General features: G+C 45.5%; 1 protein-coding gene and 4 pseudogenes across 3 annotated transcripts; 1 reads left to right on the top strand and 4 right to left on the bottom strand.

The window, feature by feature from the left end:
• Positions 1–17,362: 17,362 nt before the first annotated feature.
• LOC126957900 (ATP-binding cassette sub-family B member 10, mitochondrial-like) lies at positions 17,363–19,286 on the bottom strand (annotated as a pseudogene).
• Positions 19,287–26,818: 7,532 nt separating this feature from the next.
• LOC126959262 (putative golgin subfamily A member 8D) lies at positions 26,819–32,009 on the bottom strand (annotated as a pseudogene).
• LOC126957901 (golgin subfamily A member 8C-like) lies at positions 28,347–54,301 on the bottom strand. Of its 3 annotated transcripts, none has more exons than XM_050795838.1 (17): positions 54,174–54,301; positions 52,042–52,161; positions 51,393–51,452; positions 51,130–51,210; positions 50,239–50,277; positions 49,930–49,977; positions 49,757–49,841; positions 49,552–49,661; positions 48,436–48,522; positions 48,223–48,330; positions 47,951–48,038; positions 47,357–47,571; positions 47,021–47,089; positions 45,588–45,663; positions 44,581–44,595; positions 44,335–44,490; positions 43,131–44,211 (listed from the first exon to the last, which is right to left on the bottom strand). In XM_050795838.1, exons 1-17 carry the CDS (start codon positions 54,255–54,257, stop codon positions 44,030–44,032), a joined length of 1,623 nt encoding a protein of 540 aa, XP_050651795.1. In that variant the 5' UTR covers positions 54,258–54,301; the 3' UTR covers positions 43,131–44,029. The 3 variants fall into 3 exon arrangements, 1 of the variants encoding a protein (XP_050651795.1); XR_007727007.1 differs by lacking the exons at positions 43,131–44,211; positions 44,335–44,490 and adding exons at positions 44,758–44,858; positions 44,942–45,156 and having other exon boundaries at positions 44,593–44,675; positions 45,366–45,663; positions 47,453–47,571; XR_007727008.1 differs by lacking the exons at positions 43,131–44,211; positions 44,335–44,490; positions 44,581–44,595 and adding an exon at positions 28,347–28,542 and having other exon boundaries at positions 45,366–45,663; positions 47,453–47,571.
• A 6,294-nt stretch (positions 54,302–60,595) lies between these two features.
• On the top strand, positions 60,596–61,776 carry LOC126959263 (WAS/WASL-interacting protein family member 3-like; annotated as a pseudogene).
• A 2,258-nt stretch (positions 61,777–64,034) lies between these two features.
• Positions 64,035–71,221, bottom strand: part of LOC126959265 (U3 small nucleolar ribonucleoprotein protein MPP10-like) — an 18,843-nt pseudogene continuing 11,656 nt past the window's right edge.

Consider the following 71,221-nt stretch of genomic DNA (forward strand, 5'->3'; position numbering starts at 1 on the left):
GGGGCAGAAGGAAGACAAGGAAAGTATTTGATTACTCAAGGCTGAGGAGGAAACCTGGATTTTAATGACTCCATGTACTGACTTTGAACAGTTTCTATTGCTTGTGGGTTTCCAAGGCAACTGGTCCCAGTTCAGAGACTTCCTGGGGCCTTCTAGTTGAGCATACAGGTTACTTCTATTAAAGTTCTGCTTGTTGCGGCCGGGTGTCGTGGCTCACGTCTGTAATCCCAGCACTTTGGGAGGCCAAAGTGGGCAGATCACAAGGTCAGCAGATCGAGACCATCCTGGCTAACGCAGTGAAACCCCGTCTCTACTAAAAAATACAAAAAACTAGCCAGGCGAGGTGGCGGGCGCCTGTAGTCCCAGCTACTCGGGAGGCTGAGGCAGGAGAATGGCGTAAACCTGGGAGGCGGAGCTTGCAGTGAGCTGAGATCCGGCCACTGCACTCCAGCCTGGGCGACAGAGCAAGGCTCCGTCTCAAAAAAACAAAACAAAACAACAAAACAAAACAAACAAACAAAAAAACTAGCCGGGTGAGGTGGCGGGCACCTGTAGTCCCAGCTACTCAGGAGGCTGAGGCAGGAGAATGGTGTGAACCCGGGAGGCGGAGCTTGCAGTGAGCTGAGATCGCGCCACTGCACTCCAGGCTGGGTGACAGAGTGAGACTCCGTCTCAAAAAATAAATGTTGCAGCCAGGAGCAGTGGCTCACGCCTGTAATCTCAGCACTTTGGGAGACTGAGGTGGGTATATCACCTGAGGTCAAGAGTTCGAGATCAGCCTGGCTAGCATAGTGAAACCCCATCTCTACTAAAAATACAAAACAATCAGCTGGGCGTGGTGGCCGGTGCCTCTCATCCCAGCTACTGGAGAGGCTTGGGCACGAGATTCACTTGAACTCGGGAGGCAGAGGTGGCAGTGAACCGAGATCATGCCACCGCACTCCAGCCTGGCCAACAAGAGTGAAATTCCTCCTCCTCAAAAAAAAAAAAAAGTTCTGCTTGTTGCTGGGTCGCTACTCTGAGTCTCTCATCTGCTCTGTTCCCATTGTCTTTTGCAGTTTATTTCTTGGTCGACTATGTGCCATTTTTGTGTGTGATTTTTTTTCATTTATTTATTTATTTATTTTTTGACGGAGTCTCGCTCTGCCCCCAGGCTCGAGTGCAGTGGCGCGATCTTGGCTGGGACTACAGGCGCCCGCCACCACGCCGGCTAATTTTTGTTTGTTTGTTTGTTTTTTGGTAGTTTTAGTAGAGACGGGGTTTCACCGTGTTAGCTAGGATGGTCTCGATCTTCTGACCTCGTGATATGCCACCTCCGCCTCTCGAAGTGCTGGGATTACACTCGTGAGCCACCGCGCCCGACCAGAAACTAGAAGCCCAAAGTGCTGGGATTACAGGCGTGAGTCCCTGCGCCCCGCCTTTTGTGTGGTTTTCAGGAGTTAAAAGAAGAGAAACCATGTCTGACTAGTCTGCCGTAATTACTCAAAAGTTGTAATAAATTGTAGATGTATAACCAATTGAGCAAAGAACCATATAGAGAAGAATCTGAAAATTTTAACGTGGAGAAAGGATGTATATCCAGACACACAATTGTTCTTCTCTTATATACTCCCTCGAAAATTGTGTCAAAGTTTAAATAAGAATGAATTGGGATGTATTAGTGTGTTTTCACACTGCTATAAACTACCTGAGACTTGGTAATTGATAAAGAAAAGAGGTTTAATTGACTCAGTTCTGCATGGCTGGGGAGGCCTCCGGAAACTTCTAATCATGGTGGAAGGCAAAGGGGAAGCAAGGCACGTCTTACACTGTGGCAGGGGAGAGAGTGAGGAAGGGGGGAAGTGCCACATTCTTAAGCCATCAGATCTTGTGAGAATTCACTCATTTTCCCACCAACAGCAAGGTGGAAATCCACCCCCATGTTCTGTTTTGCTCATTTATTTGATTTATTTGAGCAAATGAGAATTCCAAGAACATAACTTTTTTTTTTTTTTTGCTCATTTCTGTTTTGCTCATTTATTTCTTCTTACGTTCTTGGAATGAGAATTCACGCACAAGTTTCATGCAAAACGCTTCTTAGAGGTAAGGCCAGGCTGAAAATGAAATACCCTTTACAAAACATTTTGTTGACTTAAGAAGGTTTTACTGTTGTTGTTGTTGTTTTTTGTTCCTTAAAATTTTGATCTTGTATGAACTGCAAGTATGCTATTATCGAAGCCGGCTTTTGTTAAATATAAAAAAAGCTAGTTTCTGGTCAGGTGTGGTAGTTCATGACTGTAATCCCAGCACTTTGGGTGGCCGAGGTGGGCATATCACGAGGTCAGGAGATGAAGACCGTCCTGGCTAACAGGGTGAAACCCCCTCTCTACAAAAAATACAAAAAAAAAAAAAAAAAAAATTAGCCGGGCGCAGTGGCGGGCGCCTGCAGTCCCAGCTACTCGGAAGGCTGAGGCAGGAGAATGGCGTGAACCCGGGAGGCGGAGCTTGCAGTGAGCTGAGATCCGGCCACTGCACTCCAGCCCGGGCGACAGAGCGAGACTCCGTCTCAAAAAAAAAAAAAAAAAAAAATCTAGTTTCTTAGAAACTTATCTTTTATCCCAATTTGTACCACTACCCAGAGTCATAATGATACTAAGTGAAGCATCCAAAGTTTATGAAAAAAAAAATCAGTAAGGTTTCTTTTTCTTTTCTTTTTTTTTTTTTTTTTTTTTTGAGAGGGAGTCTTGTTTGTATTTTTAGTAGAGACAGGGTTTCACCGTGTTAGCCAGGATGGTCTCCATCTCCTGATCTCGTGATCCGCCCGCCTTGGCCTCCCAAAGTGTTGGGATTAGAGGCGTGAGCCACTGTGCCACGCAGGTTTCATCTTTTTATATCATATGCTGATCACTTGAAACATCTTTCTATGATAAGAAATCTAACCCAACTGTACAACTAGTCTTGTTGCAAACAAATGGTGAGTGAATCAAACTATAACAAATAGTATACAAAAGCAAAATTATTTCCCTAAATAGCTAGTTATAAATCGTGCTGTTGATAGAAGACCCCTGAAGCTGTTTTAAGGATGAAGTTCTACTGTCCCTAATAAAAAAGCACAACTATGAAAGAATAGTTAAACCCCGATGTTAACTCAAATTTATTTTATCTCCAGAATAGGGTGGGAATATTTTTGGCTAAAATTACTAGGGTGTAGCTAAATGATTACTGTTTCCATGTGTTAAACACCAAAGGAAGAAGCTTTTCAAGCTTAGTAAGTCCGACTTTCATAAAACAGAATTGCTTTGAGGTCGGGTATAAACTCATTTGTGCTATTAATCTTCATCATAAAATAAAACTGTCATTTTTTTTTAGCTTCAGCAACAGGTTCTAATTGTCACATTTCCTGTAAAATAAATATCTCGTATGAACAAAGAAAAATATGAATGAAATAAAATTATATTCAGGATTATAGTCCTCATAAAAAGTCTATAAGTACCCCATAAAATATTTTTCAATAAGTGTAAAATAACTTCATTTTGTGTAAAGTATGAAAATATGTTCTGCAGCCCATTATCTGGTACATACTGATATTTGCAAAATTATTATGATTTATTTGTTGAATGAATACATGCTAATTTTGCCATAAAAAGGCTAAATATGTTATATTTGAGAAATGGTTTTAAACTATTAATTGGCAATGCTATTAATATTTGAAATTCTTGAAGTCCTATGATAATAATTGGGAAACACTTAAAATATTCTTAAATCAGGGAGTATTCTCCAACTGGAATCAAATCATGAAAGAAACCAAGGGAGGATTGAGGAAAAAAACACAAACACCCACCCCACAGAAAAACAAAGGTGGACACAAGAAGACATTCCTGATAAACTTTAAGGATGGAAAAATAAATAAACAAACAAATAAATAAAACAGTGAAAGAAATAGAAGAAATTGGCCGGGCACGGTGGCTCACGCCTGTAATCTCAGCACTTTCGGAGGCCGAAGCGGGTGGATCATGAGGTCAGGAGATCCAGACCATCCTGGTTAACACGGTGAAACTCCGTCTCTACTAAAAATACAAAAAAAAAAAAATTAGTCGGGCATGTTGGTGGGCACCTGTAGTCCCAGCTTCTCGGCAGGCTGAGTCAGGAGAATGGTGTGAACTCAGGAGATGGAGCTTGCAGTGAGCCCAGATTGCGCCACTGCACTCTAGCCTGGGGGACAGAGTGAGACTCCATCTCAAAAAAAAAAAAAAAAAAAGAAAATAGAAGGAATTGTATTGTCTGTGTGAACTGGCTTCATTTCTTAGTTTTCCTCTAACGTTCTTGATACTTTTGAATTATCATTTTCATCTTTGACCATCCGTTGTCTCTGCTTCAGTGTTTTTTCTTAATTTACTGTAATTAAACTTCTCTAATTTCTATTGTCTCAGTTTATGGGCATCTCTGTATTTAATCAATGATTTCAAATGCATCAAATAAGTAGTCCAATCACTCAACTGTAAAAAAATTTTAAGATTTTTATAACCAGTTATTTAGTGTTATTTTTGCCTCCCATCTTCCCATTCTAACCTGGTGGATTCAGTGATGACAACAGTCCTGTCCTGTGCTCTGAGGGCTTTTGTCACCTTATGACACAGCGGCACATGATGCCTAGAGATTATGGAATTGATCAGAGATGCCACAGGAAGATAATTACTTGGCGGCAAAGGAAGTGCTGCTACACTGCACAGGTTAGTCTGGGGAAAACAGAAAGAGATAAGAAAGTTCCCACCAGCAAAAGGTCAAGAATCCAACTCATTCGCACTCAACACTCAAATATCATGCAATGCATAAACACGTCTCGGCTTAGCCGCTGCTACAGTTAGATTATAACTGGATAATACTGACAGTGAAAGTCTATTCTATTGTCCAAGATTATAATTTAAATGCATACTGTCATTGTTTCTCTAGGAAGTTTAAGGAGCTAAGTCTTATTGTCAAGAATATAATTGTCCTTGAGTGGTGCCAAGAAATGCAGAGGGAGCCTGAGAGCTGGATTCTAGTGATTCTTTTTTTATTTTTTTTTTTGAGACGGAGTCTCGCTCTGTCACACAGGCTGGAGTGCAGTGGTGTGATCTCGGCTCACTGTAAGCTCCACCTCCTGGGTTCATGCCATTCTCCTGCCTCAGCCTCCCCAGTAGCTGGGACTGCAGGCACTCACCACCACACCCAGCTAATTTTTTGTATTTTTAGTAGAGACGGGGTTTCATTGTGTTAGCCAGGATGGTCTCAATCTCCTGACCTCGTGATCCACCCACCTCGGCCTCCCAAAGTGCTGGGATTACAGGAATGAGCCACTGTGCCCGGCCTTTACTATAAGTTTTCTAGAAACAAACTTTCTCATTCTTTTCTGATTGTCTAGAAACACCTTTATTTTCCTTTCACATTGGAGAGATGTTTTAATATCACATGAGCTTTAAGATTAGGTGTTATTTTCTTTCACACTTTGAAGATGTTAAACCATTGCATTCTGATTTCAATTTTGTTTTACTATTGAGAAGTTGATTAGTTTTATTACTGCTTTTTTTTTCTTTGTGAAAGGAGAGGCTTATTTCTGGCTGCTTCTATTATTTTCTCTTTGATTTTGATTTCACCAGCTTTACCGAGATTCACCATTGATGTGGTTGTCTTTGTATTTATTCCGCCTGAGAGTCATCAAGATTTTCCTTCTGTCGTTTGATGTTTTTTTTTCTAATAAGTTTTAGGAAGTTCTAGTCAAATGACTGGATGGTAAAGGAGTGGCATAATCAATTGCTGGAGATTATTTTGGTTTTAAAGTAAATGAAAAGTGTGAAAATATTAGTAAATTATTAAAGTAAAAATTAAAAGATCTGGGTTCCACATCCAGTTTGTCATCAAGTAGTTATATGGGGGTGAATATTTAAGCTTTTTGTATTACCTTGCTTGATTTCTAAAATCAAACATTGAGTGCATGATTGTTAGTCTTCCTGCCAGTTCTAATGTTTTATAATTTTTTTCTTGTAAATTAATAATGAAGGGGTATAAGTGCTCTTGAAAAGTTGGCATCATACTAACTTTAAAAAATATGCTTCAGGAAATGCTATCATAAGAGATAATGGAATTCATTTGTCTATTTTTGTCTCAGCATTTTTTCAGTAGAAAGAATTTGTGATAATTTAGTTTATATCATTATTAAAGATGGGGAAAGGATTATACTAACTCAAGTGACCTTCAGGTTCTCAGACCCTAAGAACCCAATACAATAAAATGTTTGTGCTTGACTTTTTAAAATACTGCACCACATTTTCAATAAATAAGCACACTGCCTGTGGCCCCAGAGAAAGATTACCATCTCTTATTAGAAAATCTTACGTTCTTAATGACCATATTCTTGAGTGTGCTAGTGTGCAACCATTTGTCTGTTCTAGTTACATTTGGTCTAAAAGCACTGCATCAAAACAATAACGCTTCACATACTTTTGAATTATAACCCTAGTCTGTAGTAATTGGCTATTTGTTTCCCACTCACTTGATTAGCTGTTCTTTAGCATTTTTCTCCTATTTACTGCCTCACTAATCTGTCTGAATCTATAAACCCTAATCAAAATACCAAGCACTTTGAATGTTAAAAAAATACACAACATGGCCTGTTTTGCATGCTAAATCTATCTCAACTGGAAACATTAGGTATGTGATCTAGAGAAATTATTCCAGAACTGAAAGTGAAGATATTATACTGGCCTCTGGAAATGACCAACCACCAAGCTAAAGTTACAGTATTTCCAAACCATCATTCTTAAAATGAAGAAATCATAAATCACTTTTACATTCTTTAGTTCATCTAGAATCATGTGACTTCATGTTTGAAACTGACTTCTGACATAATCTAGTCCAAAATCTTTATCGTATAAATGAAGACCTAAGTCTGTAACTGACTTTCCCTAGACAGCACAATTAGGTGGTGATAGCACCAAGGATTAAAATTTAAGTAGTCTGATTACTAGTGTAATAATCTTGCTACTTCACAATGTTGCCAAAGTAACTTCCATGAAGTAAATATCAGTTTCTCCTATTACTGTATTTTATTGACATCAAAGACTCCATCAGTTGTCAGATGTATTATTACTTCATATACACTAAAGAACATTCCTGGCGAGGTTTGACGTGATATCTTCATAATACTTCTACATAATTTAGTCATTTAAGATTCATGTGTTCTTGAATTTCTTTTGTCTCTTTCAAGACATCTAGCAATCTCTCCCCCCATTAGTTGCATTGTACCTGAATCAGTAACCTAGCATAGCTTCATCTACTTGTGGGAATCCTGCTATCTTAGGTCTTCTAAAACACTTGGTTTTTGTTCCAAAAGAAAAAAAAACAGAATGGAGTTCATTCTTTAGATGCTAAATATTTGTTTCAAAAATATCAAATGCATGCATCACCTCTGTGTTCTAGTAACTTTCTGCAAAGACAACATTTTTTTTTGTTTTCATGCTGAACCATAGTGTAACCTATTTTGAAGATATCTTCTACGACAGTTGAGCCCAGCACTTGTAGTATTAACCATGCACACCATCAACTGAAGTGACAATGTGCCATGGCTGCTACTTGGTCAACAGCAATGTATCAAATATTAGATTTAACCAGGTGTCCGAGTTGTGACTTAGAACTGATGAAATACCATTTCAGCCATCTCATCCATCATTTTATGTAGTTAAAGTTTACATCGTTGTCCATAACATGAATATCTTCTTCTCTTCAAGAGTAAAAGGCATAAATAATGGCATCTCAAACTTTTGCAGAATAAAGATCGTGAATAACCCAAAGAAGGTCAGTTTTTTTTTTTTTTTTTTTTTTTTTTTTTTTTTTGAGACGGAGTCTCACTCTGTCGCCCAGGCTGGAGTGCAGTGACGCGATCTCCGCAAGCTCTGCCTCCCGGGTTCACGCCATTCTCCTGCCTCAGCCTCCTGAATAGCTGCGACTACAGGTGCCCGCCACCACTCCCGGCTAATTTTTTTGTATTTTTAGTAGACACAGGGTTTCACTGTGTTAGCCAGGATGGTCTCGATCTCCTGACCTCATGATCTGCCGGCCTCGACCTCCCAAAGTGCTGGGATTGCAAGCCTGAGCCACCGTGTCCAGCCCAAGGTCAGTTCTTTACCCTTGGCATTCACTAAAGTCCAGAGATGATGACGTTCAGTATACACTTAATGATAGGCAAGATGAAAGACTAGAAAGAGAGAGAAGGCGTAACCTCCCGTGTGTGTGTCTGTGTGTCTGTGTGTTGCTCTCCCTAAACTCTTCCCATTCCAGGAAAAGTGTCCTGAATTCTTCAATTTACATACACTTCTCATACTCCAACCCTGAGGTCAGAACAGGAGCGAGCATCTTTTCCCGTGAAGCCAACTCCACAGTTACACAGTTAATTGATTTAATGATGCCACCTGACCAGGGCTTGTCCAATCATTGTACCTAATTCTTTAGCTACAATGACTGGTCTAGCTTTGAGCATATGACCTAATCCAATCCAATTTGAAACTCCCCCAGGGTTTTACAAAATGAAGCTAAAAGCTGGAATTTTTTTCCTTTCTCCTTAGATAGGTATGAGGATATAAGCACTGATAATGTCTGAAATCATGCTTTTAACCTTGTCAAAAAACAGTCTGAGATAATTTGTTCAGAACATAACAGAAAATGAGAAGTAGAATCTCAACTGTTCTAATTTTCTCTTCCCTCTGATTGAGGCATTCTGTAGTTTATGTGAGCCAAATAATTCCCTGTGTTGCTTAAGTACATTCAAGTTGAATGTCTTGCATTTACCACCAAAAGCGCTCTGGCTAATACAGTTATTGAAAAAAAAAATGTGCTTATCAAATGTTTATGATTAAGGATAATATAGCGATAATTATTTTGTGTGACAGCAAATGACAATCACATCAAGTAAGAGCACAATGGGATTCATAGATGTGAATAAAACACTCATTGAGGTTGATTCCTTTTCCTCTTAATTTTATTGTTTTCTTTCTCATCTGCAAATAATGGATCCTAATATCTAGTCCACAGTGAAGGTATTGACCAAGCTGTTTTAGGAGGAAGCGCCCTCATGGCACGCATCACGTACCTTCTGAACATTGTCACGTCCCGAGCATCGCTCTGGAGTCAGAGATGCTCATTATTTGCATCCCAAATACACAGGATGGACTCTGCAAATTCAGGCAAGGTGCTTCAACTCTCTGATCATCAGCTTTTGTTTTGTTTTATTTGTAAAGTGAGGATAATAATCAGTACTTCAAAGGTTGTTATGACAGTAAATTGCCATAAAGAAGTCATGGCACTTAAATGGACTCCATAAACTGTAATAATTTCCGTTATTCTTCCTCCCTTCTTTCCTTTCATTCATATAACAAAGATGTATTAAGTTACTGTTGAGTTTCTGCTATTGGCCAGTCACAGAGTTCTCCATGGTACTAAACACCGGAGATTCAAAAAGAATGTTATTTCTCTTCCTCTTAAAATGTATATAGTTGGATAAGAGGTAATAAATAAGTAAAAATATAATAGTACATAACTACGTGTGCAATAAAAAGCTGTATAGATTATAATGGGAACAGAGAATGGAGTGGTTAATCTTCCTGGCCAATGGGAGGCCGAGACGGGCGGATCACGAGTTCAGGAGATCGAGACCATCCTGGCTAACACGGTGAAACCCCGTCTCTACTAAAAATACAAAAAATTAGCCGGGCGAGGTGGCGGGCGCCTGTAGTCCCAGCTACTCGGGAGGCTGAGGCAGGAGAATGGCGTGAACCCGGGAGGTGGGGCTTGCAGTGAGCTGAGATCTGGCCATTGCACTCCAGCCTGGGCAACACAGCTAGACTCCGTCTCAAAAAAAAAAAAAAAAAAAAAGAATGTAGGGTATATGTAATTTAATTACGGAAGTATCAGAAAGGATGCAGGACTTCTGGGGCAGAGCTGAATGAGCGTAGCCACTTAGATCCTGCCGAAAGAGTGGCAACAGTTCCTTAGAACACCAATAGCAGTGGATATAACTTTCGGATTACTTTGTTTACAATGATAGTAAAATGGTATAAAGTTTACATTTCAGAATTTAAATATAATCATTCTTAAGAGGTATTTTATCATTTTAATCAAATCTGGAGTTCGTTAATTCTCTCTTATCTATTACCCAATACAGATTTCTCTGTTATCTATTATCCAATATAGGAAGCTGCTCTGGGGATTCTTCTTTACTGTTAGTTACATGTACACAATAAAGTGAACACTGTTATTGTTTCGCAGTACTGGAGATATTGAGTTCAGAATTTGTACTGTTTTGTGATATAAATGCAGATATGCTAGTTGATTCCATTTTGAGTTATGAACCAGTAAACTGTTCTTGTTTTTATTAGAAAAGGAAAATATTTTATTTCAGTGTAGAATTTTGTAGGCAGAAACTTAGTTAATAATATTCTTGAAACTTCTACCTCTACATAATACGCAATATGTTTTTCTTTTTTATTTTCATTTATTTGAGACAGAGTATCACTCTGTTGTCCAGGCTGGAGTGCAGTGGCGCCATCTCAGCTCACTGCAACCTCCACCTCCCAGGTTCAAGTGATTCTCCGGCCTCAGTCTCCAGAGTAGCTGGGATTACAGGCACCCGCCAACATGCCTACCTAATTTTTGTATTTTTAGTAGAGATGGCATTTCACCATGTTGGCCAGGTTGGTCTCGAACTCCTGACCTTGTGATCCTCCCGTCTCAGTCTCTCAAAGTGCTGGGATTACAGGCATGAGCCACTGCACCCGGCTGACTATTGGTGAAATTTTAATGGGGGCTTGAGAATTAGATGCAAGAATATGTTAATAATAATTTTCTGGTTTTGTTTGTTGTATTGTGCATGTATTGCATGTGTGTGGGGGGGGGCACACATATTACTGTAATAGATTTGTAATATATAGAATTATATATCTGTATATACACATATAGACACACAATTGTGTTTGTAGAAAATATATATGAAAGCAGAGTTTTTCAACTTTGGCACTATCGCTTTTGACATTGGGCCATTTAATTCTTTGTTGTGGGCATTTCCTGTGAATTGTAGGATGTTTAGCGACTTGCTTTGCCTTTAATAACTAAATGACGGTAGCACCCTCCTCACACCATTCCCCAGACTAACAACTAAAAATATCTTGAGATATTATCAGATGTTTCGTGGAGGGCAAAACTCCCCCTGGTTGAGAATCACTCTACTAAAGTATTTGGAGATGACAGAGCATCGTGTTCATTTCTATATGTTGTTAAAATATCTTTCAAAGTTGAATGTAAAATTAAGACATTTTCAGAAAAATTAAATGGGCTAATTTGTCACCAGCAAATCCATACTACAAAACATGCTAACGGTAGTTTTTTGGCCTGAAGGGAAATAACATCAAATCTAAACTCCAAATTAGAAGAAATTAAAAGCGGCCGGGCGCGGTGGCTCAAGCCTGTAATCCCAGCACTTTGGGAGGCCGAGACGGGCGGATCACTAGGTCAGGAGATCGAGACCATCCTGGCTAACAGGGTGAAACCCCGTCTCTACTAAAAAATACAAAAAGCTAGCGGGGCGAGGTGGCGGGCGCCTGTAGTCCCAGCTACTCGGGAGGCTGAGGCAGGAGAATGGCGTAAACCCGGGAGGCGGAGCTTGCAGTGAGCCGAGATCCGGCCACTGCACTCCAGCCTGGGCGACAGAGCGAGACTCCGTCTCAAAAAAAAAAAAAAAAAAAAAAAAATTAAAAGCATAGAAATGATAAGTATGTGAGTAACAGGAAATACTTTGTCAATTTCATTGAAGGGAAACTGAGTATTTAAGTTGAAAAAGATATCGTTTTATTGTGGGGTTTATGATGTGCACAGAAAAATTTATACTAAAAAAATCACAAAAGACAGAGGGGGAATAAAGGAAATGTTATGGTCATCAGTTTTTGTTGTTGTTGTTTTTAATAGACTTTCTTTTTAGGGCAGTTGTAAGTTCACAGCAAAATTGAAAGAAACCTACAAAGATTTCTCAGACATCATTGTGTCCACACATGCACAGCCTGACCCTTTGTGGTCATTCTCCTCTGGAGTGTCACATTAGTTACCTCCGATGAACCTGCATTGGTATATCCTTATCACCTAGGTCCATAGTTTACACTGCGGTTCACTCTTGCTGTCATATATTCTATGAGTTTGGGCAAATGCATATACCAGTATAGTATCATGCAGAATACTTTTCTGCCCTAAAAGTCCTTGGTGCAAATGAATAGGATAGGTGGAGCACAGATCACGTTTTAGTAAAATGTTGCCGTGTTTTTTTTTTTTTTTTTTTTTGAGACGGAGTCTCGCTGTGTCTCCCAGGCTGGAGTGCAGTGGCGTGATCTCGGCTCACTGCAAGCTCCGCCTCCCAGGTTCACGCCATTCTCCCGCCTCAGCCTCCCAAGTAGCTGAGACTACAGGCGCCCGCCACCACGCCCGGCTAGTTTTTTGTATTTTTAGTAGAGACGGGGTTTCACCATGTTAGCCAGGATACTCTCGATCTCCTGACCTCGTGATCCACCCGCCTCGGCCTCCCAAAGTGCTGGGATTACAGGCTTGAGCCACCGCGCCCGGCCGTTGCCATGTTTTGATTTGACAAAGTAGCCATCACTATCCATCACTGGAGAGAATGTAAACATAGAAAAAGGATTTTTCACGTTGTATATGAAGTAGTTTTTTACATTATATATGAAGTTGTAAAAAATGACCTGTAAGTAAAATTTAGATTAGTTAAGCATAAGTTGATGATTATCGTAATACAATTAACTCAATACAAAAGCAATGCAACTAACTCATCTATGCAATTTAAAATGAATACTTAAAATGCAATTAAGCAAAAATTAGAGAAGAGAAACAAGAAACAGATTGTACAGTTTTTAAAACTGGCACAACACCTTTCATTTAACATATTTATGAACTAAATTATCCAAGTAAAGGTAGAGATTGTCATATTAGACATCTAATGTTGTCTACCAGAAACATACATTAAACATAAAGACACAGATAGGTGAAAAGTAAACCTATAGGAAAAGATAAACCATATACACAGCAAGTATTAGGAAGCTTGTGTGGCTGTATTAGCAAAATGCAATGTAGACTGGAAAAGAGGGTGCATTATAAGAGAAAATGGGGGCATTTCATAATTATGAAATAACCAATTCATCAGAGGACAATAATATTCCAAAAGGGACACCCACTTAATAATAAAGCCTCATAATTCATGAAGGAAAGTAAGCAGAACTGAAGGGAGAAATGGATAAATGACAATAATAATTAAAGATTTTAATATCCCTCTGTTCATCACTGATAGAACAGTAAGACAAACCAATCATATGGCTATAGAATATTTCAACTTCATTATAAATCACCTTGATCTTATTGACATTTATAAAAACTACACTTAAAATGCTGAATATACATTGTTTTCTTGTGTATTGAAAGCATCGCCAACATAGGCCAAGTGCTGAATCAAAGAGTAAGTTTAAATGAATTTATGTTTTATATTTTATAGAATATATTCTCTGATCACAATAAAATTTAATTTAAAATCAATGACATGAGATACACAGGAAATCCCCAAATAGTTGTAAATAACATGAAAAACTATTTAACTCATAGTTCACAAAAGAAATCAAAAGATAATTTAGAAAAAATATAATCGGCCGGGCGTGGTGGCTCACGCCTGTAATCCCAGCACTTTGGGAGGCCGAGACGGGCGGATCACGAGGTCAGGAAATCGAGACCGTCCTGGCAGAGACGGTGAAACCCCGTCTCTACTAAAAATACAAAAAACTAGCCGGGCGTGGTGGCGGGCGCCTGTAGTCCCAGCTACTCGGGAGGCTGAGGCAGGAGAATGGCGTAAACCCGGGAGGCGGAGCTTGCAGTGAGCTGAGATCCGGCCACTGCACTCCAGCCTGGGTGACAGAGCGAGACTCCGTCTCAAAAAAAAAAAAAAAAAAAAAAAAAAAAATATAATCAAGGAAAACAGTATATTGAATAAACATCTGCACCTAGATGTTTATTTCAGCTCTATTCACAATAGCCAAGATATGGAATCAACCTAAGGGTCCAACAACAGATGAATGGTTAAAGAAAATGTGGTACATCGGGCGGGCACAGTGGCTCACGCCTGCAATGCCAGCACTCTGGAAGGCCAAGGTGGGCAGATCACTGGAGGTCAGGAGTTCAAGACTAGCCTGGCCAACATGGCGAAACTCCATTTCTACTAAAAATATAAACATTAGCTGGGCATGGTGGCACATCCCCAGCTACTTGGGAGTCTGAGGTGGAAGAATCACTTGAATCCGGGAGGCAGAGGTTACAGTGAACCAAGATCATGCCATTGCACTCCAGACCAAGACTCCATCTCAAAGAAAGAAAGAAAGAAAGGAAGAAAAGAAAAGAAAAGAAAAGAAAAGTTATACATACATACATACACAATGAAGTACTATTCGGCCATAAAAGAGAAGGAAATCTTGTCCTTCACAGCAACGTGCATGGAAATGGAGGATATAATGTAAGTGAAATGAGTCAAGAAAAGAAAGGTAAACATTACAGCTTTTCACTCATATTATAGAAGCTAAAATATTTTGATCTTATAGAAGTTAAAAGTAAAACAGAGGATGCTAGAGGCTGGGAAGTGTAAGAGGAAGGAAGGGATAGGAAGAGATTTGTTAAAAGATTCAAAATTAAAGCCAGATAGGAATAATAAGTTCTAATGCTCTATACCACTATGGTATGACAATAGTAACAATAATATATAGTTTCGAATAGTTAGCAAAGGATATTGAATGTTCCCAAAACAAAGAAATGATGTTTGCAATGATGGATATGCTAATCACTGTCATCTCATCAGGGTAATTAAATATATACACTGTGTGTATTGAAACATCACTATGTACACATAAATATGCACAATTATGATGTGTCAATTAAAAATAAAATTATAACACACCTACATATTTGTGGTGCAGAGTTAAATTGAGAAAGTAATTTATTACTTTAACTTCTTGTATTGGAAAAATACGTAAGTTTAAAAGTCAATTAAAAAAAACAAATTGGCCGGGCGCAGTGGCTCAAGCCTGTAATCCCAGCACTTTGGGAGGCCGAGACGGGCGGATCACGAAGTCAGGAGATCGAGACCATCCTGGCTAACACGGTGAAACCCCGTCTCTACTAAAAAATACAAAAAACTAGCCGGGCGCGGTGGCGGGCGCCTGTAGTCCCAACTACTTGGGAGGCTGAGGCAGGAGAATGGCGTGAACCCGGGAGGCGGAGCTTGCAGTGAGCTGAGATCCGGCCACTGCACTCCAGCCTGGGCGGCAGAGCGAGACTCCGTCTCAAAAAAAAAAAAAAAAAAAAAAAAAAAAAAAATTGAAGCATAATTTGAAAAAAATAAAATAATAGAGGTAATGAAAGAAATAAATGAAATTGGAAGTAAATAGTAAATTCACAAAGTGAAACAAACGTTACTTTGAAAAGATCAATAAAGTTGTTACATACTAGTAAGACTAAGAAAAAAGGGCTGATGAAAGAAGAAATATCATTACAGAGCCTCTGTATTTAAATCATCATTATTACGAACAATTCCATACTCACGAATTTGGCAGTTTAAAGTTCTTAAAAGAGATAAATTAGCAAAGCCTATTTAAGAATAAATTGATAATGTGATTTTTTCTGTGTCTATGTGTATCCTTATATTCTAGGTTTTCTAATTTATTGGCCTATGGTTGCTCATAGTAGCCTTTAATGATCGTTAGAATTTCAACAAAGAAATTAAGAAGAAATTGAAAAATGTATTGAAGCCAATGAAAATGGCAACGCAGCATACCAAAACCTATGGGATACAGCAAAAAGCAGTAGTAAGAGAGAAATTTATACTTACAATTTCCAAGATCAAAAAAAGTGAAAAACCTCAAATAAACAACCTGATGATACATCTTTTTTTAAGTTCACTATAAATTTTAATCTATGATATAAATATTACCTAAAGATATAATTGAACATCATGTATCAGAAAATAAAACATAACAATGCAATGCAATTTTGTAAATACCTCCATGGCACAAGGATTCTTTTCCTCAGATTCAACCTTGTAATTGTGTTTTATTTGCTTTCTGAAAATCACACTTTATAAAGAACACAAGTAGAGCTTGTTAAAATGATTGTCACAGATGTACTGTTTACTATTTCAGAAAACACCACATTCATTCATTCCTATAAATCTTATTCACTAATTATGAAGAATAAAATATAATATTCCATGCTTGTCATGAAACAGCGGTTTCTTCTTCCAGTCTAATCAGGGAACTAATAAATGCTTAGTTCATGGCAAAACTTCCATTTGATTTCCATTGACTTAATTACTTCTTAGGGTATAGCCTCATCAATGGAGAAAAAGCACTTTTTTCTTCAGGCAACAGCACATTAACAGCACTGAATAAAAAATATGGCAAATTCAATGGTTGTCAGCATTGCTTTAGTAATTTCGAGACTATAAATAAAACGCTAACCATAAATAAAAAAGAGTTTACTAATATCTTCTTTTCAGGAGAGTGATACATTCTGAAGGTTTCTTGTTATTCTATTGAATAGCAAGGACTTCCAAACTTAAATGTCTTAAGGCTGAAAATTAGTTATGTTCCTCAGATTTTAACCTTATTAATGATATTCCAAAAGTATTATAGATTCAATTTGTCTTGAAATTATAAATTTCTAACAGATATTTTTCAAAATACATGCCTTTAAACAACTTAAATGAGAAAATCATTCATTCTTAATAATACCTGACAGTTCGTCCCTTGCTTCCCAGAAGTTTTTAAAAGAAAACTTGTTAGGATTTCATATGCCAAAATGTTGAAAACTGCACATATTCAAACATAGTTCCCATAGGAACACATACTCCTCACCTCTCACACCTTTGAAGACACAGGCGACAGGCAATATAAATGTTCCCTTCTTTCCAGCTGATGTTAAATGGTTCAGTTTGCTTCATGGGATTATCGGAATACAGGGTTAAATTTTCATTTTCCATTACTCTATCTAGTAAAATTGAACTTAAACTAGGTAGAATACTACCAGAAGAATTACACGGTGATTGGTAAACTGGCCTAAAATAATCAGGCTTTTTTATTTATAATTCCCTTTTTAAAGTTGTCATTTGACAATTGCTTCAATCTTCAGGCAAAAGAAAATGAGGTGCCATGCTATATTAATTAAAATATTCCACAATAAAATGCAAACCCTGAAAATAACTTCGGTGCTACAGACATTTAAAAAGTTACAATTGTTAAAACTCTGAATAAAAAGATCTTGAGAACAGGTACATTTCAAAACAATATTTTACACACTGGAAAAAAGTATTTTTCAAATAACATGATATATGGTTTACATATTTCAGTCTCTTAGTTGTTGTTGTTGTTGTTTTTTTCTGCAACACTGTTTTGCATTAAAGTCTCTCATGTGGTTTACTAGATGGGTTCCTGACTCACTGTCCCAATCTTGGATCTCAGCCACACTGGGTTTAGCTGACAGATGTCATGACCATCAAGACTGATAGTTCCAGAAGCAGGGTCCTACAACCTCAGCAGGAGCGAAATCACTGTTGATTGGCCAGAACCACTTGCGCCAACCAGTGCCCTGACAGATCCTGACGGAATGGAAAGACTGAAATCCTGAAATACGGGCACCTCTGGGCGAGCCGGATAGGCAAATGCACGTTCTTAAACTCCAAAGCACCCTGGAAGCTTTTCTCATTGAAGGTGACCCCTCGTTAAAAGGCAGCTTGGGCTCTCTCTCCAGGAGCTCCCAGAGGCGCCCCCCGGCACCCAGTCCTTTCAATCAGCTCTGAGTAGAAAGAGCTCAGACTTCAATGCTTATTCCACCCCAGAAAGCATATATTAACCCAGAAAGCATACATTAACCCAGAAAGCATACATTAGAAAGCAAGAGGGTTCACCCACGGTCACGTGGGCACTGCCCATCAGCAGCCCTCCTTTGTACAGGCCAGAAAGCACAATCAGGTTTCCGCAGAGCCTAGTTGCTCCAAAGAAGCCAGCCAGAGTAATGCCTCCTTCCTTGCTAACTGCATCACATGGTCCACTTTGCTGGCATATATCTCTATTTCAGTCATTTCTTTCCCAAAACCTCAAACAGTTCTTACACTGCCAATACATTCCTCAGCTAGCTGAGTGGCTTGTGCCAGGGAATCCTGGGTGACTTTGGTCAGTTTCCGTAGATATCGTCCATAAATTACAGCAATGATTGACACTGGAGGCACCGCTCCAAACAATGGTGGGCACATTAGGTGAGACAAAAACCATCATACTGATGCCTACAGAAGCCTGGGCCCCGGCCCTGAGCCCATCTGAAAGGTTTTCAGTCACTGAGCGCCCCAGGAGCGCAGTGTCTGATGAGAGGCGGTTAACCAATTCTCCTGTGCGAGTCTTGTCAAAGAAAGCAACCCTACCTGGGAAGGGAGGAGAAGAATGAAGTTCTCAGCCTGGAGTTTGCAAGAGGTAGACATGAATGGCATTGGCGGCAGCACCACACAGAAACACGCCACTGAGCCCAAGGCAGAGGCGGGTCAGGTTGTCGCTGCAGTCCACAGTGGGGCTGGTAGAGATGACATCGACGACCTGACCCGGGAAGAAGGGGGAAGACATGGAGCTAACACGACATCGTGAGAAATCCAACCGCAGCTGCCATCCTCGGGCGCTCAGGTTACACCAGCCCCAGGAGCTTCGTGGCCTCAGAGTCAGACCGCCGCGGATCGCAGCCGCGTCTCGTCCCCGGGAGGCGCCTCCGGCCGGTGCCGCAAGGCCTCTTTTCCCGCCCAGGCAGTGGCGGTGGGACCTGGGCACCCCGCGCGGGGGCGCCAAGGAGCGCCCGGCCCGGCTCAAGAGCCCCGCTCCTGCAGCTGCCCGCCCGAGCCCAAAGCCCCAGGAGCCTCGCCAGCCCCGCGCCGCCCCGCGCGCCGCCCGCGCGCCGCCCTACCCCGCCCCAACAGCAGCTCCTCCAGCGGCGCGCGGCTCCAACCCCCGGAGCAGCGCCGTCCCCGCGCCGTATAGCGGCGCCGGCCTCAGGCCAGTGAACTGCCGTAGGGACCCGGGGCGCGGCTGGCCCGGCCCACGCGCAGGATACCGGCAGGAGCCGCCTCGGCTCGGCGGGACCATGGGGCCGGTACATCTTAAAGAACTAGAAAAGCAAGAATAAACCAGACCCAAAATAAGTATACAAGAAAGGAAAGAGTAAAGGTAAGAGCAGAAATTAATGAAATTGAAATGAAAAAAAAAAATCAACAAAATGTAAACTTCGTTTTTTAAAAAAGATAAACCAAACCACTAACCTTTAGCCACCCACACACACCCACACCCACACCCCCCCACACACACACAGAAAAAGAAAAAAAACGAAATAAAATCAGAAATGAAAAAGGGGATTCTGCAGAAATTGTAAGGGTCATTAGAGGCTAGTAGGAGCAACTACAGGCCAATACATTAGAAAATCTAGAATAAATGGATACTTTCCTAGACACATCCAATCTAGCAAGAATGAACCATGAAGAGCTCCAAAACCTGAAAAGACCAATAAGTAATGAGATGGAAACAAAACATCTCCTAGCTAAGGCCGGGCGCGGTGGCTCCCGCCTGTAATCCCAGCACTTTGGGAGGCGGAGGCCCGTGGATCACGAGTCAGGAGATCGCGAACATCCTGGCTAACATGGTGAATCACTGTCTCTACTAAAAATACAAAAAAAAATTAGCTCGGCTTGGTGGCGGGTGCCTGTAGTCCCAGCTACACGGGAGGCTGAGGCAAGAGAATGGCGTGAACCCGGGAGGCGGAGCTTGCAGTGAGCCGAGATCGCGCCGCTACACTCCAGCCTGGGTGACAGAGCGAGACCCCGTCTCAAAAAAAAAAAAAAAAAAAAAAAAAAAAAAAAAATATATATATATATATATATATATATATTAGCTATACAAAATCTGTGTGATTCTAAATTAAAAAGAACAAAGAAATAAGAAAGGTGTTCTTCAAAATCCTATCAAGTGGTAAAGTGTTAAATATTAGGTTAAGAGATCCCTTCATTGGTATTATTTTCCCTTAATGTTTTACTATAACATCTGTTGACATATTTAAAAGTTTATATTGTACAACTAATGATTTAAATCTGTCTACCATGTACATTGACAGAGCATAATTTGTTTAATCATCCATCTACTACTGTTGGACCTTGAAGTGATCCTCCCTTTTTTATTATCCTGAGAGATACATCATAGTTATTTCAAAAGATTTTTACTCTATTTTAATTTATTATGTTCCTGTGTTAAGCCAAGGTTTTCGAGAGATTAAATTATACCAGCTTTACTCTAGTAACGAAATGGATTAATTCATTCAGTGAAGACAGTTCTCTTATACAGACTATATAATTGAAGAATTTATAGAAAGAACACTATCTTTGCATTCAGATTGGACTTTAAGCTCAACCTTTCCCTGGCACTATAACATTAGGAATTATGACTTAATATTCAAATATTGTGCCCTAATCTGCAAAATAAGAGATAAAATAATCTCTCTTTGACTTGTAGGAAGCATTAAATAACACAACTTACATAATGATCTAATAAGAATTCTAGAACGTAACAAACAAGCCGTCATAGTCTTTTTCTATCCTACCAAAGGTAAGAAAAATGACATCGTAGGGCCTGGTCATCATACACAACACACTTGAAACTCCAGGTTTACTATTCTGGTATTACAGCAGTTAATTCTCTGAAACTAAATTGCTTTCCTGTTTTCTGAATTCTCTCCAAACTTCTCTTAGTTTCAATGTTAGAAAAATATGATTTCCTCCCCTTGGAATAGAATCACTTAAGACAATTTTATACCATACCCATTAAATGTTGTTTTTTAATTGCACGTAACTCCCTGACAAAATCTGAATCCCTGAATCATAGATTTCACACCATAACCTTCCCTAAAGGCTCATGAGCATATGCATCAAAAAACGAATGAACTATTTCCTAATGTCCACTTCTAAACTGATTAATATTTCAAAAAGTCAATTTTCATTTTACCTTTTATGTCACATATTCATGAGAATTTTTCACATACATATTTAAAATTTTGTAGAGTATATTCAGTATATGTTTCAAAATGTCTTTGGGCCATATGTATTTTGTGCTAAAGTTTATCTTTATAAAAAATAAAACAAAGCAGGAGATGAGAGTTTTTATGTGTGGGAAATGAATTCAATTATTATTTTCTAAGGGAGATTAGAGAGGAAAATACATTTTCCAGTTAATTCTGTGACCAACAAAAGTAAGCAACATAGCTGAGAAATTCATCTGAGCTGACAGTTGATTATATAATTTTTCTCTAACAGACCCACAACCAATGAGATAGTTATAGTTTCACCAAGTCAAATGTCAGCCAGAGGACTTACAGTTTTGACACTTGGCAAGGCAAAGCAAATGTGAAGGATCCTCATTTACTTGCTAGCCTGAAAACTTAGTGTCAGAAAAGCACTATTCATCATTGGCTGTCAAACACAGGATAGTTCTCTGTCACTGGAAACTTCTGCAGACAGGATAATTACTACGATTAAATGGCAGTGGATTTAAAATATCTCAGTAGTGGTTAAAATAACTGTTGAATACTGATGGTATAATATCAAATCAAAAGTGCAAAACTGTCCACTAATTATCCGGAGTATAAAATATCTGATCACAGCCACAGAAATTGATGAGGGCTTAATCATGCTTTTTGGAAATACAGTAAAGAAGATAATCATTTTTCTACCTTAAAAAAATAAATTTTAGACCATGTCCTTCAAGGAATACAGTTTGTATTGTTGAAAATTAGCTCTGGTTATATAATTTCCTCTAGCTGTTGCTTTCAATTTATTTATCTCTATTTTCTGATTATTCCTCTAACACAAAGATACTGAGGGCTTTCTCTATGTTAGGCAGCAGCTGCAAAGCTAAGCCCTGGAATACAGAGATGTGAAACAATGCTAAAACTGGCTCAGAAACAGTTCATTGCCTCATGAAGTTTTAGCTTAGTCCTATTCCCATAAACGTTTCTATGTGAGTGGCGGGGATTAGGGGGTACCTCACTCTCCTCTAGGGACAGGCCATGTCCTAAGCAGTAGTTTGAAGGTATCACTTTGGAGAATTTAGGTCTGAGACTGTAGAAATCAGCGAGGTTTCAAAGAATCATGATTACATTGCAAAGTCACACGGGCAGGAGTAGGTAAGAAGTAATATGTTGTATTTCCTCTTTTGTAGTGTGAGTTAGTTGATCTCAATGTCCACTGTGTTTTCTCTTTGAATTATGCATAACAGTGTAGATAGTAAAGAGCTGTCAAGAGACCATGAGATTTCTTTTTTTTTTTTTTTCTTTTTTTTTTTTTTGAGACGGAGTCTCGCTCTGTCACCCAGGCTGGAGTGCGGTGGCCGGATCTCAGCTCACTGCAAGCTCCGCCTCCCGGGTTCACGCCATTCTCCTGCCTCAGCCTCCCGAGTAGCTGGGACTATAGGCGCCCGCCACCTCGCCCGGCTAGTTTTTTGTATTTTTTAGTAGAGACGGGGTTTCACCGTGTTAGCCAGGATGGTCTCGATCTCCTGACCTCGTGATCCGCCCGTCTCGGCCTCCCAAAGTGCTGGGATTACAGGCGTGAGCCACCGCGCCCGGCCAAGAGACCATGAGATTTCAAATAAACAGGTAAGAGCATACTCCAGGAAATTGTAAAAGAACTAATTAGAGTCCACCATGTGTTCAGTGTCAGTTCAAAGACACAGAGAGATAGGTGCTCAACAGATGGAATATGTTAGAACCCATACAAATGACCAAGATGGGAGGGCACAAAATCAGCAGAGCTTTAATCAATAACCAACGAATTGGTACTCTCTTCTGTCTTTCCCACTGTATTTGGGCCTTTGTAGGTTACTCAGTCATGTTTGAAGTGATTAAAAAACCGTTATTCATTCTCAAGGCAAAAGAATTATATATGCTTTTGGGAAAAAGGAGGATAAAGGAAGGTTTTTAAACTTTTATAATGGGCCATACTACGTGTAGTACACAAATCTAAAATTCATGTTTTTTCCTAGAAACAGATCTTAAACTGGCTAGAAGTAATAGATAATGTGGTTCATCAGAGCTGTATACTCTTAAATTCAGATTTTCTGAATCCATCTCACATTATCCTAGTCCCACAAGATAACTGCAAAAATGTCTTGTTGCCAAATACATTCAACAGTGAACTATACAGTTGCCTCCAAGAAATTCACTGCACACTGGTCTGTTCATTGTTTAAGAAATCTTGCAGCTAAAAACAAATAAAAATGTACCTAGTATGTTTTAAGATATAGCATCTCCAAGATTATTTGAAATGTACTTTCCTTGTTGTTTCTCTGAATATCTCTCAAAAGAACTGTTGGAAAATATTGCTTCACATGATTGATCTTCCATTTGACTGACCTGCATTTACACCTATTCCTATTTTGTGTAGGTGATCAATTCATTTGTCAAGAGTGCTTTCATAATCATGCATTAAAATGCACAAGATTGTCATTCCTCAAAAATGCTACTATTATCACCTGTAATTAAGTCTACCAAATTTACACTAGAAAACAAACACAGGGAGAACAATGGGTAGTTGTTAGATCATTTAGCAATCAGAGGTAAAAATTAGTAGCAGAAATGAAATTATTGTCATTTCTCAAATTATTTTTCAAAGGACAATGTTGCCTTATTAACTAATATTTGATTGGGGACATTTACAACCATTAATCTAGAAAAGAAATTCTTCTACTGCAGTGCACTTCCTCTACATACGTGTGTGAATGAGTGTCCATTTTCTTTAAAGTTCCAAGTTACTTATTCATTCATTAGGTAATCTTTTCACATGGAACAAAATTTTTGTGGTAATTTATGATAGTTGGAAAAAAAAGATTTGGGGTGATTATAACTCTATTTAGATATTTCTGCCTACATCTATATCATATAAAAAAAAGTAAAATCTGTTGACTCTCACAACTTACTAGCCAAATCTTAGATGCTGGTTGAAAATGAAGATACCTGGATTAGTTCCCAAAAACTATGATTAATTTGGTTGGGAGTAAGAGCTAGAAATCTATTCTTAATAAACTCTAGTGAATCTGATATTAGTTGGTGTGGGAAGCAGGCTTAGAGAATATCAATCTATTGCAAAAAGCGCACTTCTCTTTGGACACCTGAAAAAAAGAGCATGCATTAAATGCCTTCAAACCCTATCAAGAATACTTCCATAAAATGGTTCCAAAAATATATTGATATAGCATATACAATTTTGATAACTTCCAGGGTAATGCAGATAATGTTTTTAAATGAGTTCATTTGTTTTGGCTTTTCCTTCTCCCCATTTTTCACTATATATTGTGGATCTGCCACCTTTTAAAAAATAGATGACACTTCCACTTCCCACTCCCACTAATATACTCACAGCTCCTCTTTAGTGAAAATTCTATTGAATGTTCTTGTGCTCCAACAGAAAGGAAAAACACAGTAGCACTATTAATCGTACCACTATTAATTAGCTGCATTATGTGGTCTAACATTTTTCTTTATCATTCTGAAACTGGGTTTATCTGATACGTTGACACATTCATACAATTTGAAAGAGTCAGTTGAAGTCACAAGGACCCAATATTAACACTTTTTCAGTGAATGCAGGCAAATCAGTTATTCCATCGTAAAATCGTATTTTGCTCTTCTGTTAATATCATATTTATAAAAGTGTCATGAGGATGCCAAATGCTGAAAATGGAGATGGTCTAGTAACTAGAAATCCCCACCCCAGGGAGCACACGTACGTATCTCCCTACATCCTAATACTGTGATGTGTTTTGGACACAGACATTAGAACCTCATGAAGTTTTAACTGTTGATTCTTTCCCAAGCATCATCAAGCTATGATTTAGGCAATATATGACTGAAATTCATTCATTCATCATACATAGGCACAATCACATAAATATTGCACAAAATATATCCCTAATTGAAATGAAGAGGTACAAAAACATATTTCACTCTTCGTAAAGAAGTTTGTGAGGAAATATACCTGTGATTGTATAGACACGTTTCCTGATAATACATTGACATTCACAAACAGTAGATTGCACTGCAGTTTGTAAACATTTTAAGTTGCATAAACTTCCCCTTGATTTTCTTTTTCTTTTTTTTTTTTTTTTTTTTTGAGACGGAGTCTGGCTCTGTCGCCCAGGCTGGAGTGCAGTGGCTGGATCTCAGCTCACTGCAAGCTCCGCCTCCCGGGTTTGCGCCATTCTCCTGCCTCAGCCTCCCGAGTAGCTGGGACTACAGGTGCCCGCCACCTCGCCCGGCTAGTTTTTTGTATTTTTTAGTAGAGACGGGGTTTCACCGTGTTAGCCAGGATGGTCTCGATCTCCTGACCTCGTGATCCGCCCGTCTCGGCCTCCCAAAGTGCTGGGATTAAAGGCTTGAGCCACCGCGCCCGGCCGATTTTCAAAGATAGTATGATACTGTCTCCTAAAACTCCTTTTGTTTCAACTAAGTACTCTCACATATATTCGTTTATAATAATGTTATTTTTTTAAAAGTGTTTTCCATTCAAGGAAAAGAAGTAAATTCCTATGTCAGAGTAACCAAGGTGTTTGAAGAATAGGTATTAGCCAGAGAGGTCTAGATGGTAAAATCAATCTTCAAGCCTCAAAGAAGCTCCATGAACAGAGAGGAATGCCAGGTGTCACACAGCTTTCCTTCACTCTAACTTATTCTTGACTACAGCCTGTATACATGTTCCTGGGACATTTAAACTCGTAAAGGATTTATTATCTTTACTAAATACATTAAGAAGAATGCCAGCCAGTGCCCTTTTGTGAACTGGGACATGTAGTCATGTAATTAAAACAGGTAACATGAACTCTGACTTTAAAATATATTATACATACAAATGCTCTAAGCTAGGAAAGGTTTTCCACATCCAGTCAATGATGCAAACCTTTCTTTCCTCAGAAATAATCCCTTTTTAGGTCATTGAAAAAGAATACAACTGCTGCAGCTCCTGATGCAATATCTTCATGAGCCCAGAGCACACACGAATCCTAAGGGAACTGCCATAGTACAGCGCTCATTCTTGGCACCGGAACAAATGAAACACATTGTATCCCGCACATTCCAGCAGGCCACTGTCCTCTTCGGTAAGATTTAAAAAGCTCCCCCAAAACGTTATTACTCCCATCACCAGTACACAGAAAATGGGGGAAAGGCTGTTTCTAGTTCTCGGACTTTAAACAACTCTAATGTCAGTACGCACGGTGGCATATTACAAAGTAATCAACAGTGCACACTTGGGGGTAAACCACATATTGAGCGAATGAAGACCTTGCTGTGATTAAGATTAGATCAAACAATAGCGCAATATAAAGAAATTTTATCTGAATTCTGTAATGAACATACATGCTGTAATAACATTTAAAAAGCATGGCAGCCTGTGCCAAACCAGTGAGAATAGTTCTATGCAAACAGTGGGTCTTCATGTGTTTGAACTCCCACCATGTAAGGCCAAACTCGATATGCATGCTAATGACCTATAATTATGAAATTAAAAAAGAAAAATGCTAACTAGAATGAACATCAGTGAAAGCCACAGAGACCCGCTCTCTCTTAACTTCTTACAAATAAAATATAAATTAGAAACACAAATCATCATGAGTAGCTCTAACATGCAAATGAAGTAAATGAATTGTGTAGGAGATTAACCCCACAAGTTTGTTTCTTTTTAAAAAATTTCTTGACCAGCTCTTTGATGACGGTGATGTTTATCTCCTTCTCTGCAGCCAAGCCCAGCAAAAGAACGGCACAGAGCGGTTGCCGGCCAAGCCTGGGTGCTCCTGGTGCTCCTGCACGTGGGCTGTGCAGAATGGTTGTCGTGCGGAGAACCCTCCGTGGCCTCTCCGTGCGCTGGCTCCACGCTGTCGGTGAGGCTCATGTCACAAAGATCTTTGGAGAGTTGGAGGTGGGGATCTGAGTGCAGCGCCAGCACCCCCTGCTCCTGCCTGCCCGCCCCGCCTGAGGGCTCTACTCACCACCATGCTTGTCGGCAGCCCCAAGCTCCTGGGGGGCTGGGGCTCCTGGACCGGGCTCATCAGCAGGGTTCTGGGCAGTGGCCAGGAATTTGTGGTGCCCCTTGTTGTAGTCGCCACAAGCTGCAACAGCATCTCCTGCAGCGCCAGCAGCTTCACCTGGAGGGAGGAGTGCTCAGCTGTCACGCCGCTGCCGGCGCCCACCCTCACGCCTACGCCCACCCCACCCCCACAGAGATGTTGCACACGCTACCTTCATCTCCTCCCTGTCCTGGGCCAGGGTGATGATGTCCTCCTCCCATTGCCGCATCTTTGGCACTAGCCCCTGGCTCTGTTACAAGGTGATGAACGTTCCTGCAGGAGGACAGGGCTCAGACGCTGGGGCCCCTCCGAGGGCCCTGTAGCTCCCCCTGCCGTGCCCTGGCCTCCCACTCACTGATGGCATCTCTCTCTCCAGTACTGGATGAATCAAAGTTCTTGTTTCTCCACCTGCTCCCTCAGGTCCGCCTTCTCCTCCAGGTGGTCCATACGGCCGCTCTGGAGCCAAAATAATGGGGTCACGTCTCGACAGCGACCTGCCCTCAGGTGGCACTTTCAAGTCACGGGGAAGCTGAAAGTGAGTCCTGGTATAGGACAGCTTCTCCATGACTTCCTGCAGGGTCCAGGGGGTCTCCCCACTCACAGACTCACCCCCAGTCCCTGGGGCTGGGACCGCTGCCTCTGGCTCCTGGGCCGAGGCCACCGGGTGAGCCAGGCGCTGGCAGCACATCCTCTGCTCTTTCACCTGCTCTGATAACCGTGCCTGCTCCTCCTGGGCACTGGCTCCAGCGGATTTGAAAAATGGCACCTGAGGGCAAGACCTGAGCATTCTTTTAGGGGCATACACAGAACAAATGGGGCAGAGAGGTGGAGCGCCGCCCCTTCCCTTGGGGCCTCAGAGTGTGCACCTGTTGGTCACAGGTGAAATGGGGTCTAACCACTGGCTCCTGGAAGGGATGAGGGTCCAGAGAAATCAGAAGGCAGGGAAAGTAAGAGCATAAAGGGGTCTTGCAGGGACCACAGAGGAAGGTGGCAAAATCGGTGCTGGGGGAGTCAGGCTCACCATGGCCTCCCAGCTCTCCTGGTCCTCTGGGACGCTCGGCATGGGCCGAGGTCCCTCCTCCTCCTCACTGTCCAGATGTTCTCCTCCATCTCCTGTAGGGGGTGGCCAGAGGTGTCCTAAGACAACCCAACAAGGCAGGTACTGTGGGCCCACCTCTGCCTCCACCCTCACTGGGTAACCCTGAGCCAGCCCCTCCCAGAGAGGAATGAGCTGCTGTTCTTTATTTTTACTTTTAAGAACCAAGATCTTGCTATACTGCCCAGGCACAGTCCCACTACCGGTCAGTGCAGGAGTTCTGACCTGCTCCGTTTCTGACCTGGGCCAGTTCAGCCATCCTTAGGCAACTTGGTGGCCCCCCGCTCCCAGGAGGTCACCATATTGATGCCGAACTTAGTGCAGGCACCCGGTCGGCATAATGACCAGCTGTTCTAAAGGTCTCTTCCAACTCCTCAATCCTGTGCTGCTAACAGTCCCCCCTTCCTCCTGGGGCTCTGTCCTCTTCCTCTGAGTGGCCTCCGGTACCTTCCCCAGGGAGAGCCGTGAGGCTCAGTTGGTCCTGCAGCTGCTGCTTCTGCTGGCTGGCAGCCTCCAGGTGCTCCTAAGGGGCCAGGAAAGAGTAAGAAGGCATGGAGTTTGCCAGGTCGTCCCCCTCATGGGCCCATCCTCAGCAGCTCCCTCCCCTGGGTCTCCTATAACTTTTGGCAGGCCATCTCGGCCACCGCTTTGCCCCAAGCTTCCTGCTGCTGCAGCTGGTTCATTAGCTGGGTCTGCTGCAGTAACTGCCTGTGCAGCGCCTCCTTCTCAGAGGTCAGCTGCTGATAGGCGGCCACCTGCTGCTGATAGGTGGCCACGGACTGCCGCAGGTGACCCAGGTAATGGTCTGGCTGCTGCTGCAGACTCTGAGCCTCTTGGCTCTTCAGCTCCACCTGCAGGAAGACCCTGGGTGTGAGGGCACGTGGCGGCTGGCTTCCAGATTCTGGGCCCATTAATAGGGTAGTGAGGGCACTGTGGGGCTCTGTCGTCTTCCCAGGACCTGGGCCCCTTGCTCCAGGTCTCAGTGACTGCCTCCCTTTCCTAGAACCCCATGCCTTTTTCCCCATCCTCAAATGGCATACCCTTGTCTTACCATTTAAACTGTAGGCCACCGACTGATGGAAAAACAGTGGGAGCCAACCACTATGTGCTAAGTGTGCTATAGGCCTAACGCTTTCCATGTATTATCTCATTTAATCCTCAGCACCTCTGTAAGGAAAATGCTAACTTCCTTTTGAAGTTAAAGAAACAGAGACTTAGAGATGCAAAGTACTTGAATGGTGACCAGTGGAACCAAGGCTGGAATCCAGTTTTAATCTAAGGAGCCTTTTTGTTTTGTTTTGAGACAGAGTGTCACTCTGTGGCCCAGGCTGGAGTGCAGTGGTGCAGTCTCAGCTCACTGCAACCTCCACCTCCTGGGCTCAAGTGATTCTCATGCCTCAGCCTCCTGAATAGGTGGGATTACAGCCATGCACCACCATGCCTGGCTATTTTTTTTTTTTTTTTTGGTCATTTTAGTAGAGATGAAGTTTTACCATGTGGGCCAGGCTGATCTCAAACTCCCGACCTCAAGTGATTCTCCTGCCTGAGCCTCCCAAAGTGCTGGGATTATAGGCGTGAGCCACCGTGCCTGGCATAAGGAGCCTCTTATCCCACTGCCTCTTCCCCTATGACTGGGGGGCTCCATGTCTCTAGCTGGGATGATGATGTCCAGACCTGGGAGGAGCCCAGGGCTACCCACCTCTAAAAGTCAGGGGACAGGAAGCAAGAAACAGTCACGGGACTGTCCTGGAGGGTGCTGGTGTCACCTGCCCCCAGGCTGGAGCTGCCTCTGGCCTGGCACCTCCCCTCCCCAGAGGCTGCTGCCCGCCTCCCAGCCCTTCTTGGATGGGGCAGAGGTTACCGTCTCCTTCACCTCATCCAGCTTCTCCTGTAGCTCCTCCACTTGCTGCTCCAACTGCAGTGCGCTCTTGTTCTCGTTGTTCTGGACAGAGAGAAGCAATCAGCAGCCACCCACTGAAACTGGAGACCCCAGAACTCGGTGTCTGCCTCCCACGGCATGGGGAAGGGTGGAGGCAGGTTAAAAAAATCATCCCCTCTCTCCCACAGCCACCAGAGCAGGGCCCTGGCTCACAGGTGCCTTTAGAAGTAACATTTCACGTGAGGGCTACATTGCCCCATTTTACAGGTGGGGAAACAAAGGCCTGGAGGGCTAGGGAGGAGGACAGGCTGCCCAGGTAGGGCAACGCACCAGCTCCTCGACGCCGCTCTGTGGCTCGGGCAGCTGCTGAAGCCTCTCCTCCTGCCTCCCAAGCCTCTCCTTTTGTGGCTGGTTCAGGAGACTTACGTGTTGATGGTTTTCCACCTGGGCCTGGAGCTCTGCTGACACCCTCTCTAGTTCCTTCCTCAGGTGCTGCAGCTCCTCCTCAGGGGGCACTGCTGGGGGCTCCGGGGGCTGGGGTTTAGCTGAGAAAGGAAGTAGATAATAAGGGCCTCTGGATTGTCCAAAACAAAAACCCCTCCTCTTGGTGCACAGCTCCTCTCAGGCTCCCCAAACTTGGCCTCACTGCTAATGATTACTTGCACCCGGATGGTAGCCAATCTTCCAACCACTTTCAGATGGAGAGCACTGTGGGTGGCTGACAATGGGCCCTCTTTGCTGATGGGGACACTGGGGCTAATGGAGATGACAAGAGTTGCCGTCTCCTGGCACAGACCTCTTTCCTTCTGCCTCAAAGCCCTTCCATCCACCCACCTCCCTGGGGCATTCTAAGCCCCACCACAGCCCTCTGATGCCAGGCCTGCTCCCAGGTCACGCCAGCCCCATCTTACCCATCCGGTTCTTGAGTTTGGACAAGCTGCTCTCCAGCTTCTCTACCCGATGCGTATCATGCTGCTTCTCCTTCTTCAATGTGCAAACCTGCCCAAAGCACAGGGGGAAAGGGCCCTGGAGAGAGGGGCTGGTGGCTGGTGGCTGCCATCTCCCTCTCTGCCCCCACCTCCACAAAGCCCAGGCCCATGACCACCTCTGGCTGTACTGTTCCCATTTTACAGTTGCCCAGAAAGATCCAGTGACCTATCTAAGATGGGGGGGCTGAAGGGTCAGACCTCCTGCGACATTTTCCTCATCCTCTGCTGCCACCAGACTCTCTCTTTTATATGTTGAGCATATTCATCTCTCTCTAGCTGGACTTGTTTAAGCGACTCCTTCAACTGCAAGAATGGGCACAGAAGTTAGGAAGGGCTGTCACTGGTCCTCACCTGCTCCTGGCCACTTGGGATCATCTTCCTTCCCTCCCTCCCTCTGCAAAACCTCACCTGTGTCAGGCTTGCTTTCAGCCGTGCCTTCTCCTGTATGGACCGCTCTAACTGCCACTCAGTAAGTGCTTGACTGCGGCTTGAGAACTGGATGGTGAAGAGTGAGAAGTTTCCATCTGGGGAGCCCGGGCCATTCCACACAGTGCCCCTTAAAAGGGCTAGGGCTAGACTCAGTATACAACTCAGTCAATAAAGATCAACGCACTTCCGAGCCCATGGTCTGGTTTTTAAAAGAACTCAATAAACTTGGAAGGGACAGGGAATGAGATGGAATTTACAGCTGCCTAACAGAGGCCCAGAGAGATCAGATAATACTGCTATTGTTATTACTGTTATTACTACCACTGTCTGAACCTTTATGTAGTGCTTCACCAGGCACCACGCTAGCAATCCCATTTACTCCTCACAACCACCATAGGAGACAGTTACTATGATTCCCTCTATTGTGTAGATGAAAAAACATGGAGTATTTGAGGTTAAATGCTTGCCTAACACCACGTAGGCAGAGCTGGGATTTGAACACCCAGGTTTATCTGATTCTCTAAGCCCAATTTTTTGCTGGGGTTGGGGGTACAGATAGGAAGGGGAAAATTAATCTTTCGTTCAGTTTTTGAAACGATGATACCTTTGCATAGTCCAAAACTCAGAAGGTACAGAAGGGAAGTATCTCCCAGCCACCCTGTTGCTCTCTCCCGAGTTTTTTTATGAATGGTTGCAGACATGTTTTATGTATACTATCATAATATGTGCACACACACACACACACACACACGTTTCCTCTCTCTACAGAAATGGTATCATATTAAAGGTACTCTTCTGTACCTTCACAGAACAAGTACCCAATACCCCACCTAGGACTTGGCCAAGACCCCAGCCAGGTAAGGGCAGGGCAGGCACTTGGCCTCCAAGCTCTGCATCCAGTGCTCACCCCCCACCGCGCCCCTCAACTCACCCACAGCAGCTGACTCAGCCCCAGGCTGCCTCTAACAACCAGACACAAAAGCAACAAGACAAGGCCATCCTGCCTCCTGGGCAGGCCACTCCATCCTGCAGAAGGGACCCTTAGGCTCACTCCTCCATCTGCAAAGCCGGGCTCCCAGGGCACAGGGCGGGTGGTTGGACTCACTCTGTCCACCTTCTTCTGTGTGGTGGTGACAGCAGAGAGAGCCCGCTGTAACTCTCCTCTATGCTGCAATGAATGTTGCAGGCGGTCGGCCAGATCCTTGGACTCCTCTGTAATGAGAGAGTTCAGATGGGGCCCAAAGGACCCTCCCGAAAGACCTGTCAAAGTGTCAGGTTGAAGGATGACAGGGTGCCCAGATTTCCACCTTTAAAGTATCTGAGAGAACGTTTCATGTGAAACAGGTCCGTACTCAGTTTCCCTTTCTGTATGGTGGCCCTGGGGTAGTTGGACTTTTTACATGGTGACTCATGGTCACTCAGAGCATGAGTGTTCTGGTGAACAATGTGGAAACTGCGTTATCATAAGACTTATGGCCTAGTCTCAGAAGTCACACAGCGTCACTTCTGCAATGCTCTATTGGTTGAAGCAGTCGCAAGCCCATCTAGATTCAAGGAGAGGGAAATTAAACTCCACTTCCTGATGGGATAGTGGCAATGTCACAAAGAGAAGAGCACATGGTATGAGGAATATTGTTGTGCCATCTTTGGGAAATACAATTTTTCAGAGATTATAGAAGGAATCCGGGGAGTTGAGTGACGGGAAGAATGGGAAAAAGTAGATCAATTGTGGAAAGTTTATTCAATTCAATACTACACAGCAGTGAAAATGGGTTAACTACCGCTCCATACATGAGTGTGGATGAAGTTTACAAGAAATACTGTGTGTTGTTAAATATTTCAAAAAATTTCATGCTACCAGTTTTATAAATGTCAAAATAGTTAAGCAACTCAATTGGTTTTATAAACTTCAAAATATTTAAAATAAGCAACACAATGTTATCATTTAGGAACACCTATACATGAGGCTTTGCAAAAAGTTTTTGGGGCTAGTTTACTTTTTCCAACTACACTTTAAGATAATCCCAGGGAGGATGCTCTTAGCCCAGGAGTTCCAGACTGGCCTGGGCACCATGTGAAACTTGGTCTCTCTCTATTTTTTTTCCCCCGAGGTGAGTTTAGCTCTTGTTGCCCAGGCTGCAGTGCAGTGGTGGGGTCTCGGCTGCCCATGGCCTCAGCCTCCCACGTTTGGGTGGTTCTCCTGCCTCAGCCTCCTGAGTGGCTGGGATTGCAGGCGTGAGCCACCATGCTTGGCTCAGTTTGTATTTTAATTAATTAATTTATTTATTTTTTGGTGGAGAGGGGTTTCTCCATGTACATCAAGCTGGTATCAAACTCCCGACCTCAGGTTATCCGCTGGCCTTGGCCTCCCCAGGTGTTGGGATTACAGGCGTGGACCACCGTGCACCACCCAATTTATTAATCAGAAAGGAATAATAGATTGGCCTGGTGTGGTGGTTCACGCTTGTGATTCCAGGACTTTCAATGACCGAGCGCAGCAGATCCCTTGAGCCTAGGAGTTCCAGACCGGCCTGGGCAGGCCGGGCACGATGGTGAAACCCGGTCACTTTTTTTTTTTTTTTTTTTTTGGAGGCAGAGATTCGGTCTTGTTGCCCAGGCTGGAGGGCAATGGCGAGGTCTGGGCTCATCCTGCCTCCGTCTCCCGGGTTTGAGTGGTTCTCCTGCCTCAGCCTCCTGAGTGGCTGGCATTGCACGTGAGCCACCATGCCGGGCTCGTTTTGTATTTTGTATTTTTATTTTTTTTTGGTGGAGATAGGGTTTCCCCATGTTCATCAGGCTGGTCTCAAACTACCGAACTCAAGTTAGCTGCCCTCCCCAGCCTCCGAGGCTGCTGGGATTGCAGGCGTGAGCCAGTGCCTAAGGCCCAATTTACTAATCAGAAAGGAATAGATTGGCCTGGCGTGGTGGCTCACGCTTGTGATCCCAGGACTTTGGATGGCCAAGCGCTATGGACGCTTGAGCCTGGGCAACATGGTGAAACCGGGTCTCCCTTTTTTTGTTTGTTTTGTTTTTGTTTTTGAGGCGGAGTTTCGCTCTTGTTGCCCAGGCTGGAGTGCAGTGGCTCGGTCTCAGCTCCCCGTGGCCTCTGCTTTTTGGGTTTGGGTGGTTCTCCTGCCTCGGCCTACCAAGTGGCTGAGATCGCAGGCGGGAGCCAGCATAGCCTGCTAAATTTTCTTTCTTTCTTTCTTTCTTTTTTTTTGATACATAAGGGGTTTCTCCCTGTTGGTCAGGCTGGTCTCAAACTCCCAACCTCAGGTTACCCGCCCGCCTTGGCCTCCGGGGGTGCTGCGGATGCAAGCGTGAGCCAGCGCCCACAGTCCAATTAATTTTATTTTATTTTATTTTAGAGACGGAGTCTCACTCTGTCACCCAGGCTGGGTGCAGTGGCGCTATCCCGGCTCACTGCAACCTCCGCCTCCCAGATTCAAGCAATTCTCCTGCCTCATCCTCCTGAGTAGCTGGGATTACAGGCGCCCGCCACACACTCGGCTAATTTTTAAATATTTTTGGTAGAGACGGGGTTTCATCACGTTGGCCAGGCTGGTCTCCAAACTCCTGACCTCAGGTGATCCACCCACTGAGGCCTCCCAAAGTGCTGGGATTACTTAATAGGCGTGATCGGCCTGGCGTGGTGGCTCACGCTTTTGATCCCAGATGTAGGATGGCTGAGCGCAGCAGATCGCTTGAGCCTAGGAGTTCCAGACTGGCCTGGGCAACATGGTGAAATTAGGTCTGTTTTGTTTGTTTTGAGGCGAAGTTTCGCTCTTGTTGCTCAGGCTGGAGTGCGATGTCATGGTCTGGGCTCCCCGCAGCCTCCGCCTCCCGGGTTTGGGTGGTTCTCCTGCCTCAGCCTCCCCAGTGGCTGGGATTGCAGGCGTGAACCACCACACCTGGCTAATTTCGTTCTTTTTTTTTTTTTTTGGCACAGACGAAGTTTCTCCATGTTGGTCAGGCTGGTCTCAAACTCCCGACCTCAGGTTATCCACCTGCCTCGGCCTCCCGGGATGCTGGGATTGCAGGCATGAGCCAGCGCACAAGACCCAATTTATTAATCAGAAAGGAACAGATCGTCCTGGCACGGCGGCTCACGCTTGTGATCCCAGGACTTTGGACTGCCAAGCGGGGCGGATCGCTTGAGCCTAGGAGTTAAGGCCGGCCTGGGCACCATGGTGAAATTGAGTCTCTGTTTTTTTTGTTTTTGTTTTTGTTTTTGTTTTGACAGGGAGCTTCGCTCTTGTTGCCCAGGATGGAGTGCAGTGGCAGGGTCTCAGCTCCCCGCAGCCTCCGCCTCCAGGGTTTGGGTGGTTCTCCTGCCACAGCCTCCCGAGTGGCTGGGATTGCAGGCGTGAGCCACCACGCCCGGCTAATTATGTATCTATATATTTTTGTTGTTGTTAGAGATGGGGTTTCTCCATGTTGCTCAGGCTGGTCTCAATGTTCTGACCTCAGGTTATCTGCCCGCCTCGGCCTCCCCGGGTGCTGGGATTGCAGGCCTGAGCCAGTCCCTAAGGCCCAGTTTATTAATCAGACAGGAATAGATCGGCCTGGCGTGGTGGCTCACGCTTGGGATCCCAGGTCTTTGGAGGGCTGAGCGTGGCGGATCGCTTGAGTCTAAGAGTTCCAGACCGGCCCGGGCAACAAGGGGAAACCTGGTCTTTTATTCATTCTTGAGGCGGAGTTTCGCTATTGTTGCCCAGGCTGGAGTGCAGTGGCGGGGCCTCCGCTCCCCGCGGCCTCTGCCTCCTGGGTTTGGGTGGTTCTCTTGCCTCAGCCTCTTGACTGACTGAGATTGCAGGCGTGAGCCACCATGCCCGGTTAGTTTTTTATTTTTTATTGGTAGAGACTGGGATCCTCCATGTTGCTCGGGCTGTTGGTCTCCACCTCCTCCCCTCGGGTGATCCACCGGCCTTGGCCTTCGGGGGTGCTGGTATTGCAGGCATGAGTCACTGAGTCTGGCCCCAAACCCGGTTTCAACAGAAAAACAAAAACCACAATGATGAGCAGAGCGTGGTGGGCCCGGGGGGTAGTCCCAGCTACTGTGAAGGCTGATGGAGGAGGATTGCTTGAGACCGGGGTGGAGGTGGCAGTGAGCCACGATGGCGCTGCTGCAGTCCAGACTGGGAAACAGAGAGGGACTGTATCTCAGGAAAAGGGAAAGGAAAAAAAAAGAAAAAGTAAATAAAACTGCTAAATCAAGGAACAGCTTGACAGTATGTTATTGAGAGAAACAGAGGCAAAGGTTAGCAGACACCAATGTTCACTTAGTGGGAACTGCAGGTGTTCCCTGGACTGGAGGCTGCTACTTTTCCAAAAGAAATCTGTTATTGACCAAAAAAAAAAGTAAGTTTGTTACAATATACAAACAACTGAACTTTATATAGCCAGGACCCTCTTCTAGCACTGCTCTAAGCCTTTTCCTGCTCTGAAATAGCTACTATTGTTACCGCCATTGTAGAGAAAACAGATGCCAGAGGCGGTTGTGGAAGGACCACGGAAAGGAACTATGAAATTGACTTGTTGTAAGTTTCCGAGGGAAAGGTTCTTCCTGCTCTGCTCCTTACATTGCCACATTTTAGTTAACATCTCTCTTAAAATACTGGTCCTTTCTACATTTGGAGGGACTCCTCTTGCAGTTTCAAGTTTTTTCCTTGCATGAGGCATTTGGTCATAAGATCACCTGCATTTTCTGTCAGTTTAAGACATTGTTCAGTTAGGAATGTAAATATGAGCAAACAGGCATCTGATTGAAATAGATAACCTAGAAAAAATCACTTATGAGTAAGTCAAGAACATGTGAACTCTAGATTTATGGCTATTTCCCGAATGTATTACTTTTTTGGTATTTAATGGCATTGCGAATATATTTCTTTTTAAAAATTATTTGTCTTCTACAGATACATACACGGTAATTAAAAAATGATATGATGGGCCGGGCGCGGTGGCTCATGCCTGTAATCCCAGCACTTTGGGAGGCTGAGACAGGCAGATCACGAGATCAGGATATTGAGACCATCCTGGCTAACACGGTGAAACCCCGTCTCTACTAAAAATACAAAAAACTAGCCGGGCGAGGTGGCGGCACCTGTAGTCCCAGCTACTCGGGAGGCTGAGGCAGGAGAATGGTGTGGGCCTGGGAGGCAGAGCTTGCAGTGAGCCGACGTCGCGCCACTGCACTCCAGCCTGGGGGACAGAGCAAGACTCTGTCTCAAAAGAAAATATTTTCCAGATTCTGTTCCTGTCCTGTTTTAGATTTTTTAAGTTCCAAGAACTGTCACCTTCTACCGGACACTCTGATGTTGGAAGACAAAGCATATTTTGTAAGTGGCATGATTTCTGGGCTCAAATTTAGAACAGAGCCACAGCTTTCAACAACCCCAAAATAACTTATTGTGACTCACCAAATTAAGAAAGATGGAGATTATTAAAAAAAGAAAACCTTAATTTACTATGTGACCTCTAAGTGTCTGGGCTGAAAATTGTAAAGATAGAAAGGTAAATCAAAAGATATAGAGACTGTAATCATGCACTTAATGAAGCGCTAAGTCAAAATATTTTTGGCATATGTTAAAGTTTAATTTTATCACTTTTTTTTTTACAGGAACTATAGCTATTTGCAAGTACATATAAAACTACAATGTTACATATAAACTACGAATTAAGAACTTTTTAAGAAATGAGACTAATCTAGCAAGTTTATTTAAACGTTTAACTTAAGAGAATAATTAAGGATGTCCATACGAAAGGATTTAGCCGTGACATGAGAATGTTCACCCTGGCAAATCAATGGAAATTATTAAATGTGCAAAAGTTAACTGTTGGAATAAATTGTAATACCTTCATATGATCGTATATCATAACCTTTTAAAATGGTATTAAAGAGTTGCATAAATTGACTTAAACACATATTCGTAACACATCACTGAATAGGAGAAATACAGGCCAGCAAAGAACATAGAGTTGGTCCACTTTCTACAAAACAAAGACTAATAGCACGACAGCAGGGAAGGGGGAATGTGTCAACGTATACTTGTGTACATGTGTATACATATGCGTAGCAAGTAGGAACTTGAAAGGATAGATATCAAATTGTTTACACAGATTACCTCAGAGAGGTACATAACTTTGGCCTGTGGTGTTGTGTATTCCACATATTCTGAATTTTCTTCTTTTATTTAAACAGATACGGGTTCTTAGCCAGGAGCAGTGGCTCACACATGTAATCCCAGCACTTTGGGAGGCTGAGGAGGGCGCATTGCTTGAGGCCAGGAGTTGGAGACCAATCTGGCCAACATGGCAAAACTCTGTCTCTACTAAATATTCAAAAATTAGCCAGGTGCAGTGGCTCATACCTGTAACCCGGGAGGCTACAGGCATGAGAATTGCTTGAACCAGGAGGCGGAGGTTGCAGTGAGCTGAGATTGCACCACTGCACTCCAGTCTGGGAAACAGACCAAGACTCTCTCAACAACAACAACAACAACAACAAAACAACAAAACAGAAATAAAGAGAAAACCTTATGGACCAGAGCAATGTCTCATGCCTGTAATCCCAGTGCTTTGGGAGGTCAAGATGGGAGAATCGCTTCAGGCCAGGAGTTCAAGACCAGCATGAGCAACATAGCAAGACCTTTTCTCTACAAAAAAATTTTAAAAAGTAGCCAGGCATAGTAGTGCATGCTTATACTCCCAGCTACCTGGGAGGCTGAGGTGGGAGGATCACTTGAGCATGAGAGGTGGAAGTTGCAGTGAGCTGCGATCACACCACCAGGGAGTCACAACCCCATCCACGCCTCCTTCCTCTGTCCTATGCTAGCAATAAATAAGTTTCCCAGCCACAAATAATTATTAGAACCTCCTCCCCATGTGCCAGCTCCAACCTCCGCTACGTCCGATACAGGGGCGGCCCTACCCTCTGGGATCTACAAAATGTTACACAGACACAGTATGTACACCAGGGAAGGGGGCCACGCCCGCAGCCCATGCCCTCGCCTGGTCCACAGTTAGCCCCACTCTCCTGCCTCAGCTACCTCTCTTAATAAGAAGCTGGGAGCCCTGCTGAGGGAAAAGTTGCTATGGTGAGAGAAAGGAGGCCATCAGGCCTCCTCCAAACAAACCAACCCCACCAGCCTCTGGCTCTTAAATAACAATCATCGTCATCCGAAAATTTAAGGACTCAGCCCTGATCAAGGTGGCAAAGGGTCTGTTTGTCTTTCCCCATTGACAGAGGTCTTGTCTTGCTACCCTAATTGTAAAGGGGTGATTGGGAAGGGATGGTAGAGACACGGTGGCTGTGGAGACTCCAGCCCCGCTTCTCCAGGCTTTGCTGACAGGAACCTGCTTTTCATTTTTATTTTTATCCCATGACTTTTATAAAAAATCCTGTTACTTCTTTTTCATAACTTGTTTTGGTAATTTTTCATAAAACTTTTTTCTACTTTTTTGCCAGAAGTTTTTTTGTCACAACTTTTTTACATTTTTTAATCCCATAACTTTCACCCCATAATTTCTTTTAATCCTGTAACTTTCTTATTTTGTTCTTTTAATAAACACTTGCATAGTTATATTGCAGTTTTGTAAAAATGAAACCGATTATCTCATGTCAAGCATGCCCAGCATTTGCACACTATCAATACCTTTAATACTACAGTTTTCAAGACACACAAAATTTTAAGGCAAAAACAGCACTTTGCAACAATTTAAGAATTTATTACATTACAGTAGCATCACACTAGCAGTCCATAATGCCACTTTAGGCAAAAGTCTTTCAGTATTTCCATTATACATTCTGTTTACAAGAATTCATAAATTGGTAAAATTCATTCTAAGAAAACTTGGTAAATAAAGCTTTGGACTGGAATTGGCATTTCTTTTTCTACTTTTCCTTGCCACTGTTTCTTTTAAACTACAGTATTCATATTTTAAAATGTTTTAACTTATTTCAGAACATTAAGATAGCAGTTGTATTTTTTAATAGTTATATTATTTTTAAATGACTAAGATAAAGTTTTAGAGAAATTATATTATAGGTAGGGCTGGTTTATGTTTTCAAATTTTCTAAAAATCAGCTTTGGTTTTAGAGCTGATTTTTTTTTTTTTTCATTTCTGGAAAACCTATCAGGTTTAATCAAATACTTTAAAATGATTATTATATATTGCAATCTTTAAATAGGTGTTTTGATTCTTCCTACAGAAATTCAGGTTTATTCAGTTGAACTCACATTTTAAAATTCTATGTTTCTGATGAACTCTAACCTTCCAATGTTGCCCTCTAAGCAAATTGAAAGCTGCCCTAGGCCGGGCGCGGTGGCTCAAGCCTGTAATCCCAGCACTTTGGGAGGCCGAGACGGGCGGATCACGAGGTCAGGAGATTGAGACCATCCTGGCTAACATGGTGAAACCCCGCCTCTACTAAAAAATACAAAAAACTAGCCGGGCAAGGTGGCGGGCGCCTGTAGTCCCAGCTACTTGGGAGGCTGAGGCAGGAGAATGGCGTGAACCCGGGAGGCGGAGCTTGCAGTGAGCTGAGATCCGGCCACTGCACTCCAGCCTGGGCCACAGAGCGAGACTCCGTCTCAAAAAAAAAAAAAAAAAAAAGCTGCCCTATACTGAATGAGGAAGAGCACAAATACTTGGCTGAATGAGGTATCACAAAAGACTGCGTGCACTTTGAAGACTTAAGTTACTGTCATACAATTTCCATTCTTTTTAGCTTTTTCTTAAATATATGACAAATACCTACACAAAGAGTGGAATTTCAGTTAATCTAGTAAATTTATTTTCCAGACTGACATTCAGCTTAAATATGCCAGTGTGTGATTAATCCATAGGCAGCTGAGGAACACAGTATTGTCAGATTGGTCACAGATGCTAGCAACTGTCTTTAAACTGAACTCAGAGAATGCAAAAGCGGCAAGTTCAGAGAATGAAAGGCAGGAACAGGACTATGAGTCCATTTTAACCCCACGGGCCAGAAACCGGACCCTGTTAATTAGCCACATTATTGGGTCTAACATTTTTTCTTTATCATTCTGCACCTGGGTTTATCTAATGTATTGATACATTCATACAATTCGGAAGAGTCAGTTGAAGTCACAAGGACCCAATATTTGCGCTCTTTCAGTGAATGCAGGCAAATCTGTTATTCCATCGGTAAAATCCTATTGTTGCTCTCCTGTTAGAATATCATATTTATAAAAGTGTCATGAGGATGCCAAATGCTAAAAATGGAGATGGTCTAGTAACTAGAAATCCCCACCCCAGGGAGCACACGTACATATCTCCCCACATCCTAACACTGTGATGTGTTTTGAACACAGACATTAGAACCTCATGAAGTTTTAACTGTTGATTCTTTCCCAAGCATCATCAAGCTATGATTTAGGGAATGTGTGACTGAAATTCATTCATTCCTCATGCATAGGCACAATCACATAAATATTGCACAAAATATGTCCCTAACTGAAACCGAGAGGTACAAAAACATATTTCACTCTTCGTAAAGAAGTTTGTGAGGAAATATACCTGTGATTGTACAGACACGTTTCCTGATAATACACTGACATTCACAAACAGTAGATTGCACAGCAGTTTGTAAACATTTTAAGTTGCATAAACTTCTCCTTGATTTTCAAAGCTAGTATAATACTCTCTACTAAAACTCCTTTTTGTTTCAACTAAGTACTCTCACATATATTAGTTTATAATAATGTTTGTTATTAATTTTTAAAGTGTTTTCCATTCAAGGAAAAGAAGTAAATTCCTATGTCAGAGTAACCAAGGTGTTTGAAGAATAGGTATTAGCCAGAGGTCTAGATGGTAAAATCAATCTTCAAGCCTCAAAGAAGCTCTGTGAACAGAGGAATGCCAGGTGTCACACAGCTTTCCTTTAATTCATTCTTGACTAGAGCCTGTATGCCTGTTCCAGGGACATTTAAACTCATAAAGGATTTCTTATGATCTTTACAACATACATTAAGAAGAATGCCAGCCAGCACCCTTTTGTGTACTGGGACATGTAGTCATGTGATTAAAACAGGTAACATGAACTCTGATTTTCAAATGTATTACAGATACAAATTCTCTAAGCCAGGAAAGGTTTTCCACATCCACAGTCAATCATGGGAGCCTTTCATTCCTCAGAAATAATCCCTTTTTAGGTCATCAGAAGAGTACAACTGCTGCAGCTCCTGATGCAGTATCTTCATGAGCCCAGAGCACACACGAATCCTAAGGGAACTACCATAGTACAGCGCTCATTCTTGGCGCCGGAACAAATGAAACACATTGTATCCCACACATTCCTGCCGGAGCAGGCCACTGTCCTCTTCTGTGAGATTTAAAAAGCTCCCCCAAAACGTTATTACTCCCATCACCAGTACACAGAAAATGGGGGAAAGGCTGTTTCCAGTTCTCAGACTTTAAACAACTCTAATGTCAGTACTCACTGATTTGTTTTGTGCGACCACCACAGCAGGCGCCAGAGAAAAGGCAAGTAGGCAAAGTAAAAAGAAACTTTATTAGCTAGCCAACGTGAAAGAAGAAAGGGCGAAGTTCACCGGTCTCCAGCAGTGGAGGCCAAGGAAGTCGCTCCGGCTTTCTGGGGAGAAGTTCCTGAGTCCGCATAAGAGGAGGCGCGGAGGAAGTTCGCGCTGCCTGTCTGCCCGGAGCGGCTTTATGTCTTGGGCCTGGGAGTGGGCGGGCAGTAGGCCGCTCATGGGCGGGTCCCGCCGTGTGGTAGGCGCGGCCAGGTAGGTTTCGGTTTCCTTGGTCGGACATCAGGTTGCACCTGCGCAGTTGACCTGTGTCTTTCCCAGGCGCAGGAAAGTTGGTGATGAAGAACCAGGAAATACGCCATCTTAGTCACTTTTGTTCTTTGTTTCCCTCCTCCCTCCATCCAGACACTCACGGTGGCATATTACAAAGTAATCAACAGTGACACTTGCAGGTAAACCACATATTGAGCTAATGAAGAGCTCACTGTGATTAAGATTAGATCAAACAATAGCAGAACATAAGCAAATTTTATCTGAATTCTGTAATGAACATAGATGCTGCAATAACATTGAAAAAGCAAGGCAGCCTATTCCAAACCAGCGAGAATAGTTTTGTGCAAACAGTGGGTCTTTATGTGTTTGAACTCCCACCACGTAACGGCAAACTCAATATACATGCTAATGACCTACAATTATGAAATTAAAACAGAAAAATGCTAAAGGATGCCAGAGTGAACCTCAGTGAAAGGCACAGAGACCCACTTTTTTAACTTTTTACAAATAAACTATAAATTAGAAACACAAATAATCATTCAAATGAAGGAAATGAATTGTGTAGGAGATTAACCCCGTAACTTTCTTTTTTAAAAAGGTCTTGAGCAGCTCTTTGATGACGGTGATGTTTATCTCCTCCTTCTCAGCAGCCAAGCCCAGCAAAAGAACGGCACAGAGCGGTTGCTGCCCAAGCCTGGGTGCTCCTGGTGCTCCTGCGTGATGGGCTGTGCAGCAGGGTTGTTGTGGGGAGACCCCTCCGTGGCCTCGTGAGCTGGCTCCTGGCTGTCGGTGAGGCTCATGTCACAAAGATCTTTGGAGAGAGGGAGTTGGGAGTTTGGAGACAGTGAATGGGGGATCTGAGCACAGTGCAAACCCCGCCCGTCCTCCCCCACCCCGCTCCTGCCTGCCCGCCCCGCCTGAGGGCTCTACTCACCACCATGCTTGTGGGCATCCCCAGTCTCCTGGGGGGCTGGGGCTCCTGGACCGGGCTCCTCAACAGGGTTCTGGGAAGAGGTCAGGAGTTTGCTGTGCTCGTTGTTCTGGTCAGCATAAGACGCAACATCATCTCCTGCAGCGCCAGCAGCTTCACCTGCAGGGAGGGGTGCTCAGCCATCACACCGCTGCCGCCGCCCTTCACGCCCACCCCACCCGAACCCCGCAGAGATGTTGCACACGCTACCTTCATCTCCCTGTCCTGGGCCAGCCTGATGATGTCCTCCCCGTGCTGCATCTTTGGCACTGCCTCCTGGCTCATTTATAAGGTGACGAATTTTCCTGCAGGAGGACAGGGCTCAGACGCTGGGGCCCCTCTGAGGGCCCTGCAGCTCCCCCTGCCATACCCTGACCTCCCACTCACTGATGACATCTCTCCCTCCAGTACTGGATGAACTGAACTTCTAGTTTCTCCACACGCTCCCTCAGGTCTGTCTGCTCCTCCAGGAGGTCCATAAGGCCGCTCTGGAGCCAAAATAATGGGGTCACATCTCGGCAGTGACCTGCCCCACCCCTGCCCTTCTTGGCCCATGCCAGCACTCACTCACCTCCAGCTTCTCCATGACTTCCCGCAGGCCCCGCTGGGGCTCCCCGATCACAGACTCGCCCCCAGTCCCTGGGGCTGGGACCACAGAGGAAGGTGGCAAAATGGGTGCTGGGGGAGTTAGGCTCATCATGGCCTCCCAGCTCTCCAGGTCTTCTGGGACGCTTGGCATGGGCCGAGGTCCCTCCTCCTCCTCACTGTCCAGATGTCCTCCATCTCCTGTGGGGAGTGGCCAGAGGGCTTCTCAGACAACCCAATAAGGGAGGTACTGTGGGCCCAACTCTGCCTCCACCCTCACTGGGTAACCCTGAGCCAGCCCCTCCCCAGAGAAGAATGAGCTGCTGTTCTTTATTTTTATTTTTAAGACCCAAGATCTTGCTATACTGCCCAGGCACAGTCCCACTACCAGTCGGTGTGGGAGTTCTGACCTGCTCCATTTCTGACCTGGGCCAGTTCAGCCATCCTTAGGCAACTTGGTGGCCCCCCGCTCCCAGGAGGTCACCATATTGATGCCGAACTTAGTGCAGGCACCCGGTCGGCATAATGACCAGCTGTTCTAAAGGTCTCTTCCAACTCCTCAATCCTATGCTGCTAACAGTCCCCCCTTCCTCCTGGGGCTCTCTCCTCTTCCTCTGAGTGGTCTCCGGTACCTTCCCCAGGGAGAGCCGTGAGGCTCAGTTGGTCCTGCAGCTGCTGATTCTGCTGCCTGGCAGCCTCCAGGTGCTCCTAAGGGGGCCAGGAAAGAGTAAGAAGGCACGGAGTTTGCCAGGTCGTCCCCATCATGGCCCCGTCCTCAGCAGGTCCCTCCCCTGGGTCTCCTTCAACTTTTGGCTGTCCATCTCGGCCACCGCTTTGCCCCAAGCTTCCTGCTGCTGCAGCTGGTTCATTAGCTGGGTCTGCTGCAGTAACTGCCTGTGCAGCGCCTCCTTCTCAGAGGTCAGCTGCTGATAGGCGGCCACCTGCTGCTGATAGGTGGCCACGGACTGCCGCAGGTGACCCAGGTAATGGTCTGGCTGCTGCTGCAGACTCTGAGCCTTTTGGCTCTTCAGCTCCACCTGCAGGAAGACCCTGGGTGTGAGGGCACGTGGCTGCTGGCTTCCAGATTCTGGACTCATCAATAAGGTAGTGAGGGCACTGTGGGGCTCTGTCGTCTTCCCAGGACCCTGGCCCCTTGCTCCAGGCCTAAGTGACTGCCTCCCTTTCCTAGAACACCATGCCTCCTTCCTCAGCCTCAAATCTCATACCCTCCTTCACCATTTAAACTGTAGGCCACAGACTGGTGGAAAAGCAGTGGGAGCCAGCCGCCATGTGCTAAGCGTGTTAAGAGGCCTAGTGCTTTCCATGTATTATCTCATTTAATCCTCAGCCCCTCTGTAAGGAAAATGCTAACTTCCTTTTGAAGTTAAAGAAACAGAGACTTAGAGATGCAAAGTACTAGAATGGTGACCAGTGGAACTGAGGCTGGAATCCAGTTTTAATCTAAGGAGCCTTTTTGTTTTGTTTTGAGACAGAGTGTCACTCTGTGGCCCAGGCTGGAGTGCAGTGGTGCAATCTCAGCTCACTGCAACCTCCACCTCCTGAGCTCAAGTGATTCTCGGGCCTCAGCCTCCTGAGTAGGTGGGATTACAGGCATGAGCCACCATGCCAGGATACTTTTTTTTTTTTTTTTTTTTTTTTTGTAATTTTAGTAGAGATGAGGTTTTACAATGATGGCCAGGCTGATCTTGAACTCCGACCTCAAGTAATTCTCCTGCCTCAGCCTCCCAAAGTGCTGGGATTATAGGCGTGAGCCACCGTGCCTGGCATAAGGAGCCTCTTATCCCACTGCCTCTTCCCCTATGATTGGGGGACTCTATGCCTCTAGCTGGGATGATGATGTCCAGACCTGGGAGGAGCCCAAGGCTACCCACCTCTAAAAGTCAGAGGGCAGGAAGCAAGAAACAGTCTCAGGACTGCCCTGGAGGGTGGTGGAGTCACCTCCCCCAGGCTGGAGCTGCTTCTGGCCTGGCACCTCCCATCCCCAGAGGCTGGTGCCCGCCTCCCAGGCCTTCTTGGATGGGGTGGAGGTTACCGTCTCCTTTACCTCACCCAGCATTCCCTGTAGCTCCTCTATTTGCTGCTCCAAGTGCAGTGCGCTCTTGTTCTCGTTGTTCTGGACAGAGAGAAGCAATCAGCAGCCACCCACTGAAACTGGAGACCCCAGAACTCGGTGTCTGCCTCCCACGGCACGGGGAAGGGTGGAGGCAGGTTAGAAAAATCATCCCCTCTGTCCCACAGCCACCAGAGCAGGGCTCTGGCTCACAGGTGCCTTTAGAAATAACATTTCACATGAGGGCTACGTTGCCCCATTTCACAGGTGGGGAAACAAAGGCCTGGAGGGCTAGGGAGGAGGGCAGGCTCTGCAGGTGGGGCAATGCACCAGCTCCTCGACGCCGCTCTGTGGCTCGGCCAGCTGCTGAAGCCTCTCCTCCGGCTCCTGAAGCCTCTCCTTTAGTGTCTGGTTCAGGAGACTTACGTGTTGATGGTTTTCCACGTGGGCCTGGAGCTCTGCTGACACCCTCTCTAGTTCCTTCCTCAGGTGCTGCAGCTCCTCCTCAGGGGGCACAGCTGGGGGGTCCAGGGACAGGGGTTTAGCTGAGAAAGGAAGTAGACAATAAGGGACTCTGGATTCTCCAAAACCAAAAAAAAAACAACAAAAACCCTCCTCTTGGTGCACAGCTCCTCTCAGGCTCCCCAAACTTGGCCTCACTGCTAATGATTCCTCGCACCCCGATGGTAGCCAATCTTCCAACCACTTTCAGATGGAGAGCACTGTGGGTGGCTGACAATGGGCCCTCTGTGCTGATGGGGACACTGAGGCTCACACAGATGACAAGACTTGCCGTCTCCTGGCACAGACCTCTTTCCCTCTGCCTCAAAGCCCTTCCATCCACCCACCTCCCTGGGGCATTCTAAGCCCCCCACAGCCCTCTGATGCCAGGCCTTCTCCCAGGTCACACCAGCCCCATCTTACCCATCCGGTTCTTGAGTTTGGACAAGCTCCTCTCCAGCTTCTCCACCCGACGCATGTCATCCTTCTTCTCCTTCTTCAAGGTGTAAACCTGCCCAAAGCACAGGGGGAAAGGGCCCTGGAGAGAGGGGCTGGTGGCTGCCATCTCCCTCTCTCCCCCACCTCCACAAAGCCCAGACCCATGACCACCTCTGGCTGTATATTCCCATTTTACAGATGCCCAGAAAGATTCCGTGACCTATCTAAGGTCAGGGGGCTGAAGGATCAGATCTCACCTCCTGTGACATTTTCTTCATCCTCTGCTGCCACCGGGCCCTCTCTCCTTTTAGATGTTGAACATATTCATCTCTCTCTAGATGAGCTTCTTTTAGCGACTCCTTCAACTGCAAGAATGGGCACAGAAGTTAGGAAGGGCTGTCACTGGTCCTCACCTGCTCCTGGCCACCTGGGGTCATCTTGCTTCCCTCCCTCCCTCTGCAAAACCTCACCTGGGTCAGCTGTGCTTTCAGAAGTGCCTGCTCCCGTGTGGACCACTCTAACTTCCACTCCATACGTGCTTTCCTGTGGCTCGAGGACTGGATGGTGAAGAGTGAGAAGTTTCAATCTGGGGAGCCTGGGCCATTCCACACATTGCCCCTTAAAAGAGCTAGGGCAAGGCTCAATATACAACTCGGTCAGTAAACATCGAGGCATTTCCAAGCGCATGGTCTGGTTTTTAAAAGAACTCAGTAAAGTTGGAAGGGACAGGGAAAGAGATCGAATTTACAGCTGGCTAACAGAGGCCCAGAGAGATCACATAATATTGCTATTGTTATTACTGTTATTACTACCACTGTCTGAACCTTTATGGAGTGTTTCACCAGGCACCATGCTAGCAATTCCCTTTAATCCTCACAACCACCAAAGGAGACAGTTACTATGATTCCCTCTATTGCGTAGATGAAAAACCATGGAGTATTTGAGGTTAAATGCTTGCCTAACATCACTTAGGCAGAGCTGGGATTTGAACACCCAGGTCTATCTGATTCTCTAAGCCCATTTTCTTGCTGGGGTTGAAAGCACAGATAGGAAGGGGAAAAATAATCTTTTGTTCAGTTTTTGAAACGATGATACCTTTGCATAGTCCAAAACTCAGAAAGTACAGAAGGGAAGTATCTCCCAGCCACCCTGTTGCTCTCTCCCAAGTTTTTTTGAACTGTTGCAGACATGTTTTGTGTATACTATCATAATATGTGCACACACAGACACACACGTTTCCTCTCTACAGAAATGGTATCATACTAAAGGTACTCTTCTGTACCTTCACAGAACAAGTACCCAACACCCCACCTAGGACTTGGCCAAGACCCCAGCCAGGTAAGGGCAGGGGAGGCACTTGGCCTCCAAGCTCTGCATCCAGTGTTCACCCCCCACCGCGCCCCCCAACTCACCCACAGCAGCTGACTCAGCCCCAGGCTGCCTCTAACAACCACATACAAAAACAGCAAGAAATGGCCATGCTGCCTCCTGGGCAGGACACTCCATCCTGCAGAAGGGACCTAGGGGCTCACTCCTCCATCTGCGAAGCCGGGCTCCCAGGGGACGGGGCAGGTGGTTGGACTCACTGGGTTCGCCTTTTTCTTCTGTGTGGCGGTGACAGCAGAGAGAACCTGCTCTAACTCTCCTTTACGCTGCAATGAACATTGCAGGCGGTCGGCCAGATCCTTGGACTCCTCTGTAATGAGAGAGTTGAGATGGGGCCCAAAGGACTCCCCCTAAAGACCTGTCAAAGTGCCAGGCTGAAGGATGACAGGGCGCCCAGATTCCCACCTTCAAAGTATCTGAGTGAACGTTTCGCATGAAACAGGTCCGTACTTAGTTTCCCTTTCTGTACGTTCAATGTCTGGATTTGAACCTTTGGGAGAAAAGCCAAGCAAGTGCTGGAAGAGAAGGAAAGAAACATTCCCCAGAGGACAGGAGAAAACTTCACACCCTCCACTCACCTGTAGCTCCCTTTCGGTTTTCTGTTTCTCACTGTTTGCCTTCTTTTCCTATAGGAAGAGGAAGACAGAGCTCTTACCAGGGGGAGGCAGAGATGGCACAGCAAGAGACATGCCCCCAGAAAGCCACCACTGCCCCAGGACAGGCCCACCCATGGGACCAGGTTATCAGGGACCCTGTGGGGATGGGGTGGAATCTGAGGGGTGAGCCTTCTTCCCCAGGCTGGGAGTGGGCGAGACGAGACTGGGGCCTCTACATCTGAGTGCCCCCCAAACCCAGCAGTCATGTCGCGAGCAAACAAATCACATTACTTCTTCCAGCTGATGTTCCACTTGTTTCTTCTGTTGTTTCTGTGGGGAGAGTCAAATTAAGGTGAGGGAGGGTGGCCCCTCAACTCTATTCCCCAGGCCAGGAAGCGGTAGGCAGGGGCCAGGAATGGATTTTATAGGCAAAGTTCTCAGACCCAATGGGAACACGAACTGGTAAACTCTCCTCAAGCACCCAAGGACAGAGGATTCCGGTCTTTGTTGGTTTTCACCCACAGCCACAGAACTCAAAGTCTGAATCTGGAATCTCTTGAGAGGACAGGAACATAAACCTCTAGAGATGGAGTTTGAGAAAGGCCCCCCTTCCGCCTGCTTGTGATTTAGAAAAGTGCGTTCATTCCATAAACATTTACTGAGCACGAACGGGCCAGGTACGGTTCTTCACAGCAGATATAGGATGGAAAAGGACAGTTAGGAGCCCTTGGCCCTGAGGTTTCCATTCTAGGTGGCCTTTAAATCTCGGACTCTCAGAGCTAACAGACACCTTTGATATTCACTACCTCCTCTGGAAACACGAGTCCAGAAAGGAGAGGCGGCTTGTCCAGAATCAAAGAGCAAATTAGGGTCTGAGCCACAGCAGAAATACGGGGCCCCTGACAACCAGTCAGGCTCTCACTCCCCCGAGAGGCCACAATCCCAGGGCATGTGTAGCAAGGACTCGAGCAGGGGTGTGTGGAGAGGAGACAGTCGGCAAAGAGGGCAGCAAAAGAACAGCCATGCTGCGTGCTCTGGGGTCCCTCCAGGTGAGACCTGAGCACCCCAGCTCCCTATTTGTCCTTGGCACCAGGTCCGCCAGCCCCTTTCTTCAGGGCCCCAAGGGGAAACTGGAGCCCAGGATTGGCAGTGTGGAATCAGGAGACCCCACAGGACTCTTACCAAGGATTTGACGGTGTTCTTCAGTTGACTGATTTTGACGGACCTCGAGTCCAGAGCTGCTGCTAGTTCTTGGCACGGGCTCTGAGGCGCATGCAGAGAGGAGGAGGTGGAGGAGGAGTCGTGGAGAGGTAGAGAGAACAATCATTAGGGCTGGGGTGTGTGTGGGCTGTCTCAGCTGGCAGAGGGGCACCCAGTCCCCGCTGTGGGAGGAGGTTGGAGGGCTGGCCTGCAGGGTCACTGCACCTCTGCCCAGAGCCTCTTACCTCCAGTTCCTTCGTGGGAGCAAATGATATAGGGCTGTCTCCGAGGATACCCGTTGCTGACTACAAGAGATGAGAGTGCACATGGAGATGTTCTGTCCCCCTCAGTGTCAGAGCCCTCTGACTTCCTTTCTTCCCCATCAACTGGCAACATTTTCTTTTCTGCCTATCTTGGACCCTTTGTCCCATAACTCCTTTGTGCCAACTTCTCTCATGCTTTTTATCTCCCCACCATCCCACCCTGGGGCCCTTTCAGTGAATCCTGATGACAAGTGGCTGTTCTCATTGTCCTGGCTTCCCCTTGAGACTGGGGATGAGGAAAATCGAACAGCAATGACCATATCCTGGGTGTCCTGGGTGTTTACCGCAGGCCATGTACTAGGGATTAGCATAAAAACAACAGTAACAAATCTCATTTAAACTTCACAAATGGAAGTCAAACAATAATTCCACCTCTATTATACAGATGTGCAAAGAGAGGCCCAAAGAGCTCAAGCAACTTGCCCTAAATCATATCCCTAACAGATGGAGAGGCAGGATTCAAACCCAGAATTCTGAACCAGTACCCAACAGTCTATCCACAATCTTAACTATTACCCTCTACTGTCCCTTGTGCCCCTTGTCCCCAGGAGCGTGGTCAGCCAAGACTCACATCCCCAGGTGAGTGACAACCACCAGAAGTGGCTGTCTCAGGGACACTGCCATTTGTTTTCCCGTTCTTCTTCGCTCCTGCTGGACCACCAGGGCTGTTTCTCTGCCAGTATTCTTTTAACTGTGGGAAAGAAGAGCAGTAATACTCATGGGAACCATCAGCCCCTACAGCCACATCCTCCTTACAGTTTTTACAAAATACTCTATACACCATCTGATTTAATGACACCAACAACTGTACAAGGTGTTGTCACAATCATTTAGTGACTGAGAGGGATTGATATGGATAGGGAAAAAAAAAAAGAAGAAAAGAAAAAGGCGATACTGGAACTTTGAAACTCAGTCTTCTGACTCCAAGCTCTGGGGTTTTTCCAAGGATCTGTAGCTGTCAGGGACCAAAACCAGGGGCAGAGGTAGAAAACTAAACATTAAGTAGGCAGGAACTGGTTGCCATGTGGTTTAGTCATACATCCTCACACATCTGTTAGTGTGAAGAAGTGCACCAGTACCTGTCAAACTCTTTTTTTTTTTTTTTTTTTTTTGAGACGGAGTCTCGCTCTGTCGCCCAGGCTGGAGTGCAGTGGCCGGATCTCAGCTCACTGCAAGCTCTGCCTCCTGGGTTTACGCCATTCTCCTGCCTCAGCCTATAGGCGCCCGCCACCTCGCCCGGCTAGTTTTTTGTATTTTTTAGTAGAGACGGGGTTTCACCGGGTTAGCCAGGATGGTCTCGATCTCCTGACCTCGTGATCCGCCCTTCTCGGCCTCCCAAAGTGCAAGGATTACAGGCTTGAGCCACCGCGCCTGGCCACCTCTCAATCTTTTATATCAATATGTCCTCATGGCAGAAGGCAGCCTTTCTGTTAAATCTGGGAATTTATCAGAAAGAGGACAACCCAAACCTCATTTCAGAGAGAAGTCTGATATACTCTTAGAGACCTATGTGACTGTCATCCCTAAGTACATTAATGTCTTTTCTCTTGATCTCAAGAGAATCAAGGGAACCTGATGCTTCAGAAAGATGTCCCATATTTATCCTGTGGCACTCAAAGTACTGCAGGATGAGATAATATGAGGAAGATTCAAGCTGTCAAGTTCAGTTTCCCGAGATCTATTCCTCAGAAGATGAGCAAATCTCACTTCAGAGACCACTGACTGAAGAGCAGTCTGGTCCCAGAACCATGGAGAAATAGAATATGAGGTGGAGAACTCAGAAAAAATTGTTAAAATCTCTCTGGAAAGTAGAAAGCTGGGAGAAAACCAAAACAAAACCAATTCTCCCATTGCCACCCAGAGATACTGTCAATGTTTTGCGCTCACGGGGGAAGTGTAGGCTTTTCCCACTGTCAATGTCGATGTTAAGGGAGTGAGGCAGCCTGGAACCCCTTGCTCCTAGGTCCCATGGTCTCCATTCCCCTTCCAGCTGGAAATTTGCGCTATGACCAGAGGAACCAGAAATGGGGTGAGAATGCTTAGGGGACTGGGTCATAAGATCAAAGGCCGGTCTTCCAGTAATGACAGTTTCTAGGTGGATTGTGACATCACCACATTCTACTCCTCCAGGTCGGGGGGAGGGACCACATCAGTAGTGTGTCCGAGTCACTGCTCCACAATGGAGGAGGGAAACACAGGGTTGGGACCCAGGTCCTTAGAGACGCCAGTGCAAAGAGCCCAGGGAGGGTGACCTTGAGGTAGCAGGAGTGGAGGGCAGAGTCTGCAGCAGGGAGCCCCAGGAGTCACCAGCGTCCCAAAGTCCCGTAGTCCCAAAGTCACCCAGGGATGACTGGCAAGGGTGGGGCCTGGGGCTGGGGGACCCAGGTTCTTGGACACGTGAGCCCAAAGAGCCAAGGGAGGTCAAGCTTGGGGCAGCAGGAGATGAGGGCCCATTAATGGAGTGGGGAGCCCCAGGAGTCACCCGCCCAAAGTCACCCTGAGGCGACTGCCGAGGGCAGGGACAGGGCTGCTTGCTGAAGGGGTGGGGCTGACTGACAAAACTTTGGTGGGGGTAGCCCAGAGGCACTGGGGTGGGGGACCCAGTCTGGTGTGCCTCAGAAGTGGTATGGACTCTGGCAGGAGTCTTGTCGTCGGAGGGCATCTGTGACTGGGTTGGGGGGCCATGACCTAGTGTGATTTTACCTTTTTCTTGGCTGCTGCCAATTTGCTCTCTCGAATTTCTCCTGCCATGGCAGGGTAGGGAGGGAGGCGGGGTTGGGGCCACATCAGCAAAATCCCAGCGAGCACTGATCAACACCTCCAGTCACCAACCAGGTTGCTGTGCGACTGAGCCAGAGGAGGCGTAACCAGGGCCCCAGTAGAATGCGGAATAGGGGTGTGGCCTTAATGCTCCAAGCCCATTGGTCAATGAGAAAGATGAAAGGGAAAGGGGGTGTGGCCAGACAGCAGCATGGCCAGAGGGACCTGTGGCTCACAAGGAAATCTGCCCACGCAACCGCTGTCCCCACCCAGTCTAAGACGGGGAGAGGCCACCCACTCTGGGAGAAGGGAGGGCCTGGCTTTTGCTTTAAAAGCTTTAAAACTTTAAAAAATATATGTGTGTGTACTTTATATGTGTGTTTTTCAGTTTTTGTGTATGTATCTGTTCCTCCAGAGTTATCTTCATGACCCAGCTTCTATTCAAGGGCTATGATTTTGGCCTATATTTTTCATACAGCACAAAAATTACCAGTATTACGTTAACTGAGATACAGATCATATAAAAATGGAAAATCCATAGCATGCTTGATGGTTAATGAAGCAGACTATATTATTCAACATTCCAATAAGATAAAATAATCACAATGGTTTCTCTCGTTTGGAAAAATGTTTCTCTTATTCTTCTATGTTATTATTAAGATTTTTTTTTTCTTAAACAAGAGACATGTTTAATATCTGTAAAAACCAAAGCTTTTGGGCCAGGGGCGGTGTCTCATGCCTGTAATTCCAGCACTTTGGGAGCCTGAGGCAGGCGGATCAGGAGGTCAGGAGATTGAGACCATCCTGGCTAACACGGTGAAAAGCCATCTCTACTAAAAGTACAAACAATTAGCCGGGCATGGTAGTGGGTGCCTGTAGTCCCAGCTACTTGGGAGGATGAGGCAGGAGAATGGTGTGAACCCAGGAGGCAGAGCTTGTAGTGAGCCAAGGTCATTCCACTGCACTCTAGCCTAGGCTACAGTGCAAGACTCCATCTCAAAACAAACAAACAAAACAAAACAAGGAACTTCTATTTCTCTCACTTTCTAATATTATTTTAATACGTCCTCCAGGGATTTCACTAACACATATTTTAGACCTCATTCTGATCTCCCTGTCCCTGCCAAGCCCACCAACTTCTGCCCTATCAACTATCCTCATGTCTCTCTGTGTAACATACTGACTTACTTTTTGCAGAGAATCATCTAACCAATTAATTATTTCTTCTCATGTCTAATCCATCCACTGAGTCTCTTATTTCAACAATTACATTTTTAATTTTATTGTATTCAGAGAGAGTGTCTCACTCTGTCACCCAGGCTAGAGTGCAGTGGCACGAACCTGCAGCCTTGGCCTCCTGGGCTCAAGTGATCCTCCCACCTCAGCCTCCTGAGTAGCTGGGATTATAGGCAGGTGCCCCACACCCAGCTAATTTTTTTTTTTTGGTGGTGGTGGTGGGGTATTTTTTGTAGAAATGAGTTCTTAGCATGTTGCCCAGGCTTGTCTCTAACTCCTGGGTTCATGCCATCCTCCCACCTCAGCCTCCCAAAAAGTGCTGGGATTTCAGGTGTGTGTGTCACCATACCCAGCTATGTATTTTATTTCTGTAAGTTCTATTTCATCCATTTTCCTTTCAGGTCTTCCTCATCATTTCTGGTGGTCTTACTGCTTGCTTAATTTTATGAATGAATTTGTATATATTTTTATATATATATTAGATTTCACATGTAACTATTTTCCCACAATTTTAATATTTGAAGTTTGTGTTCTGTATCTGATAATTCCAAAAACTACAGTCTTTGGGAAATATATTATTCATTATTTTTAACAATTCTCAAACATGTTGGGTTGACTACTTGAATGTTATGATTTATCTGAATTCATAGTTGCCTGCTTTTAATCTTTGGCAACCTATAGGCTTCAGTTAGAGAAAACTTCCCTCAAAAAGTATTGGTGTCTGCTTTTGATGAGAGCTGTGGATACAACTAACATAAGCCCACTTTACCACCATGCATAATGCTGACATTCTCTTAGATTCTCTAGGAAAATCTCAGGATTACACAAGGTTTTCAAATTTGCCTCCCCAAACTTACTCATTTATACACAGGAGACTAGACTGCTTAGTATTGTTGGTGACTCCCTTCCTCCTACCCTGGAAAAAACAAAACAGATCTCTCATCTGAATGTGATCACAGACTAGGAAATTCTGAAGGTGAATAACTGGAGGCTGTGGTCAGCAGGGAAAGACAGGTGTCTTTCCTGACCACAGAAATAGGTCAGAAGCTGCCCTAAAGGCTGTGTGCTCCAGCATTTCACTATTTAGCTCAACAATCAGTCCCTCCATAAAAGTGAACAGAAGCTTCTTAGAGCACCATGTGGCCTTTATACCAAAAATTATTGCTAAAAGTCATGGTCATGGTAAAGCTATGGCTTTGGAAGACTTTCTCGGTAATGTCCTAGAATTAAGGTTACAGCCTGCATTTCATGTTAACTGAACAGAAAACCGGCCTGAACAACATCCTTCTGTCCCATGGCGTGCTCTCAGCTCCTCTCGGTTGGGCCTTGGGCAGCCAGACTGTCTGGTTTTAATCTTTGCTCTGCTGCCTGTGACCTTGAATAAGTTACCTACCTTCAGTTACCTCATCTACAAGATGCAGATATTAGTAATACCCTCTTTTTAAGTTATTAAGAGGATTGAAAGAATTAATAAAAAGTAAAAATTAAAAAGACTTGGTAAGCATAGGCACAGAGGGGAAAAAAAAGTAAAAATCAATCCATAAATAAAAAGACTAGTGCCTAGCACATAAAAGTTCATCAGGAATTAATTCCATAATATGAACTCAATTTTGCAAAACTTCAAAGTACATATAACTTTTAACTTACTAGGGTATACATACCAATAATAAATTTACAACTGTCGCCATGTTTGTCTTCAGTAAATATAACAAAGACTAAACAAGCAGGTACTAAATCATTAAGTGATTATCAGTTAGTATCTGCAATTTTCCTATACTTCTGTTTTTTCTATAGCTCGTCTTTGCAACAAGAAGAAAACAAACCAAATGAAAATGAAATGAATTCTCTCAAAAAGAATTAAATCAAGACAGGAAGAAGGCTCACAAAGTAATACAAAATATATCTTATGGTTTATGTAAAATTCTTAAGAGAAGTACCTTCTTTGCTCCAAGCTGCACTCTGGCTTTGCCTTTGAGTCAGGAGGCATTTCTTTGAACAATGACCAATTATCGAGTAGGCACTGCTTTCATCCCTACAGGAAGAACAAAACATCTCTAGAACACAGCAGCATTCCTGATTCCCACTTGAGAAGGCCTAACAAAATGGCATATGCCTCAACAGCAGCAGATCGGTGTTTAAAGTCTGGAGACAAGGGGGAAAAGTAAAATTGGAACGTTTCTAGAATCTCACAAAAAGCAACAAACCAATTTTCTCAGTGCCCAACACGAGCAAATTAGAACCTTAAATAATGGTCACTCTTAATGCCTATCCTGGCATAGATTCAGCACCAAGTACAATCTCATTTTTCTGGTTTACCTTTTTCATCCTTGAAAGTAGGAGTTATGAAAAAAAAACACTAAAATTTCTTTAAGAGAACCTTCTACTTACAATCTAACTTACATAATCAAAACACTCTATTGAGGGTGAAAATTGGGTATTATAAGAAAATAATCACCTGTTTTGTGAGAAGTTTCATGCATAATGCTCCTCCACCCAATACACACCTTAAAAAGAAAAAAGAAAACATACAAAATTATCTCGAGAATTATTCCTGCTTAAAAAATGTCTACACGTCATTACTAAGAAAGTATGCACACAGTAAAGATGAAAAGAGAACATGCAAGCATGAACATAATTGTTAGAGATACAGGACTATGGGTAACTTAAAAACTCTATTGGTATTACTCTCATGTAATTGCTCTGAAATTGTAGTCAATTGTTTGAAATGGCTCTTGGAACAAAATAGTTTGAAATTTTTGTGATGTCAAAAAATAAGAAATTAGCCCTAAATGTTCCAAAGAATAGGGGCAGAAGAACATGTTCCCTTAAATGGCATTGGAGGATTCTTTACAACTCAACTTTCTCTCCCATCCTGTGATGGCCAAGTTTTTCCTCTGACAATGTCATTGACCTTACCCTATCCAGAATATGAACATCTGCATGGTTTCATGGTTAAAATTGTTTTTACTTATTCTGTTGTGAGAATCAAATGGTTCAGACCATGCAGCTCCTCTCTGGGACTCCTCAAGTCCTTTCTAGGTCTGAAGACTGTTTTCTGAACCCAACAAAGCTTCTGGGGATGTATCAAATCTCCCTGTAGAAAATTATTTAGATCAGGCCCGGCGCGGTGGCTCAAGCCTGTAATCCCAGCACTTTGGGAGGCCGAGACGGGTGGATCACGAGGTCAGGAGATCGAGACTATCCTGGCTAACACACTGAAACCCCGTCTCTACTAAAAAATACAAAAAACTAGCCGGGCGAGGTGGCGGGAGCCTGTAGTCCCAGCTACTAGGGAGGCTGAGGCAGGAGAATGGCGTAAACCCGGGAGACAGAGCTTGCAGTGAGCTGAGATCGCGCCACTGCACTCCAGCCTGGGCGACAGAGCGAGACTCCGTCTCAAAAAAAAAAAAAAAAAAAAAAAAAAAAAAATTTAGATCAAGATGTTTTAACCATAACTTTTTCTCAAACAAAATAATTTCATTTCTCCTTTACTGTTATTTTAAATTTCAAAATACACAGATAGCATGCCTAAAGTAAAATCAAGAGGATGACAGTTTTAGAACACAAACTGTGGTAATTTTGAAAACACAAAAGCTAAGACCACTGATTAGGTCTATGTGGACACCAAGTCCACCACAACCTGTTCTGTCCACCGGGTCTCTGCCCACCTTTCCCTTGCCTGAGATTCCTTCTGCCTCCTACACTTCCAAATGCTGCCTTTCCCCCCGGAAGAGTTGCCAAGACCACTCCAGCCTGCACATCTTCCATTCCAGCTAAGCAAAGGCATCCTTGCACTGACTAAATCAAATTACTCTGTAGAGAAGGCATCTAAAAACTTCTACTGTAGACTATTCACCTTAATAATTGTTATGATGACATTATTCAACAATAAAATGAGGGAAAGAAGTCCTCCTCACTCCTTTATCCTGGAGAATCCAAGCCAGTGTCTTTCCCACTTGCTTTGCCCAAACCCTGATACCTTTCAAAGTAACAGTTTAATGGAAAGGAAAGAAAATCTAAAGAAAAACTCTCCAAAAAATTAAACTTGGGCAAAGAATCATGGGGTTAAAAATTTTTACTCTTTGTGTGTCTGATTTCTGAAACATAGAAATCTATCTCCCACTCCTTAAATCTGCCACTGGGCTAAGAGAGTATTGTAAAGAATGTACACTTACTGATTTAACAGAATTAGGACCTCCAGGCACTCACTGAGATTTTGCTTCCACAACCACTCAAAGTCTAGTCATTAGTTAATGAGTTAACACCACACTTGGTCTTCACATTTTGGATATGCTGACGGTAGACAGGGACTTGTTTTGGGAAAGGAAGTATACAGTAGACATTGCTACCCATTACCCAGCCACCACCACCTTTCCTTTAAAGTATCCCACTCTTCCTTTAAGGTTGCAGAGTCTCAGAAAGTGGGAAGAAAGGAAGTTTTTGCATTTTCAGGTCAAAAGAAAGTACATTTGTACAACCACATAATACCTCTGCAAAGGTTTCTTGAAATATAACACAAGACAGAAGTACTTCTAGCACCTCCACAAAAAGTAGGATAAGTAAACTTTTCCTCAATATACACTTTCAGGAGCATCGACACCTAAAAGTGGTCGACTCTACTACTGTATTAAGTTACATTCATTTTGTCAATATGTGTTCCAAATTCCTACTGCTCTTTGTCTCTCAAGGGTTCCTGCTGAATATTGAAACAGTTCAATAATACTAGGGAAAAAATTCTTAATAATCAAAGTAAGGTTCACCTAAGGATAATAAGCTACATATACAGACACAGTCAGATTTTCAACTTTAAAAAAAATTGAGTTGTCAAAGTTGTACAACAAACACTATCCTAAGCTTAGGCTCTTCTGGCATTTGATTTATAATCTCTGTAAAGAAAAGCCAGTCAGAAAATGGCACATTTTGTATGATTCCATTTATATGAAATGTCCAGGATAGGCAAATCTACAGAGATAGAAATTAGATCAGAGGTTTCCAGGATCAACAGTGTGGGAGATGGGTATAGGGAGTGACTGCTAATGTGTATGGGGTTTCTTTCTAGGGAGATGAAAATATTTGGAAATTGGGTAGTGGTAATGTTTGCATAACTCCGAATATAGCTGGTGGTCAAGATGAGGGAGAGGCCCTCAGGGTCAGCCGAATGCCTGAGAGGCAGGACAGGCCCAAAGGTGAGCAACCTGAGCACATCAGGTGGGCTCAGAGCTGGTGCATGAGCCCCACAGCCTGCAGAGCAGCCCTGGACTCAGGAGCCCGCTCGCACCAGCCCGTTAGGACTTTAGAGATGTGGGTCCAGCCTCTCCTACTATTGCAGGGCTGGGGCCTGGGAGCTGCAGATTCTGTCCCCACAGCTGCCTTAGACATGCCAAATGGGCTGGGGCAAGACACACCCCTCTCTATGAAATGAGCAGTCAGTCCAAATAGATGCACTAAAGAAGGGCTGTGGGATGGACCCAGCTGTAGCCTGGGCTACAGACAGGCTTCCAGGGTACTCAAGCAGCTGGCCTCTGGGGTAGCAGCCCCTGGTATGCAAGGCAGGACTCAGAATCTAGGTCAAGCCTCCACAGGAAGGTCATGTCCCCTCTGGAGTGCCCAGGCACTCTGCAGGAGGGGCAGCAGGCAAGAGGTGCGCTAGGAGCACGTTTCACAAGGTGCCTAATATTGCATCTGCTCAGATGGGCAGCAAGTTGGAAAGTGGATGCAGTAGGTACGGTGGCGGCTGCTCCCCACAGCCAGGAGTCCAGCCCAGCACCACCTGAGTCTGCCTCAGTCCTGCTCAATTGGGTAATCTATGTTCTGGGCCCTCTGGGCCCTCTGGGCCCACCCACAGAGGGAGGGCTTTGGGGCGACCAGGTGAGCTGGTCCTTGTGGGAGGATGTAACCGACTCCTGAGCCTGGCGAGCCAGGAAGCCCCTCGCCAGCATCCCCAACCCCACCTCTCCAGCCCCCTCATTCCCTGATCCTCCCATCTGCTCCCCTGCCCCAGCAGTTTCCTCTGCTCACGCTCATCTCTTTTCCTGCTCCCAGGCTCGCCTGGTCACGTGATCTTCACTCTCCTCTGAGTCTCCCTCTTTCCAAGCCGCCTCCACTCTACTTGACACATTCTCCTTTAAGACACCAGAGTACACAAGCTCAAGTCCCTGCACCTCACCATTACTCCCAGACATGGGAGGGAGATGACATGAAGAACCAAACGCCACTTGGCAAGGGCTCTGGGGTATGCAGAGGGGCAGATCTGAGGCTGTGGAAGCTCCAGGGACTCCCTGCAGGAGGCTGCATTTCAGCTGGCTATTGAATGTGGCTCAGAGCTGAGACCTCTCCTTGAAGCTCCAGACCAGGAGCCAGCTGCCAGCTGGACCCTCCATTTGGTGTCTCGGAGAAACCTTGCACTCTGTGGGTCTAACTCTGAACCCAGAAAAGCTCCCCATCTCAGCCCTGTCTCTTCTGAGGGAAAGCCTATGACCCAGTTGTGCACCACACCCACATTTGAGTCAGGGGCTCCTGCCCCGCACTGTGAGCGCTCTGGATAAGCCAGTGCCGAGGGGGAAAGAGCTCTGAATGTCAAACCGTGAGTTTCAACTCCACCTCCAGCTCTGAGAGCTGTGGGCAGGGAAGGGCGCTAGTCCAGTGTGCTGTAGAAAGACCAGTCTGCCACTGTATGGCACATGGATGGCGGGGACAGAGTGCGGGTGGAGAGAACAGAAGGTGGACAGGGCGGGGGAGGCAGGGTCATGGGTGTAGCTGTAGAGATGGGAGGACAGACAGGACTTGGTGGCCACTTGAATGAACCAAGGGAGGAGTCTGGAAGAGACAACCAGTTTTGTCTCAGATGTGTGGAGCGTGGGATGCTGTTCAAACATCGAAGGAGGAGGAGGAAGAGGTGAGGCATGGGAGGAGGTAGCTGAGCTCTGTCATGAATGTCATTTGAAGTCCCCAGGGAGAGCCAGGCCCGCCAGCGCCTTCATGCTTCAGCCGGCCCTCGGGGTGCCTGTGCTCCCTGGCCCTCTCGGCTCCCGCTTCATAGCTGTCAGCTGCAGTGGGGGACAGTTGCACAAGGGCCCAGCATGTCTGTGTGTTTAGCCAGGGGACTGCCATGTGGCCCATGCCGAGCAGAAGCTGATGGACGACCCTCTGAACAAAACTCATTACAACAACCTGATCCACCCAGCCACCAGCTCCTCACAGCTCATCTCCATCGATACGGAGCTCTCCCTGGCCCAGTGCATCAGTTGGTAGGTGCAGAGGACACCTGTGGCTCAGGCTCAAGTGAAGAGGCAGCTCATGCCCAAGCCCCAGGCAATCAGTGTCCGGAGGAATGAAATGACTAGAGTTGACTTAGACTCACCAATGCATGGCGGGGAGGCTGGAGGAGGGTCTATGAGGTTTATAGGTGTCCAATATTTAATGAGGTCATGGTTTTGTTAACAAAGAAGAAACGAGGGTGGGAGCGGGATCACCACTGGCTAGGCAGCCAATGGGCCTGCATAGACTCTGGTCCACTGAGTCTCCAGCACGACCATAAGCTTCTCCTCCTCCTCCTCCCAGCCCCACCCTACTCTCTCCCCCAGCTTGCTCAGCAGGTGACCTTACCGACTCCCTACTTGTTGGGGGAAATAAGAACCAGACTGGGGGAACTGATGGGTACAGAGGCCCAGGTGTAGGGGCAGGACCCAGGGCAGTGCAGCCCCTACTGAGCCAGGTGGGTGAGGGTCTGGAGAATGGGCATGGCTGCTGCAGGCATGGAAAGGAGGCACAGATGGCGGCACTCCCAGGGACCACCGTCAGGGTCTCCATATGTGGATGTGTGAAGAGGTGGGTGCTGAGGGAGGAGGTGCAGGGAATTTCTCATCTTCTCTCCACTGCCTCTGAGTTGGAGATGTCAGAGGGAGCCATGGCCCACTGTAAACTAACACAGTGTCCCCACCCACAGGGTTAGAACCCCTCCCCTGGAAGCGGCTCTGAGGGGAGCAGTCACATGTGGAGAGTGCAGGGCGCTGTGTCCAGCCAGGGGAAGGAGGACACCAAGGGGGTTGACCCTCCTCTGGCCAGGTGGCTGCCTTCTGACACACCAGCCTCTCTCTCTAGCACGGTGGCCCCCACACACTCAGCCTGTCAAACCTACAGCCCTCAAGAAGGCTTTGGCCAAATGAATGAACAGCTCCGTCTCCCAGGAGGAAGCACAGCTGAAGGATGTGGAGGGCAGTAGAGTTGTGGATGCTCCGCCCCCTGTCTCCACAGTAGGACCAGAAAGAAGGGGGCTTTCAGCCAGGCTCTCCCAGGCTGGGGTCTGAGTGTCACTGTCCAGCTATTGGCTTCTTGCTAATGGGTGAGCCCAGCTGCTCCTGTACAGCTGCCACCCTAGTGAGGGTGAACCAGCCGGCGAGTGACATTTCTGATAGTTTGGGGTTACAGGAAAGATTAGGTTGTGGGCTGCTGGGCCAGGAAGGGGTGTTTTTTTTCAGGGTTTGTTTATCTATTGACTTGATGAGGGAGGGTTATAGGTAGAACCAGTTTAAAGATGGAAATTTTGAGAGAGCAGGCAGGGACTTAGTGCTAGGTAAGGCAGGCAGGCTTCTCAAAGCAGCTCCTCTGGGGAGGCCAGAATCCTGTACCAATGTCCTCAGCACATTCATCAGCTGCTGGGGGAGTGCCGGACAGGGTTAAAGCACAGGAGAACTTTCTGAATGATAGGAATGTTCTATATCTTCAAAGGAGGTGGGTAACATGGGTAATGCATTTGTTAAAACTCATCAAAATGTAAAGCAGATCTGTGCTTTTCACTGAATGTGAATTATACCTCAAATTAAAAACATTTTTAAAAATACAGATGGGCCAGACGCAGTGGCTCACGCCTGTAATCCTAGCACTTTGGGAGGCCAAGGAGGGTATATCACCTGAGTCAGGAGCTCAAGACCAGCCTGGAAAACATGGTTAAATCCTGTCTTTATTAAAAATATAAAAATTAGCCAGATATGGTGACACACGCCTGTAATCCCAGCTACTCAGGAGGCTGAGGCAGGAGAATTGCTTGAACCCAGGAGGCAGAGGTTACAGTGAGCAGAGATCATGCCACTGCACTAGAGCCTGGGCAACAGCGGGACTGCATCTCAGAAAAAAAAAAAAAAAAAAGACATGAAGGTTTTCACTGAAGGCAGAGTAGCTTGTTATAGATTAGCCTCCCTACAAGAGCAGTTAAAAAACCTGGACAAAAATGTGCCCCCCACCAAGAAAAACTATTTGAAGGTAATTGGAGACCTTCGATTACCTTCAAGCCAGGACTTGAGTGACCAGGCCTAGGAGGTGACCCTGACAGTATGTAGTGCTTTTCCCACATTTGGTGATTGGTAAACAACAGAGGGCTAAGAGGTTAAGAAACTGAGTCTGAAGTGGTGGTTAAGAGGCTGTAGAGCCTGGCTGAATGTTTGGCACTCACAGGACTGAAATGACCTCATGAGAATTTGGGTCCCAGTAAGGAGATGGGACCTTGGTGGGGACCCTGGAAGGGCCACCCCTAGGAGTCCAAATGAATAAAAAATAGACCAGCTGTCACAAAAACTAAAGCCTGCTTTGAACCAGCTTAGTCCCAAACTACACGAAGGTGATCTGCGCTTACTCCAATTGTGTGCCATAAAGTCAAAGTCAATACTCTCTGGAGGCAGATAAAAGTTTACTAGGAACGCCGTAAGACAAGACAAGACTAAATGAGAAAGAACAAGAAAAAAAAACAAAAAAACCCAAAAACAATAGAAACACACATGTAAGGAAGATAAGCAAGAAACTTTTTTTTTTTTTTTTTTTGGAGAAGGAGTCTCGCTCTGTCACCCAGGCTTGAGTGCAGTGGCACAATCTCAGCTCACTGCAACCTCTGCCTCCCGGGTTCAAGCGATTCTCCTGCCTCAGCCTCCCAAGTAGCTGGGATTACAGGCATGCGCCACTTTGCCCGGCTAATTTTTGTATTGGCCAGGCTGGTCTTGAACTCCTGACCTCAGGTGGTCCATTCATCTCAGCCTCCCAAATTGCTAGGATTACAGGTGTGAGCCACCGTGCCTGGCCAGTATTTTGCCACTATTTAAAATAAATAAACTTTTTTTCTTTTTTTTTTTTTTTTCAGGTTTGTGTTCTGACTATATTGTAAACAGTCACATGGCAGCTGACTCTTCTCCAGGCCTCGCTGCCGGCTTTTAGATGTTTATTATTTTTGCCTTCTTGTCATGTGCGCGGTAGAAGAATGGCAGGCAGGGCTTGCTGTAGAGATCTTTGGAGGGAGAAAGGCAGGAAACTGAGCACCGTGCGAGCCCTCCCCTGCTCCTGCCTGCCCCCCTCGCCCAGGGGCTCTACTCACCACCCTGCTTGTTGGCAGCCCCAAGCTCCTGAGGGACCGGGGTCCCTGGTGCAGACTCTTCCGCAGGGTTCTGGGCAGCTGCCCGCAATCCACCACGTCCCTGGTTACGGTCGCTCACAAGCGGAAACACCAGCTCCACCTGGAGGGAAAGGGGCTCAGTTGCCACGCCCGTGCCCACACCCACCTCCACACCCACCCCCGCAGAGATGCTGCGTGACTTAGAGGGTCCGGAGAAATCAGAAGGCGGGAAACCAAGAGCGTAAGGGGGTCTGGGAGGGGCCACCAAGGGAGACAGCAAAGCTGGGGTAGGAAGAGTTAGGCTCACCGTGGCCTCCCGGCTCTCCAGCTCCTCTGGGATGCTTGGCATGGGCTGAGGTGCCTCCTCCTCCTCCACCTCCTCCCTGTCCAGTGCATCTCCTGTGGGGAGTGGCCAGAGGGCTCCTCAGACAACCCAACAAGGGAGGTAACAATGGACCCACCTCTGCCCCCATCCTCACTGTGCAACCCTGGCCAGCCCCTCCCCAGAGGGAAATCAGCAGCTGTTCTTTACTTTTATTTTTTTGAAGAGCCAACGTCTCCCTACGTTGCCCAGGTGCCGTCCCACTACCAATCAACACGGGAGTTCTGACATGCTCCATCTCTGCCCTGGGCCAGTTCCCCCATTCATAGGCAACCCTGGTGTTCCCCCACTCCCAGGAGGTCGCCATATCTATGCCGAACTTAGCGCAGATACCTGGTCGGCATAATGACCAGTTGTTCTAAAAGTCTCCTGCAACTCCTCAATCCTGCGCTGCTAACAGTCCCCCCCTCTTCCTGGGGCTCTCTCCTCTTCCTCCGAGTGTCAGCTCCACCTGCAGGATAGGCGTCAGGGTAGGCAGTGGCTGGCTTCCAGATTCTGGGCCCATAAACGGGGTAGTGAGGGCACTGAGGGGCTCTGTCACCTGCCCAGGCCCCTGGCCCCTGGCCCCTTCCCCCTTCCTCCAGGCCTAAGTCACTGCCTCCCTTGCCTAGAGGCCCATGCCTCCCTCCCCAGCCTCAAATCTCACACCCTTCTTCCCACCATTTAAACTGTAGGCCACAGACTGGTGGAAAAGCAGAGGGAGCCAACCACCATCTGCTAAGTTGTGGTGAGGTCGTTCTGTATGATCTCCAGGGTTTGCACCCGCCTCCACCTGCTCCCCCCAGAGCTCGCCTTCCCCCCCAGCTCCCCCAGCCTCTCCTCCAGCTCCTGCAGCCTCACCTCCTGCTTCTGCATCTTCTCCTCCTGCTGCCACAGCCTCACCTCCTACTCCCGCATCTTCCCCTCTTTCTCTCGCATCTTCTCCTCCTGCTCCCGTAACTTTTCCTCCTTCTCCCACATCATCTCCTCCTGCCTCCACATCTTCTCCTCCTGCTCGCACATCTTCTCCTCCTGCCTCCACATCTTCTCCTCCTCCTCCAGAATCTTCTCCTCCTGCTCCCGCATCATCTCCTCCTTCTCCCACATCATCTCCTCCTGCTCCCGTAACTTTTCCTCCTTCTCCCACATCATCTCCTCCTGCCTCCACATCTTCTCCTCCTGCTCGCACATCTTCTCCTCCTGCCTCCACATCTTCTCCTCCTCCTCCCGCATCTTCTCCTCCTGCTCCCGCATCATCTCCTCCTTCTCCCACATCATCTCCTCCTGCTCCCGCATCATCTCCCTCTTCTCCCGCATCATCTCCTCCTGCCTCCGCATCTTCTCCTCCTGCTCCCATATCTTCTCCTCCTGCCTCCGCATCTTCTCCTCCTGCTCCCATATCTTCTCCTCCTGCTCCCGTATCTTCTCCTCCTGCCTCCACATCTTCTCCTCAAGTTGCTGGTACAGGCGGTTCCACAACTGGTTCTCTTCCACCTGGGCTTGGAGCTTCGCGGACACACACTGAAGCTCCTTACCCAGGTGGTCAGTGTCCTCCTGCAGCTGCTGCTGGAACAGTGAAAGTGTTGGTTTGAACCTCAGAAGGAAACAGACTCATGGGATAGTCATATAAATGTAATCTATCAAACAATGGTTTTCATCTATGATCCTTTAAAAAATATTTTGTTAATCCCTACTCTGAGATTGCGATTCCCCAGGCAGGGCCCCAATTTGCAGATTTTTAGCACACTCTAGAGGATTCTATGGTGGGACCAGAACAAGGGCCCAAATTTTCTAGCTCTTGGCTGGAGCTTCCCCATATGCTGCATGATCCTTAGACCATGGTCCCAGCTGGATGGGAATCCTGCAACCTCTGGGGCTGCAGCCACTTGCCTGTGGCAGCAGGAGCTTGGCCCTCTCCAGCTTCCTTTCTAGCTCCTTTACATTGAGCTGGATCTCAGAGTTTTCAGATTCTAGAAGTCGAAGTTTTTCTTGTAGTTCGGCATTTTTCTCCTTCAGCTCCTCATGGGTTATGCTATGACCAGAGGCAGTAGATAAAGGAATGAACGAAGAACAGAAAGGACCGCTGTGGTGATCAACCCTCTACTTTCACCCCACAACCACAGAACCGTGGCATTGGATGGGACCCCAGGAATTAAAAGTCCCAGGTGGCAGGCCAGAGAGAAGACATGAGTTGCCTGAGGCTACACCATGGGTCAGTGGTACAGCCGGCACTAGAGCTTCCCTGTGCACACATGAAAACCTGTATGAGCCTCTCACCATGCTCACCTGTACCCCCACCTCCCAGCACACCCCCCACACTAAGAGCCCCCAGACCTCCCATCCCACCGTCCCCCATCCTACGTGTTCCTGTACAGTTCCAGACTCAGGGCATCCCTCTCCTTTGTTAACTCCTCGATGTACTGCAAATAGAGAAAGGTGAAGTCAGGATAGAGCAGGCAGAGGAGCGGCTGGCCGACCAGGAACAACAGCCACAGTGACCAGTCCACACACCACTCCCCACTCCCAGTCACACCTGACATGCTCTCAAGGCACTTCCAAGCCCAGGGTCTCATTTGTTTTTCTTTCTTTGTTTTGTTTCTTTCTTTTTCTTTTTGTTTTTGTTCGTCTTTTGAGGCAGAGTTTGGCTCTTGTTGCCCTGACTGGAGTGCAATGGCGCAATCTCATCTCACCACAACTTCTGCCTACCGGGTTCAAGTGATTCTCCTGCCTCAGCCTCCTGAGTAGCTGGGATTACAGGTATGTGCCACCACACCCGGCTAATTTTGTATTTTTAGTAGAGACAGGGTTTCTCCATGTCGGTCAGTCTAGTCTTAAACTCCCAACCACAGATGATCTGCCCGCCTCGGCGTCCCAAAGCGCTGGCATTACAGATGTGAGCCAGAGCACCCGGCCCTCATTTGTTTTTCAAAGAACTCAGTAAAGATGGAAGAGACAGGGAAAGAGACTGAATTTATAGCTGGCAAACAGGGGTGCAGAGAGATCAGATAATATTGCTATGGTTGTTACTGTTATTACTACCACTGTTGGAACCTTTACTGACTGCTTCACCAGGCACTGCGCTAACAGTCCCATTTCATCCTCACAACCTCCATAGGAGACGGTTACCATTATTACCTCTATCGTGTAGATGAAAAACATGGGGTATTAAGGGTTAAGTGCTTGCCTAAGATCACGTAGAGCTGAGATTTCAACACCCAGGTATATCTGATTCTCTGTTCTTTCACTGGGGGTAGCAGCACAGGTAAGAAGGAGGACATTAATCTTTTATTGACTTTTTGAAAGGATGATACATTCGCATTGTCCAAAACTCAGAAAGTACAGAAGGGAAATATCTCCCCCCACACTCTTCCTCTCTCCTGAGTTTTTCATGATCCTTACAAATATGTTTTATGTATATTCCCATAATACACACACACACATATACGTGCTCTCTCTCTCAACACAAATAATAACATACTCAAGCTACTCTTCTGTACCTTTATGGTACAAATACCGTAACCGCCACTTAGGACTTGGCCAAGGCCACAGTCAAGTATGGGCAGGGCGGGCACTTGGCCTGCGAGCTCTATGTCCAGTGCTCACTCCCCACGGCGCCCCCCAACTCACCCACAGCAGCCGACTCAGCCCCAGGCTGCCTCTAACCACCACACACAAAAGCAGCAAGAAATGGCCATGCTGTTTTCTGGGCAGGACACTCCATCCTGCAGAAGGAACTTTTAGGCTCACTCCTCCATCTGTGAAGCCGGGTTCCCAGGGGACGGGGCAGGTGGTTGGACTCACCCTGTCCGCTTTCTTCTTCTGTGTAGCGACAGCAGAGAGAGCCCGCTCTAACAACTCTCCGGCAAACTTCCATGAATCATGGAGGCGGCTCACCACATCCCTGGACTCTCCTGGAATGAGAGATATTCAGATGCGGCCCAAAGGACTCCCCACAAAGGCCTGTCAAAGTGCCAGGTTGAAGGATGACCGGGTGCCAGATTCCCACCTTCCAACTGCTGGACAGCACGCTGGCTGTAATAGAGTGCCGTCTGAAGCTCAGTTTTCTCACATGTAAGAATTCGTATGGTATGAACCTGGGCCTTTGGGAGAAAAGACAAGCAAGTGCTGAAAGAGAAGCAAAGAAACCTTCTCCAGAGGACAGGAGGGAACTTCACACCCTCCTCTTACCTCTAGCTCCATCCTTAGGGCATCCTGATGTTGGTGGCTTGCCTTCTTTTCCTATAGAAAGAGGAAGACAGGGCCGGGCGCGGTGGCTCAAGCCTGCAATCCCAGCACTTTGGGAGGCCGAGACAGGCGGATCACGAGGTCAGGAGATCGAGACCATCCTGGCTAACACGGTGAAACCCCATCTCTACTAAAAAATACAAAAAACTAGCCGAGCGAAGTGGCGGTGCCTATAGTCCCAGCTACTCGGGAGGCTGAGGCAGGAGAATGGCGGGAACCCGGGAGGCGGAGCTTGCAGTGAGCCGAGATCCGGCCACTGCACTCCAGCCTGGGCGACAGAGCGAGACTCCGTCTCAAAAAAAAAAAAAAAAAAAGAAAGAAAGAGGAAGACAGAGCTCTTACTGGGAGGTGGGGGGTGGGGGCGCAGACATGGCACAGCAGTGTGTCATGAAGGACCTGTAGTGTCACATGGAAAGCTGCCCATGCAACTGCTGTTCCGGTCCACTCCAGGACAGGCGCGGGGCTGGCTTTCACTTTAAAAATTGTATTACATCAATTGAGGTACAAATCCTATTAAAATAGAAATTTTATAGTGTGCTTGATGATTGATAAAGTAGACTATATTATCCAACATTCCGATGAGATAAAATAATCACAATCATTTCTCTTTTTTGGAAAAACTTTCTCTTATTTGCCTACATTATTGTTAAGGTTTGTTTAAAAAAAAAACAAGAAACCTGTCTAACATCCTTAAAAACACAAAGCTTTTGAGACGGGTGTGGCGGCTCACGCCTGTAATCCCAGCACTTTGGGATGCTGAGGTGGGTGGATAAC

This window comes from Macaca thibetana, chromosome 7, assembly GCF_024542745.1.
Source record: "Macaca thibetana thibetana isolate TM-01 chromosome 7, ASM2454274v1, whole genome shotgun sequence".
Lineage (NCBI taxonomy): Eukaryota > Metazoa > Chordata > Mammalia > Primates > Cercopithecidae > Macaca > Macaca thibetana.

Bases quoted from the DNA above. Each gene is read 5' to 3' on its own strand.
- LOC126957901 (XM_050795838.1), bottom strand. From the start codon at position 54,257: ATGTGGCCCCAACCCCGCCTCCCTCCCTACCCTGCCATGGCAGGAGAA. The intron at 45,664-47,020 runs GTAAAGGAGACG...TGGCCCCCTTAG, and splicing joins TACAGGGAATGCTGGGTGAG to GAGCACCTGGAGGCTGCCAG. The intron at 44,212-44,334 runs GTGAGTAGAGCC...CTCTCTCCAAAG, and splicing joins GGATGCCCACAAGCATGGTG to ATCTTTGTGACATGAGCCTC.